The sequence below is a fragment of the Stegastes partitus genome, unplaced genomic scaffold, assembly GCF_000690725.1.
Source record: "Stegastes partitus isolate 25-593 unplaced genomic scaffold, Stegastes_partitus-1.0.2 Scaffold43, whole genome shotgun sequence".
Taxonomy (NCBI): Eukaryota; Metazoa; Chordata; class Actinopteri; family Pomacentridae; genus Stegastes; species Stegastes partitus.
Window position 1 is genome coordinate 1,125,836 of NW_007577774.1, and position 63,298 is coordinate 1,189,133.

General features: G+C 42.2%; 3 protein-coding genes across 5 annotated transcripts in view; 1 reads left to right on the forward strand and 2 right to left on the reverse strand.

Moving 5' to 3' along the window:
* grapa (GRB2 related adaptor protein a) overlaps window positions 1-10,863 on the reverse strand; it is a 42,613-nt gene extending 31,750 nt beyond the window's left edge. Inside the window, exons 1-3 of the mRNA XM_008305690.1 lie at window positions 10,486-10,863; window positions 4,334-4,431; window positions 3,193-3,312 (exon numbers count right to left, since the gene is read on the reverse strand). Coding sequence (XP_008303912.1) covers window positions 3,193-3,312; window positions 4,334-4,431; window positions 10,486-10,563 — 296 coding nt within the window. The 5' untranslated portion in view covers window positions 10,564-10,863. The remainder of the gene's footprint in view (window positions 1-3,192; window positions 3,313-4,333; window positions 4,432-10,485) is intronic.
* Window positions 10,864-19,506: 8,643 nt separating this feature from the next.
* epn2 (epsin 2) lies at window positions 19,507-40,145 on the forward strand. 3 transcript variants are annotated; one of them, XM_008305711.1, is made up of 10 exons: window positions 19,507-19,745; window positions 25,082-25,794; window positions 26,733-26,887; window positions 30,866-30,978; window positions 31,937-32,041; window positions 32,534-32,690; window positions 33,272-33,424; window positions 33,838-33,930; window positions 35,094-35,327; window positions 36,450-40,145. In XM_008305711.1, the coding sequence occupies exons 2-10, from the start codon at window positions 25,367-25,369 to the stop codon at window positions 36,806-36,808; spliced, it is 1,797 nt and encodes a 598-aa protein (XP_008303933.1). In that variant the 5' UTR covers window positions 19,507-19,745; window positions 25,082-25,366; the 3' UTR covers window positions 36,809-40,145. The 3 variants fall into 3 exon arrangements, with proteins under 3 accessions (XP_008303933.1, XP_008303944.1, XP_008303955.1); XM_008305722.1 differs by having other exon boundaries at window positions 33,838-33,867; XM_008305733.1 differs by lacking the exon at window positions 33,838-33,930.
* Window positions 39,891-44,162, reverse strand: b9d1 (B9 protein domain 1). Its single transcript, XM_008305699.1, has 7 exons — window positions 43,996-44,162; window positions 43,792-43,860; window positions 43,087-43,198; window positions 42,833-42,929; window positions 41,970-42,032; window positions 40,781-40,848; window positions 39,891-40,628 (listed from the first exon to the last, which is right to left on the reverse strand). The coding sequence occupies exons 1-7, from the start codon at window positions 44,056-44,058 to the stop codon at window positions 40,474-40,476; spliced, it is 627 nt and encodes a 208-aa protein (XP_008303921.1). The 5' UTR covers window positions 44,059-44,162; the 3' UTR covers window positions 39,891-40,473.
* Between the last annotated feature and the right edge of the window lie 19,136 nt (window positions 44,163-63,298).

Below are 63,298 nucleotides of genomic sequence, written 5' to 3' on the forward strand. Positions count from 1 at the left end.
TCGTTTGATGGTTAATTAAATTTTTGTGCATGAAATGAAGCCTGAGAAATGCAATAGCAAAATAAATGAAAGAACAAAAGGGATAATAACAGTGTTTATGACAAATGGAATTATGACGAATGTCTTTTGTTGTGGTCTTACTCAACACCACAATCATGTTTCACACCCCCTAACAACTAATACGTCCCAACACCTCTGCACGTGCTTCTGATCTTGAACACCATTAGATATTCACATGATCAACTGAGGAGGTTAGAGCCAAAGTGGGCCAAACCACATTAACATATGTTGCTAAAAAAAAGAATCCTGGTAGTTGGAGGATTCATTCTATGCATCCAAAGATGTTCCAACACTGTCCATCAGCTACTTTTTGATGATTTATTGAGTTTTAATTTTGCCTTTCATTTTGCTGAGTGACAAAGCAGGTCATACCACATTTTCTATTTTTTGAGGAAAAAAAACAGATTCAAGGTTTGTCTTGCTAAACAGCATTGAAGAGTTTCCATGGGGCATCATGAGGAACTAGAGATACCATAATTTCCGGACTATAAGTCGCTACTTTTTCCACACACTTTGAATACTGCAGCTTAAACAATGACGTGGATAATTTATGGATTTTTTGACATTGAGAGCAACAACGACAGAGAGATTGAGGAAGTGTGTGACGAACCAATTCTGAGGCTGTTCAATTCTGACACTAAAGAAAACAACTTCAGTGCGCAGGAGGAAGATGAAGACAGCGATCAATGACTTTTCTTGGTAGGCTACTGTATTTTTTATTTTCCTTAACCAGCTGTGTTACAGGCACTGTTTGGAAAAAAAATCATTTACGGTACGTATTTCATTAAAAGGTAAAAAATCTTTCTGTGTAAATATCTCATGTTACAACGTGGACACCTGCGGCATATAGACAAGTGCGGCCTATATATGTACATTTTTTTTTTCTTTTTAAAGTTAGTGGGTGCAGCTTATATTCAGGTGCACTCAATGGTCCGGAAATTACGGTACTTTTGAGGACCAAGAGGTAGAAATAGTTGCTTGGTGGTGGTTCATTAAGTTTTTATTTTACCTTGCCATACCTACAAGTTGAGTTTTCATGGGGCTTGAGGTTGAGATGTCCACCATCTTGTGTTGCAAACATGTGCAACTACCTGCGCCTGCGATATAATGGTCAACAATTCCTGTGGCTTGGCCCAGTTTGCTACTAAATTTTCAAGCCAAATCCATTGTGGACCAATTGTCAAAGTCACAGGCTGTGTCCGAAATAGGGAGCACCTCGGCAAAGTAACATTTCGGACACTATTCGAGCTATTAATTACGTCGCTCGCTAGCCGCGATTTGTGCTGCAACAGCGTAGTACAAACACATCAAATTCACAGTTTATGCGTAGCTAAGAAATCAAATTAAATCAAGTTTATTGTCATTTTGCTACATACCAGATGAGAGCGTTTCTTCAGGATCCAGTAACTTAAAGCAATTTAAATAAAGTGGTGCAGTATGTCCAAATCACAATCTAGTGCTGCAATGTTAGCGACGTTCACTGTCCGGGTAAAATAAAATTTAACAAAACAAACGGGGATTTTTCCGCACTCTCGTTCATCTGCATTTCCATTTCCTTTCGCGCAATGCATGACGGTCCATATTGCTCGGTTAGTGACCATCGGCTGTACACTACTTTTCACGGTGCATTGTGGGATACTTTGAGTGCACTATATAGGGTGTAACATTTGTAACTTAACATTCGGACACCCCTACAAAATGTCGTGCACCCTATATAGTGCACTATATAGGGCATAGGGAGTGACTTTGGACACAGCCACATTGTAACATTACTAGTGGGCTGTTGGTTGGACCGCTTTGCCACAAACTAGTAGAGCATCAACACTTAATGAAAAAAACATAAAACTCAGCTTTGGATTTGTTGTAGTTTGGTCCGCTTTGGCACAAAAAATTTAATAATTAACCAATTTAACCTTGCACCACATTCACAGTGTTTCATGATTTTCTGTCTTCACCAGCAGTTTTCCTGTAAATATAGAAACAAAGTCCCGCCTTGGCTTCACTCGCGGCCGTGAAAGTGGATCTGATTTTTCACAGACTGACGTCAAAGCTGGACCATGCTGAGCTGCGACTGAAGTCTCCGCAGTTACTGCTGTCAGGACGTCTCCTCTGACAGGAGCGCTGTCAGCACACAAGAACCACACGCATTCGCAAACACAAACACCTGACCCATTTTTCAAGCTGCTACACCATCCAGCAACAACAGCCAGAAAGACATCAATGAACAGCCAAAAAAAAACAAAAAAACACAAGGAGCATCAAAAATCCTCCCTGTCCCCTCTTGGCAAATCTATTTTACACGCAGCACCTCCCTTCTCTGCCTCTTCTATAATTTCCTCTTTATATTTTCTTAATATAGGCAACCTATTTTTCCCTTTCCTGCTTCCAAATTGCTGTCCTAAGACAAATCCGCCGAGAGAGACAGAAAGATATCATGCCCAAGCAATTTCAAATCCAACCACAAAACAACCCACAAATCCAACTCTTAACTCCTGACTTGAGCCAGGTAGTCTTACAGCCTCAGGAACTCAGTTAAGAGCCAACTCTTAGTTCCAAGTCTGGCCTTTATCAGCTCCAAACTCCATACTACCCACAACACACACACACAAACTCTGTATACTCTCCACCTCCAACATCCGCACAGCCACCCGAGGCTCAACACCAAGCCTCAGCTGCATTCCTGACCGCCGTCCACGGACAAGACAACCGATCAGCCCCATCAGCAGCTCCAGATGCTGCGGCGTGCCAGACAGGATTAGCTCACATCAGGCTGGAGGGCTTGCAGATCCTCCCTCTTACCCTCCGCCCCGCACCTTATCCTCTCACCCTCCTCCTCTGATCCCCTTCTGCCACCGTACATGGACACTCATGCATGCACACATCTAAAATGTAATAGTGAACTTGCAAAAGAGAAACAATGCTGTATGTGCTTAGAAAGGTCTGCTAATTTAATGAGGATGACATGAAACTAGCGAGACGTGGCTGTTGCATGGATATGAATATACTGGAATATGAAGGAATGAATACATCAAAGTGGTGCAATAACCCAAGAAAAGCAAAATGATTCGTTTATATGTGCAGGAAAGAGAACAAATTGGGACATTCGGAAATGTGAGCGTAATTATCTCCTACCTGACGGACATGGAGAACTCCCCGGGTGCACTCTCGCTCTCTCTGACCAGAAAAGCTCCACACTCCCTGTGTCTGAGTCGACTTTCTGCCACGCCACGAGATATACGACCGGCGAACCAGCTGGAGGCAAGACAGAAAGTAAGTAAATAAGTAAGAAACAAAGAGGTCACCGGAGTCGCTGTTTCATGCATGTGTTGTTTAGACAGCGCTGGAGCTCGAGAAAGGAGACGCTGTCTGTAGATATCTGTTAGCTCCAAATGTTTGACAGGATTTAAAGCTCAGATCAGAGCTGTCAAAGAAATAAAAGAAAAGTCAAAGGTGAGAACAAAACACATGAACGACTGGCACATTTGCGAAGTTATTTTAAAACATTCAACACCAAAAACGTTGGATTTGAGTTGTCAGCTGTGAAGTAATCGTGTCATTTTTTTCATTTCTTTTCCACTCATTAGTCTTGCTTAGCAGAGCACTTTTCCTCGGATGCAACGTTTGCATAAATGACATTCTGCTTTCATGGACCTGCGACAACAGTCGGCTTGATGACTCATGCGAAGAGAGAAGTGCGAAATTGTAGGATCCTTTCGGTTGAGGCCATGAGGTCAGAATTCAGTTTTCTTTTTTTTTATTTCACGACTCTGTGAAGAAACGTGGAGGAGGATGGAGTAAAGGAAAACACTCAGAGACACACATCCTAACAGACATCTCCCGAGGGAGGGAGGGAGGGAGGGAGGAGGGGTGAGCGCAAACTTAACTAGGCAGGCATCAGTGTTCATTAACGAGCCGCTGTAATGTCAGTTTAGCGTTTGTCACAGCGAATGTAGAACCCAGCTGGTGTGTGAGCATCTGACGGGAGACCAGCAGCTTAACTGTAAACACACACGGCTATATCATGTGTGATTACGTAAGGCAGCCAGCGAGCGTATCCCTTTGGGTGCGCTCGCCTTATGTCGAAGTACAGATGTCCAAAGCAGAGCAGAAAACGCCCCGAGCTGTACGCTGCGCACATCCTCACTGATGAGCTGTTTAGATAGACCAGCGCTGGATGTGTGAAGTGGTTTCATCTGCTTCACAGATCGGCTGGAGATATGTGTGTGTGTGTGTGTGTGTGTGTGTGTGTGTGTGTGTGTGTGTGTGTACTTACGCGTGTGGCCGCAGGTTAATGTAGTTTTTCGGCACAAAGCCCTTCCTGTTGTGGAGCTCAGCTGTGTACCAGTTTGGATCATCCTCCATGTTCGTGATCTAAGAGCAAGCACACAGACACACACACACACAGATGAAATGTAGCCCACAATGATGTTGGTGCAGCCTATTACTGTAAGGTGAAAGGCCAGTATCATTTCTCACCCTCCCGCTATATATCACTCTCTGCCCCAGGCCTCTCTGCTTAAGCCAGTGCTGCTGCTTTCATCCATCTTTTTTGACCTGAGGCCCTAAACTCAATCAAATTTGAAAGAATTGTTGGCCTTTCATGATTACACACACGGCAGGCAGCAGACGTGAGCTACATCAACCAACATGTTTGATCCAATTGACCCAGTTCTCTGGTGCGACGGATAGCTTTTGGTGGTTAACGTTAGCTGACTTTCAGATTCTGCTTTAATCATGAACTGATGTAATCTCAAAAATGGAGATCAAGGTTTTTTAAACTGATTGGCATCGACTCAAACATAAGCCTGATCCTTGTGGTGTGATATAGGGATTACATTTATCTGTGACATTTTTGATCAATAACTGCTCAATTGATAACACAAATGAGAGTTTTGTCCAGTTGCTGCTTCAGTCAGCTGATTTTGGCTACACAGACAGCTCCACTACATACACCACTAGGATAAACAAATAGTGTCCTTGTGACACCCAGTTTGACTGAACCACATGAACTCTGTCTGGAGGCCATTAAGGGTCACAGCAGTCTTTGTCATAGTGGCCTGTTACTAAACTCCCACAATGCTCTCTGCTTGCCGGCACAGAACTGCCAGTAGGTCAAGTGTCCACCACAATCAGGTACTACAGCTAATCTACAATACATTTTTGGACATGCATGTAGAGAATACAGTTTTTTTTGCCATCTTATGAAGCTTGTGGAGCGACAGTACACCCTAACCTCTCCACACAGTGTCCTGCTGGAGCTTTACAACAAGGTTCACGACCACATATGCAACATTAAGGGACAGCTTTAAGGCATAAATGCAATATTTTTGTAAAGCATTGAAGAGCAGATGTTAAGCATATAAATTGGAGGGATTTTGTTTACTTGATGCACTTGAAGAGTGCAATATCCGGGAAACAATACAGTATCTGCAGATACTAAACATCAAATTACTTCGGTGGGATCTGCGGCTAAAAAGAACCTAATTGGGACAACCCTACTCCGCTTAATTTGTACTACAATTAGACGGTATGTTTAAGTTTTAATTGTTGCTTGCTCACAAAAGGTAGGAACAAAGTAAAGCCAACTTAGCAATGTGTGCAACGTGACTGCCATTTGTCGTCTGCAGTTACTGTGTTTTAGCTAGTGCTGCATAGTCTTGCTTTAAAGGTTCCATAAATCCACTTTTTTATTGTTTTTGAATACAATGAAGTGTTCTCAGTGTGTTCAGACTTGCAAAATATGAAAAAAGGCCATCGCTTTATTTCTTTGCTTTCTCTGTAGATTAGAAGTTATGTCTTTAAAAAAGCTGTTCGGGTTTGCAGCCGGTTGTGATGTCATAACAGGCCAAACACCGCCCACCATCTACAACGCTCTGAAACAGCATTCAGGCATGTTAGATGTGAGCTGAAACTTGAAATGCACTCTCTGGGCAATGTGAAACTGTGACTTGTTAAAAAGGGGTGTACTATGGAACCATGAAGAATTTAGCTCCTGCAACAAGTAGCTCATAAATGCCCAAAATGTGGCTCAGGTTCTGTTAATCACAGACAATAAAGATGTGGACAGCGGACAAAGCATTTATGGTAACTAACGCATGCAGAGTTCAAAATGATAACAGTAAAGAGAGTCGGCATACACTGTTTTTATGTCACAAATCATCCCAAAAAATTTAACCAATATGTCAAAATGTACTGTATTTCTGCACCGATCAAAGGGCTTCAAGTTATTGTTGCAAACACAGGCGGTAACTGAAAGAAGTGACAACTGCTTGTTCTCGCTCTCGCTGCCGCGCTCCAGCCCTCAGCTTCTATTTTGAATAAAACTGGGACTGGTAATCGGAAATTATTAATATTTTGACAGCTTTCAGACAAGCTTAGTGTACAGAAGACAGTCTGTAATTGTGAGAGACACATTGTCTCCTGATATGTTCCTCCTTTAATGTTTACCTGTTTTATCCTCTCTCATTTCATTGCCTGATGCTCTGCTCGCGTTCTTTTGTCATTTTTTATTCAGTATGCTAATCCGGCTGTGACATGGCGTGTCGTTTTGATATTTTAAGATGCTGTTTTGTTTGCTCTGCCTGCCTTGCTGTGACACATTTTATAAACCCTCTGTTTTGCTTATCTTTCCTACTGAGCGGCGGTTCGTTCCCGTTTTGAACTCTTGTTGTGTTGCCTCTTTGCTTTATCAGGGAAACTAAAGGCACTAAACTAGCATGTGACATAAAGTTAAAGCATCCTGCCTTGCCTGAAAGTTCCCCATCCTGGCAATGAGGATGTCAACGCAGCTATGATGGAGAACTCCTTGGGCAATGTTGCTCATCTGCCAAAAAAAAGTTGCTTTTTTCCCATCTCTGCCTTCAGAAACTTCATTTCATGCATCAGCTATTTGTAATGGCTACACCGCACATTTGTACAATCATTTTAAAATGTGTTGCAGGCTATGGAGTGATTTACTTTTCGTAGCATCAATCATTGTTCACCCACAGACCTGAATGATTGCCTTTTCAATAGGTTGCTGGTTTCATTCTCAGCCAAACAATGGCGCGTTCGAATGAGAAGAAATCGCTCGTAATCAACCCCTTGCTATGCTTTGATGCTTTATTTTACTCTAAAATATCATACTCACATAAGTAGCACAGTTGGAACTTCTTCTGTGCCATCGCCTCAATTATTTTACCACTTTAACTCTGGCTGTGGATATCACACGTTAACTTTCTAACCACAATTTGTCTCATAAAGCACCGTCTCCCCTCTCACATCTCTTTTTCTCACGTCTAGTGCAGCAGTTTTGCTTCTTAATTTCATTTCTCGGTTGTGTACGATACAATCAACAGTTTCTAAAGGAGTTGTACATGTTTAGGTAAAGCATTGCATTGTGTAAAATACAACCCAGATGCTTGTTTGTTGTGTTGGGTGAGAACTCAGCTGTTGCCACCTACTTGTAAAGAAAAGGTCCATCTTTTGCGCTGTGTATTAAATTATATGAAATATGACCTGATTTTAAGTAATGATTTAGTTGTAGTTCTCCATACAGCTGCAGGGGAAACTGTGTATAACTAATAGCGCTGTCTAAACTGTTGTGTTAAATGTTGAACACGTCCAACATACATTTAACTTACTGAGATACAGACAGCTTTGGTGTCTTATACATTACCTATTCACTCCACGTAGAAAGTAAATTCGTACTTTTCTCTTACTCAGCATCGCCCCAAATGCACTCTAACCTAATTTCCAGTTGACAATATCAATTTAAACCTTGCACATGTCTACATATCAGCGACAAACTCTGTGCTACACTCGTTTCTTGTATGCTCTTTCATAAAGTATTACCACAAAGTCAAGAGCAAAGTTGGCGCAAAACCAACCCGAAGAGCGTTTCACAGAAAAACGTCACGGAGAAAACAACATTTAGTCGCATGTGCAGGAGAGTCAAGATGGCCCTGACCCTTAATACGGTCCATTTATGCGTTACAAACAAAAGTCATGTGATTACAATGTTGTGTTACTTTGTTATGCCTCACTGGATTTTAAATGTTGTTTTCTTATGTTGGACACAATCTATTAATCTGCATTGAAGTGGTGTATTTCGGATGTTTATCCATGACCGATTCAGCCGTGACTAACTAATTCCAATGAATTCAACGATTAACCCTTAAAACAACTATCATGCTTTGAGACACAAGATGCACACAACATTTGAACATGGCAGTAGACTGTAAAGATTGGACCCAAAACTCTTAATGAGGCTGAAAAACAGGTCAGGTATGGTCGTCTGCACCTGGTCACCACTCAGGGGAAGCAAAGGGCTTTTTTTTTTTTCTGAAAGAATGCTTCCCGTTAAAAAACAAAGATTTAAGTTCACTTTGCATGTTTGTTAGTACCATTGTAGTACCTGTGATTTTATTGGCAGCCAGCGAGAGAGGAGTTGTCGCGTTCGTGTGTTGGTGTTTGCCGAACAAAAGAAAAACAAGTGTTTTTTGCGCTCCACTTTCTGCGTCCCCCATGTGTCAAACTTGGCCACGCTGTCTTCCAGCTTTTAACAGGATGTCAGAGCTGCAACTTTTTTTTTTTTTATGTATCCATGAGGCTATTTTTACCCTTTCTCTATGAGTCAACTCAGTTCCACATGGCTGCTGCACAATGAAACATGAAGAAAACTGTGTACCCCAATAGAACAGTATATATAAACCCATCTGCTCTTATCCATAACAAAGGGACAAAAAAAAAAAAAAGGAAGCATCTCTGGGGACCAAATGAAGCTTCATTTGCTGGAAAGGTGGGATTTGACATAGTAAAAGGACACCAGCAGGAAGGCGTCTAACTGTCCATGCAGCATTTTTTTGTAAATGAAGGACACTTAACATGACACTGTATGAGCTGTTACGATGTTACGAAGCTCGGGCCATCTGCTGCTTGAAGCAGCAACGAACAAACGTTAAAAGAATTATTTAAAAGTACTGTTTGACCCAAGTTTGAACCAGAGCTGTTGGCATGTTGGCAGAGACAAGAAAGCCGTTTATCCCAGCAGGAGGAACGAAAGCGTTGTCACATGAACTCAGCGGCGTTTTAAGTGTCGGCCCCATTTTTAGTTCCTGTAAATGCCTCGCCGTGGCCAGAAAGTTCAGAAAAATAGACCATTGTAACGATATTCACTGACAGCAAATCCAAAATGCCACCTCACACCAGCCCGCTGCATCACTCCCTGACACTCCGAGCAAATGACTTCTCAGACGGCAGAAGTGAGAAGCATTTTTATTCATGTGTAGTGACGGGATGAATAATATATGAGGCTCCTCCATACAGTAAAAAGGTAAATTCCATCCTCGGGCATTATTTTCTTGTTAGACGTTATCTGAGGCATGTCATGGGGTTATTTTGTGATAGAGTCTGTCTTTCCATATGACTCAAAAATTTCCCAAAACTAGCTTTGGAAGTATAAATGGATATAACAATATTCCAATGACATGCAGCTGAGGCAAAATTCAGCGGGGAAATAGCTCTCACTGTGTTTTTTAGCATGGATTTCTTAGTGTATGACTGTGCAAGTCTAGAAAAAAAGCATTTGGTATTTAATTCTGAGGTTTACATTTGATGTCTTATGTGGTTTTGTACGATCATAACATTCTGCTGTCATCCATCAAAAAAGAACAAAAACCGCAGCCTTAAAATAAATGATGCATCCTCTAACAACATTAGATACGTTTGTCGTTTTGGGAAATATGCTTGTTGGTAGATGAGGGGAGTTATGTTTGGACAGTTCAGCATGTTTCTGGTTCCAGACGAGCAGCAGTCCGACACCAACCGCAACTTCTTCTTTTTTTCCCCCCAGTTTTTGCACAGATTAACCAAATAAGATATGAAAAGTTTGTGAGTTTTAGTCGTGCTTGGAGGCAGATTTTGTACGAGCCTGTGCCTCATTGTTTTCAGTCTGTATACTAAGCTAAGCTAACTGACTGCTGGCTCCAGATTCACATTTATAACAGGAAAGTACCGTGAATGTCCTGAAATAATTCTGAAAAAAAAAAAAAAAAGTCCCAAAATGTCAAAGAATTTCCTTAATGTGGTTTAATTTTAGTACTTGATTCCTATTACTGTATTTTCTTTGCTTGCAGCTGCATCCAGAAGAGGAAAATACCATTCCTAATTTCAATAAAATAAATGACAGTTTTTAACATTCAAAACAAGTTCAAGCCTTCTTCTACATGCTGGTTTTCATACTGATCTTTTTTTCTTTTTTTTTTTTTTTCGTACACAACAGCAGCACCTGGATACAGAATGTCAAGAGCTGTAGACGCGAAAGTTGTAATTGTTGTAATTATCACAGTCGGTGGAGGCAGAGGGAGAGAAGAGAGAGGCGGATGATCAGATAGATGGACAGACAGACAGACGGAGAGAAAACAAGTGACAAATTCTTTATCTTACCTTGAGCAAGTCTCCCTTGTTGAAACTGAGTTCATCGCCCTCCGTGGCACGAAATGTATACAATGCCACTGCTTCCATGCTGCTGAAGCCCCACACACACACACTCACACACACACACTCACACAAACGCCAGGACCCCCACTAATGCCCCTGGCACAGGTGGCTGGGGGGGGGGGCAAAAGAGGGAGAAATGTGGCAAAGAAACAGATGAAATAAGACGATGTGGTGGGAAAAAAACAAACAAACAAACAAACAGGGAGAGCAGAAGCGGAAAGGAGGAGGTCTCGTCCGTCCGCTGAGCAACAGAGCGTGTGTGAGGGAGCAGAGGATGAGAGAGAGAGAGAGAGCGAGTGAGCTCGGCGAGGGGAAAAACACGACTGGCTGCTGCTCAGCAACACACTGCCATGAGTAACATTCAGAGAGAGAGAGAGGAGGGAGAGCAAGCAGGGGCAAGAGAGTGGGAGGCACTTCCTGAGTATATATTTGTCTTTACACTCTCGGTGTGGCTTCTGTGGATTCTGTGTGTGCGCTTCCCTCACTCAAGTCCTCCCGCGTGTCTCTGTGTGCGGTTTGTCATCCGTCACTATGCTTCAGTTTGACACCTTCAAAGTGTAAAAGTGATCTCAGGTTCCTCACCTTTATAGATTGTAATCTTATATAAGGTCAGGGCAAGGTTCAATAAAATGAAAATCCAAAATTATTCATCGGTCGCACGCAGAAAGTTGTCCGATTTCAGGTGCAGGATGGATTTGCTATCTTGTCTGTCCACTTTCCTGCTTCCAGTTCTATTTGTGTTACAGTTTTTAAGCGATGTATTCTCCTGTGTCTCTCTGTGTGGTTTGGTGTTTGTCACCCGGCGTCAGTTTGACACCTTCAAAGTGTAAAAGTGATCTCATGGTCCTCACTTTTATAGATTGTAATCTTACATAAGGTCAGGGCAAGGTTCAATAAAATGAAAATCTGAAATTATTTATTAGCATTCAGAACTGACACGGAAAGTTGTCTGATCTTAGGTGCAGGATGGATTTGCTATCTTGTCTGTCCACTTTCCTGCTTGTGTGTTCTGTTTGTGTTACAGTTTTTATGTATTCTCCTGTGTGTCTTTGTGCGGTTTGGTGTTTGTCACCCTGCGTCAGTTTGACGCCTTCAAAGTGTAGAAGTGATCTCATGGTCCTCATCTATCACCTTCAAAGATGTTAGATAAGGTCAGGGCAAAGTGTCATAAAATTAAAATACCAAATTATTTATTGGCAGAACCGACTTGCACTTGTTGCAGCCACAACTGCTCTCTTGTCTTTTCACTTTCCTGCTTCTATGTTCTATTGATGTCACGATGCATCTTCTCACACACCAAAAAACTGAGTAAAGCTTGAAAAGTTTGCTCTTTTTTTTTTTTTTTTAAATAAAAGAATATATGATTGATGATAAAACTAGCTATGATGTCAGACGTCACTGACAGCCGACATCACTTGTCCCAACTCAGGTCCCCTGCTGAGTCGAATCCAGTGTTGCAAGAAACTGCCCCAGAGTAAAACTGGAAATACTGGACGGTATATTAAAAAAAAAAAAGGCTTTTGATTTCAATTCTAGAGGCACGTGCTCAGGATTCACTCACACTCTGTGGAGCCGATCACTCCGACGTGCTGCGGACGTAACAAAACGCCTAAACTAACACACAAAATCATCATGAAAAGTTTGCAGGAGTGAGAGGCTTCAAATGATAGTTTCGGTGACGTCACGTTTGGTGCGGCGGTTAGCACTGTCACCTCATGCTAAGAAGGCATGAAGCTGCTGGTCAGCCTTCCTTTGTGGAGTTTGCACGTTCGTACTGTGTCTCTGTAGGTTTTCTGTGGGTGCTGCAGCTTCCTCCCACAGGTTGCACACGATAAAGTGCAGCTGTGAGAATGCATGGCTGTCTGACTCGCTGTGGTAGCCCTGCCATGGAACTGGAGGGGCTTTTATTTATTTAGAAGGCCTTTACTGTTCATTTTCCCCCATTGCTGTATCTTAATGTGTCTACCATGCAGGATCAAATAAGTAGATTGCGCTGCAGGTGCCGGGAATTTTTAATGAGCTCGGGAAATCCAGTTTTACTCACTGTGCGCTTGCAACCTGCAACAATCTAAAGCTTGACTCATTTTTTACCTTTAGGGGAATTCAGGTTTGTAATTGCATCCTATTCCACTTCCAGCTGCTCTTGTTTCGGTCGATTCATTTGTTTTCAAGACTAATTAATCTTTCCATTACTAACTTAATTCTTTATTGTTATTGGTTTCTTATTCGCGCACCTGCATCATTTACTTTCTTACTCAGCAGCATTGCAAATGAGGCCTCCGTACCTCCGAGTTTAAATAAACATTTAATGAATTAGTAAATGAAACCTGGAATAGGCTTCGGCCCCGTACGACAATCTACAGGAGAAATGAAGTAATGCTTGACTAAACCTCTGGTTTAATGAGTAGATGCGGTTCAAACTGCAACTAATGTTCCTTTATGTAGTAAAAATGGATTAAAGACAGATAATTATACCACTAATCAACTGTGTGAAGCCTTCAGTGGGTCTCTCTAGAAGTTGGAATATTTTTCCGGCTGCGGGGAACGGCCACATTTTTCACATTTTTTTTGTATTTTCTTTTATCTACTGAAAGAAACTTCAAAACTAACAATGCTGAATAATCTGAGAGAATGTCATAATCAAGCTTCTTTTATATTTAAGGACTGACGTGCCTTTTGTGGTTTTATAAATAGGCTCTGGATGCTGCTGGCCACGCTGAGTGAAATACATACCGAACATCAGGATATAGCAGCTTCACAGACACCACGGACGCTGCACACTCACTGCTGTTTTCTCCTACAGGCCTGTGATGCCAGGACAGATTGTCAAGAGTGAAAACAACATGAAGCAAGTTGAAAAAAGGTGCTGTTATTTTCTATTCACTAACACATCTCTAAAATATATATGTTTCCACTGCAGCTTTCTGTTCATCTCTCTATCACAGTGAATAAAAGAACATAAACATGGCCATAGTTCACAACAATACTACACATATTCCAACCCATGTTGAATAATGAAACAAAAGGAATCTTCCAACTGCTCATCAGATCACAAAAAAAAAACACAGTTACAAGGGGCAACGCGTGTAATTAAGGCCTTATCGTGTTGTGATCGTGTTATTGATGAGAAAAATCCAACTCAGGGCTAAAAAAATGAAAATCTGCGTCACACACTTGGTCTCCTGCTAATCCCCAGCACTGACCATAAATTAGCTTCTGCTGTCGCTTACTGTGAGGCTAAAACTGTTTGCTGGAAAACAACTGAACATTGCAAAAATTGACGAACCAGTATGCTAATAAAATAAAACACTTTGCAAGGTTAATTACTTCTTTTTCTGGATGGTTTAACTTACAAAAAGAAATGCAGCTCTTACTCATGTGGTATGAATTTTATCCTGCAGTGAAACGCTTCCATAGAACGAGTATTCTTTCATTTTAATTGATTTTTTTATCCTTTCAGACTCCAGCCTAACATTTGAAACAACTTACATGCATTTCAAAGTCTCTTATTAACTTCAAATATGAAGGGAAATGTATGTTTTGCACGTCCAAATACCCAAAAATTACAACTTTTTTACTCAAAAGAAATCACAGCACTAACCCCAGGAGAAAAGGCTCAACAGCTAGAATGTAAAGAGTTCGCTAAAGCAACATAATTAATGAATAACAGAGGAAACTATTAGTGCTCGCCTCATTTCCCATCAGGAAGAACTGGAAAAAGGAAAAAGTTGGTAGGATTTCAAAAGGAACATAAAGTATGTTTGTGCTCATTCAGGACTGTGATGTGGAATTAGGTTTATCTTCTATTATAGGCTATGTCGGGGGCTAGTTCAGGTTTGGTTTGTGTGTAGGTTTCAGCGTGCAGGGGTCAAAGTCAGAGGTCAGGGCATCGTCTTTGTGAAAACCCTCCAATCAGACACAGCGTGCATGTGTGTGTGTGTGTGTGTGTGCTGGGTGTGTGTCTGCGTAGAGGAGTCTGGAAAGTTTTCTTTGCCAAACGCAACAAGCAGCAAATCAAATTAACTGCCAAAATAGCTGCCACACCTAAGGGTAAGTAGATATCATCTGGGTGGTCTGCATGTCTGAGAGAGAGAGACAGAGAAGAGAAAAATGAGCTCAACCAAAAAAGAATAAGACAAAGCAGAAGAGCAGGAAAACTGTGACTGTGGTTTCTTTAGCACCTGTCCAGGAAATACCCGGTCAGCTGGCCGCTTGACTCAGCCTGGAGAAGAAGGACCGCAGGAGGAAGACAGAGGAGAGCAAGACGTGTGGTGATGTAAAGAATAGAAGAGGAAGAGGAAGAGAGGAAGTGGAACTGCCTTTCAGCTCAAGGGCCCAAAGCACAGTCTTGTCCTTTACTGTTTTTTTGACTTCCAGTGTGTTTAAAATGCTGAATTTGATGCTTCTTGTAATTTAAAGCATCAAATAACTTAGAGATGAATACGAGATCTACACATGTACGCTCATGAAGCTTTTCCTGCATTTAAATGTGTGCGTAATGCCAATTTGCTGTTGTGTTCCCGCGCGGCGTTTCACAGCCTCACTTGTCAAACAAACAGTGTGGGTGATACTTTTGTGTTTTCTTTGGATTTTCTATTTCTCAAGTTTGAGTTTCTGTAGGTGGTTCTCTTCTTTGTCTCAGCTGCAGTGCTGCTCTCCGCTTCGACTCTTTTTCTTTTGTTCAAGCCACTCAGCTGATGCGGTTACATCATTTCCTGACTCCTTTTCCAGTAGAGACAGGACCGGATGTTTTTTTTAACGGCAGGTTGAAACTTTTATGAAAGTTTTTTGCATTACATCAGCTGTCGCTGACGCATTTTTCTTGATAATGCTGATGATTATATTTACTTCAAAGAGTTCACGTGGAATTTACAAGTGGTGAATTTTCTAACCCGGAAAACTTTAGTACAGTGCATGTGTGTTACCAGGAACACACAGACGCATCGAGTATGCAGGCTAGTGCTTTTCTGCTTGAGTGACAGTAACATTTCATCCTGTCAGGGGCACTGATGCAGAGGGCATGAAATAGACGGGTGTGTGTGTGTGTGTGTGTGAGAAAGAGAGAGAGAGAGAGCGGAAGCAAGTGGGCAATGGCGGAAAAAGCAAGTGGGCACAAAGTCTTTCAACTTCCCCTCAAAGACAAAAACAGTACCTCTCAGCATCTGTTTTGTATCTTATCAGTTTGTTCCCACCCTGTCGTTTCTTTTCTTTTCTGTTACTATTTCTACTACAAACCATATTTGTTGAATCTCTCTACTTATTCTTATGTGAGGGACATATTTTGTAGCTGACTCAGCGCAACAAGGAATAAAAGAGCCAGAATCGATATTTTAAAAAAAATTTAAATACACATGTAGGCTTTGCTATGCAAGAACGCCCACTGCTGTGCTCATCTTATATACTCACTAGCTATTTGTAATAAAGGGGTTATTTTTTTTATTTTGTGTGGAACCATAATTGACTTTTATCTGCATCGGCAGTTTCACAAGGTTAGAAGTTTTCCACCTCATGCAATCATTTTGAGTGCAAAAGGGAATTTTCTGGCCACACTGTTAAGAAAATGTTTCCAATTTGGATATATATGTCAAATATGGCATGAAGTTGTGCAGAAAACACCAGCAGTGCTTGAATGAATATGGCGTTTTCTTTGGAAATGTACGTTGAAATGATCAGTTAGTTGTGTTGCTGTTCTGACAACTGGTAATCTGGACCTCAAAGCAGACTCAATGAAAGGCTTACCACGCTTTTTTTTTTTTCTTTTTTTGCAGAACATGGAGGTAGTGAGGTGATGGCGAAGGCTGAGGGCGGAAGACGACTGCAGGTGGTGGTGGAAGCGTGGCCGAACAGGTGAAGCGGGCAAGCGAGAACTTGCAGGGCGGAGCGGCACACGGAGATGGAGAGCCGCCACTGTGACCGATGAAGCAAAGCTGGTCGAAGCTGCAGGCAGGCAGGCAGGCAGGCAGCAGGACCGTGAACCTGAAGCACAGGAGGATACTTGAATGCAGGAACACGAGGAAGCAAAGAACTGAACAAAAACGAGGAGGCCTAGATTTCAAGATGTGTCTGTTTTGCATTATTAGCTGTAAGATTTAGAAAATTTAAAAAAAAAATCAGAACTTTTTATTGATTGCTAACTAAGAAGTCTGAGTTAAATCCATAGGGGAGCTCATCAGGTAGCCTCTGAAGGTGCAAATATGAACTGTTTTTCCCTTTTGTTCACCTTCTTCAGGTAAAATTTATATCAGCCCCCACACAACACATTTGCATATGAAAGGATTTTGCTAATAAGCTGGCAGGAGTGGCAGGTTTTACACATTATCCTATTTCATGCTTTCCATCTTCCTTTTTCTTTTCTGCTGATTTCGTCTCCATCTGGAAACAAGCGTGCCATCGCAGGCCAACAACTGAATCCCGCCGCTCTTTTTTGTCCTCTCTGCATTACATAACTTTTTAGGTTTCGAAAGCGATGCACCAGTTACATGCATCTGTAAGTTTCCTCACATGCACATACTGCTGAATGGTATTGAACTGAACATGACTCACAAGCGTCACTGCCTCCGTGGCTGAGATTTTACCACGGTCCGTGCCTGAGTTGCTGGTGTATGACAAACACTGCATAGTTACATAATGAGGGTTAGATGTGGCAAGTTTTTGACAAAAAAAAAACAGGACATCAGGAGCTTGCCATTAGTTGTAAAGTTGATGTATCTTCTGGTGTTTTCTTATTTTGAAAGAGGCTGAGAAGAAGGATGCACTTGTATTGCATGCACTGGCATTTAGAGCAGGTTTTGAAGGATTTTATTGATCAGATCCATGCTGCGTAGTACGAATCCTGTGCTGCATTACCCAGTGACCGCACTTCTATGCGATCCGGACTAACCTTGCTCGGTACATTTGACATAAAGGTGCAGCAAGGTAAGCTGAGGGCCCGATGAGTCTCTAATAGGGTGTGAATGGAGGTGATTTAATGTTAATTAGCTTTAATGGCTTTTAATGCTAATCACCTATTAAAGGACACACGTGGCTACAGGGGGTTTTGGTAGAAAGACCTTCTGAGTTACAACCAAACTCTCCGATCATAATAAATAATAGAACACTCCTGACCTCTCCTGGCTGAAACCGGACCTGCAGATGAGTGATGCCACTTTCACTGAATGGCATACCTGAACTTCACTGCATTCACTAACCAATAAAAAGCAGTGGAGCGTTGACAGGTTTGCACAAGCTGGAATCGGCCTGCTAATGCAACGAAATGCGATAAAACTCAGTTGTGTCAAGAAAACACGAGCCCGGCTATGAAACAGGGTGATAACAGGACTTAGTAAACAGTCTTGGATGTCAAGGTGAGATTTTAGAACTGTAACATTTGCTTTGGAGTGCACGCTGTTTGCAAATTAACTTCCTGAGGTGGATATCTGGACCTGCCCTTTAATTTTATCTTCAATGTTATCTTTGATCACATGCAGGCCAGGAAGAATGCATCATCTACCACATATATTTATATATTTAACAGCACAAAGGCGGGATGCCCTTCTCTCCTGTCGAAACTTACTTCAGTGCAAGTTTCTCGTGTGAAAAGGTTCCCATCACAGCTAAATAAACGTGGGTGTGTTTCAGGGGTTCTGCTTTTCATGAGGATGTCGGACGTCCAAGTTTGATGAGTCATCAGCTCAGATCGTGGTACAATCGGCGGATATTTCAACACCATGTTCAGGAACAATCAGTCTGATTTTGGTAATAATGAGTAGATCTTTTTCCTGGAAGTAAGCAGCCTATTATTAAAAAAAAATAAAAAAATCTCATCAGCTTATAATAAGACCATATTTCTTGCACCCTACCCTGCAAATGTTTAGCTCCTTTGGCTTTAAGAAACAAAAGAGTGTCCTTGCATTGTTTGAAAAGCCTGTTCACACCAGGTTCTCCAAGTCAATCTGTCTTTCTCCCTCTCACACAGAGAGCAACACACCTAAATCAGCTCGGCTTAGGCTTCCTTTGGCTTATCCCGCTCTCCGACATAGCAGGGAGCGTGAAGAAAACTTCACTAAGATACTCTATATAAAGAAAGATGATGACAGACCAAAATAAAATGCGACTGCCGGCCAACCAGCCAGCCAGCCAGCCAGGGTGCCGTATTAATAGAACCCCCCCCCAAAAAAACAGCTTGCGTTTGTCAAACTGTAGTTGGGCTGTTGGCAACTTTTGCTGTGCGTGCTGGCAGAGATGTGAAACTGTGACGTTTTGATCCCCACGTCTATTTTTAAGTTACACACAACTTAAACGCACATGGCCTTCTATTCATAGCTCACTGGACACATTTCAGGGAACTTTAGGTGCCTATTCTCAGAAGCTGATCTGAATAAACAAAAGTGTGCATGTGTGTCCTGAAAACATGTGTGACGTGTGTCCCTCCTTCTGTTGAACACCCTGCTGATGGGACGGTTGAACAGACACAGGTAAAGTCTGACGGATGGAATGCCGTCCTGCAAAGTCTGTGGTTCGTGCTGACACACCTGCAACACACACACACACACACACACACACACCAATCCCAAGCTGACAAATCATGACATGTACTTGGTTGTGAAATAGGCTGTGAATTTAATTCCTTTTGGCGTGTAACTTCCTCTATAAAGCAAGAAAGTGATTCCTAAGAGGAACCTCAAGAGCTTTGTTCAGCTACTAAAACAATAGAAAAAGGCTGCAAAATAGGGTGACCCTTGTCATTTGTAGTTCTGAGGCAGAAAATGTTAACTGCACCTCCAGCACAAAGGCCCTCAGTCTTTACATCATTCCTAAAACTTGACATTATCATATGAATTGTAATGGCACCCTGAAACAAGCCCTGTTGCTGGAAACTTACACAGTACTTGCTGGGTGACACGACTCCAGTTTTCAGCAGGGATGGAGGGTCTTGCCTGTGCCCCTGGCAAGTCAAGCCGCCTTGGTCACACCCTTCCCGGCTACCCCCCACCCCCCCTCCGCTCTGCCCGCCATGTTCTGGAGGAGGAGATACGTGTAGTCCTGGCTTTAGCTGGCTTAGCATTAGCAGCGCGTAGCTAGGCGGAGGCGCAACAAGCTCCTTGAACGCCGAAATAAGTACTCTGTCTTGATTTTTTTTTCCTCCCCTCCTTTGGAATTAGCCCGAATATTTTATGGGTGTGTAACCCTGGAGTACCAGTAGAGCCTGACGTAGCCCAAAAATTATGGTAAGTTACCGTCGGCTTTCAAAGACAGTCGAGTTGTTTTGTTTTTCCAGGGTGTCCTGTAATCCAGTTTGCTCTGGTGATGTCTCCACCGAGCACCCGTCTTGGCTGCTAGCTTGAAGGGCTGCTAACTAGCTTAGCATGCTAGTTGGCTGCCTTAACATAGAAAATACGTTAAGGGAGCTGACCGGAATGCTTGTGTGTTTAGGTGTGGGGGGACTGAGTGTGCATGTAGTAAATGGTAAACTTACATTTAGACGATGAGCGATCAACAGTTGTGTTTTTTACCTCAATTGCCGGAGAGAGGGGGAGATAAAGGCTGGCTGACCTAACACAAGCTTTTTTGCTAGCTTTGATCCAACTTTTTCAAAGCTAAGTTGTGATAACGTATTAGAAATTAGCGTTAGTCAGCAGCTGGCTCGTCTGGCGCAAATCTGCGTGTCAGCAGCGAAACGAAGCGGCACATAATGTGTAGTAAAATAACTTTAGCCGGGTTATGTACTTTTCTAATGAGCCGAGGCAACTAGTTAACGCGAACTCAATCAACGCAAGCAAGTTAACGCTGCTCGTTAGCTCAGCTTGCTAGCCAGCGACAAATACTTGCCCGCAAGTTTGCACTAAACTTGCTATGTTAGCGGCAACCCCCAGAGCAGCGAGAGGGCTAGTTTTTCCGCCCGATGTTTTAAAATGACGCTGCACAAACTTGAGCCGATCATTATTTCACAATTCAAACAGGTAAATTGACAGAAAATCGCAGGCACTGAAACGAGCGTTAGCTTGAGCTAGTGTAGCTTTTGTGCTAACTATCAATCACATCAGTCCAGAGGAGGCACCGTGATTTTTTTTTTCTTTTAAAGAGCGTCTCAGTTTGTGTTTTCTCTAGCGGTGCAGGGTGCTTTGAGAGAAGTAACTGCTTAATTTGGATCACACTACCTCGAGGCTGGAAGGCAAAAAAACTTGACATACTTATTGATATTTATGGGGGAATTCTTCACGGTGTGGGCGCTGTCTGTTTACTCGCTTCATTCCAAACGTTCAAGCCAGCTGGCTGATAGGAAGTAAAATATTTGCTTAAAGATAATCTACAGTGGCAGGGGTTAATTTTTTATAGGACACAGTCGAAGATGCTGGTGGTTTAGATGTGAGTAGAGTTCCACTGAACCCCATATAGTGGCCCTGGAGAGGGGCAGGGCTTTGTCTATTGTCAGGATGATCAGTCAGTCACAGTGGGTGACAGATGCATCATCACCGTCCGCCTCCCGTCCCTGACTTGGCTTTGTCTCTCTCCACCAGCCAGGGAGGACAAAAGGCGAATCAGGAGGTGGCTTCTTGTCCCTGTCTTTTCTGCACTGTGTCAGGCTTGATGCTCATCATATCCTCACGTACACTCCACTTTTTTAGGGCTTTTGGAACAAGTGTTAAGTGGTCTTTTTGGTCAGACTTTATGTGACCGTCTTAATCCTTGGGTGGCTGAGCAGTTGAGGATTAATCACTGGTGCACATCGCTCGCGGTTGCACTGGATTGTCAGCGAAAAGACGTAAATGGATGGTTAAGAAACTGGCTGGATAACTTAATGTCACGCTGCACTCGCACAAATATACTCTGTCACCCCGGTTGTGCAAGCCTTCTATCTCCAGATCAGCTTTGCTCTTTCTGTGCAACAAGGTAGACCTGTTCTCAGGTTTTGCCAAGACACAGTCAGGATAAGTTTGACCTGTTGTGTTCTTGTATCAGACAGCTCGCTTGTCTACAGTGTTGACTTTTTTCCCTGATGGGCTTTTGCTGTCATTATTGGCTGTGAAACTCCGTCACAAAATGCCTTTTGACCATGACACTGCAGAAAGGTCAAAATAGAGGGAACTAGGAAAACTTTTTAATACACCGGCAGCACAGCAATAACTTCCGTGAGTTCTCTGCCAAAACAAATATGCTTTTCCACTGATGTAATTCTGTTGTGCACATCACTGTCTCAATTACATTTGTTCCCATTTGCAGTCCGGGTCTTTTGATGTTGAATAGTTATGATATAGATCAGATGAAAAAAAAACAAAAAACAGTTTGTGTGCCCTGCAGTTCACTCGCAGGTTATTTACTCGCAGGTTTAATCCAAGGTGATGGGAAACGTTTGATTTATGTTGTTGATGTTATCCATCAGTTCAAACCAATGCTTGACCTCCAAGGCTGGAGACATATTTGCCAGATGACTTGTTTTGCAGTCCAGTGAGAGAATTTCACCTGTTGATTAGCGACACCAAACCGCTGGATGGATGCTGCCAGGTCCTTAACTCTCTGTCTGTGGTTGGTATTCGCTGCCAGAAGATGGTTTCATTCATTTTTGCTACTACTTGTAAACAACAGTCACCTTGAAGCCCTTTTATTTCACCGTAAAGCCACTTATCTTATAATGTCGCAGCGTGTTCATCCGGATCTTATTTGAATACAACGGGATCCCACAGTGGGGCATAATTTGAATTTTTTGACTTTGCATGTAGCAGTTAGTTCTGCGTCTATGCCCACTTCAGAGATAACGTGGTTGGTGTTTTTGCTGTGACGCACAAGTTATGTGTCTGTTTCATTCAGAAAACTCAATCCTTACTCTTTGGCCACAGTGGATGTGCATTTGGCCTGTTGTGTAGATGCAGGAGACTGACAGTTTTCTGCTGATGCGGCCATTCTGTCAGTTCTTCAGCATCAGTAGAAATATATTTTGACATGAATTTGACAGCTTTAAGGCAGCCAGGTCTGTCAAGGTCAACATTATGAAACTTAAGCCCAAAATGTACATCACAGTAAAGGGTAGAAAATCTATAATGTTAAGTATGATTTGATGTAAATCAAATATTGCCACGAGGCAGTATAGAAAATATTTTTAAAAACTGAGACATCTGTAGTATCTCATTGTACATATCACCACAAGATTTAATATTTGCTTTACTAACAACACATGAATTTATCCTGTAGATCGCAATCTGGTAGACGGATCGCTGATTGAATTACAAACAAGAGCTGGACTGAGTATCTCCTCAGCTTTGTCAGTCAGACACAGAACGGTTGGCAGCAGATGTGTTTGATTCTGGTGTTGTAAAAAGCAGACCCAGGACTCTGTAATTTTCTGGTTGCCCTCCCATTTTACATATCATACTGACAGTTTGGCAATAACGATGACAGTCTCAGTCATTTGGATATAATTAACCTGAGCACTGAGACATGAATATGCATTTCTGCACACACACAGACAAAAGTCCTGTGTGCTGTCTCTTGTGGGCCTCGAGTGAACTAAGCATAGAGGGACTGAACGAAGGCGTGCTGGGGGTGACTAGTGGTGGGGGTTGTTCCGGGATGTGAAGAGGGGGCGCAGGAGGGTGGGATGGACAAGACAGACTCTCCTCTCTTCCTCCTGTCTGCTACGGGTGAATAGGTGATTATAGCAGCAGATGTGTCATTAGGTCTGAGCTGTATTCATGCGGATGCAGGGTGAGGAGGAGGGTGACGAGGAAACGCTTGGGGAGGGAGCGGGGGGCATGGTCACAGGAATCACGTTTCACTGGCGTTAAGTGAATTTATGGGATGTGCCAAGTTGTTTTCTTATCCCCCAAATACACTCGCGCTCCTCGTTTCCTCACCCTCGTCCACCACCAGCTGTCTCTCTGCGGCACTGCGAGGCAGGAAGCTCTCTGAAACAATCGCATACACAAGCGTCAGTTTGCGTGGCTGCTTGCTAACTGTGAAAACTGTGAGCAAAAAAATGCAATTATTGCTTTTTAACACAGAGTCTGCATAGACACCTAGTGGGTTTTCACGCTTTTCCCTTTGTGGGAGCTCTTGGTTGTGGGGCCTGTCGGTGCATGCTTGGTGCAGAGATCGGATTACCGAATATGATAAGTCATCACAGGTCTTCCTGGATGGTACGCAGGGAAACGGCAGGCACAGAAAAACTCAACCGCAATTCTGTAATTCTGAGAAGAAACAATTGCTAAATTTTCATCGTAGCTATGCTAATTAATTGCAGTATTCTGTCTTTTCCATCTAACTTTAAACTGTATGAGAATATTGCATTTCACTGAAATATTTTTGTTCTTTGTAAGCAGCAGTATAGCACACAAACACAAGAACACGACTTAGCAATCAGGACATGCATGACTGTCAAGGTGTGTTTCGTAAGGCTCGGTGTTTCGCGGTCAAAAGGTTTTATGTGGAACTTGGATGTGTTACACAGCTGTGAGTCTCCGCCCACTGTCCATACTTGTCTGTGTGTGAGTCAGGAAGTGATTAGTAGCTGGGCTGCTGATCTTTGAGGAAACCAGGACAGAGGCGTCATCAGTCACTCCTCTAGTCATCATCGGACTGGAAATGGTTGATCTCCCCTGCCACCCACCAAAGGGTGGAAACACATTTTTACTGTTAGTCCTGTGGTGCTGCAAAAGAACATAGATGATGATACATCATGTTCTGAATTGTTTGAGAATAATGCTTAAATTCATCAGAAACTAAAATTAGCAAAAATTTAAATTCAGCTCTGCTAAAGTTGCCTAGTGCTTTTGTGCCTACTTTGAATATATTTATCTTAACAAGCTGCTGTCAAAACCAATAACAACATGTCCAGTGTTTTAAGTTTACATATTTGCTTAATAAACTGCTAACTCAGAATTGAGATGTTTTCTTAATCTAAAGCAGAGTATTGTAGACTTTTTCACATGGCATGCGTTTGACTTTAAAGTGTTGTCTGTACATGTTGATTGTCCTCCCAGCCCACCCAGTGAGCCACTCACCACCTGAAGACTTCTGAAAAGCTTCAGAGTAGCATGACCACACAGACCTGACTCCCCTGCCTTGTAATTTGCCATTGTGTCAAGTTACTGTAAACTCAAGTGAGATTATAAAATGGAAACACAATTCTTGGTCACAGCACCCGGGCCTTGAATAATGTGAAAGAGGCAGGCATGGAAATTGCTTATCTAAGTGTGAAGTATGAAACATGTTGTTTGTCTAGTTTCAAAAAGGAAGGCTCTACAGCTGCTCCTATAAATACAAAGCAGCACAATCTTGATTGTTTAGTTGTAGGAATGGGCACATTAATAACACCTTTATGAAAGACGTTTTAGTTAGGACATTACTGTCGTGCAGATGTTTGAGAATCTCAAGTGTCTAACATATTGAGAAAAATCTAATATAGCACTGAGGAGTATAGCTACTCACTGAAAGTGATTTGAAGTAAGTTTTTTAATGTTCACTCCTTGGCTTAAAAATCGAGAATTTCCTTTTCCATATGTTTTCTTTTCCTATGTGTCTTTTTCTCGTCTTCCCTAAACTAACCTGTTATTTGTCTGTTATTTCCCAGGTGATGGCATGGTCATGTGTGCAGCCTGCGCTGTGTGTGTGGAGATGGTTTTAACAGACGCTGTTCTGGAGGACTCAGGAACACTGCACTGGCCTGGAGAAGCCTCATAAACAAACACACTTTTACACAAAAAGATTAACACACTGAAAAAGGACACAGACGTGCGAACACAAGCTTCACCTGAAGCACACACACATTACCGACCATTATTGGTGTCCAAGCTCCTCTCCTGTGTGAGAGTGTACTTTTTTTTTTCTTCCTGTCTGTCCCATCTTCATCGCCACCATGTCAAGCACCATCCGCCGGCAGATGAAGAACATGGTTAACAATTACTCTGAAGCAGAGAAGAAAGTCAGAGAGGCCACGTCTAATGACCCCTGGGGCCCGTCGTCTTCTCTCATGTCTGAGATCGCAGACCTTACATACAACGTGGTGGCCTTCAGTGAAATCATGAACATGATCTGGAAGCGGCTCAATGACCACGGAAAGAACTGGCGCCACGTCTACAAGGCACTCACCCTGCTCGACTACCTGATCAAGACGGGCTCAGAGAGGGTGGCGTTGCAGTGCAAAGAGAACATCTTCGCCATCCAGACTCTGAAGGACTTCCAGTACATTGACAGAGACGGCAAAGACCAGGGCATCAATGTCAGGGAGAAGAGCAAGCAGCTAGTGGTCCTACTCAAAGACGAGGACCGCCTTAAAGGAGAGAGGTGAGATCTTTGAATTTGAATCGACACAGTTGTCAAAATTTTAGGATTCAACTTGTATTTAAATATATTGAGAGAACAATTAATGCTAAGACACTGTTATGTCCTGAGTCTAAAGTACTGTATGAGTACTGTGCCACGCTCCGAGGTTACCGACTGATTCTGTGGGGTTGCAGATGTGACAGTGATAGCCTCCCCTCCCTGTGGCCCCCTAAAAGTTGAGGATTTGAATCATCAGCCGTGGAGCCAGTGTTTCGAATTACATGTCGTTGGTAGAGGCAGCAGACTCGATTCACCATTGTTTCTGCTCGCTGCTCTGCTGCTCGTTGGCAGTGAAACCTAACAAGGTCAACCAAACCGCTCCTGAACCCGACCAGACCTTTGCACATTTCCAGTGTGCAGCAGAGTTTCTCTACAGACTGTTGGCATTTAAATGTTTATCTATGATTTTGCTTTGAAATGATTGCAGATATACGAGAAGTTTTAATACAAAAGCGTCTGATTTGACTAAAATCTAATGCTGCATTTGTCGGTATTACTAGATACAGGTTCTGTATCTGCTCTTATCTGTTCTCTTTATAATATAGGTATGCAGTGTTTCCCCTGGGAGCTGGAGAACTTTTGGATAATCCAAATTTATGTGTCACAGTTGATCTGCTGGAAGTCACACAGTTCTATAATGGTGTTGTTTGATCAATGACAAGGTTGACAAAATGGGGGCTTTGCAGTATTTCCTGATTTCTACCACTAATTTTGGTTTCATTTTAGAATTGAAACCCTGGTTTTCAGGGTGGTTTTGCTAATATATTTAATCTCAGACGGGTCTTTCTTCCATCTCATGCTGATTTGTTCTTTTGGACTTTCACGCGAGAGGTTTTTTAAGAATTTTCCCTTGAGCCAAGGTGATTGAACATATACTGTTATCTTTTTCACCCTGCCAGGTCTCAGGCTTTGAAGACCAAAGAGCGTATGGCCCAGGTGTCCACAGGCGGCAGTCAGATAGGTTTTGGCCGAGGCTCTTCTCAACCCAACCTCTCCACTTCCTATAGCGAAGAGTACGGCAGATCAGAGGGCTCGCCTGCCTCCTACCACGGCTGTGAGTATTAGCATATAGTCACCATGCGTACACATAGGGCTCATTCATCTGATTAAGCAACAAATGTAATGCAGTATACTCCCGTTATTGTTTTTGTATCCCAGTTGGTGTAACTTTGGCCTACATCCTGAAACCTGCCCCTCCCCCTGTTCTGTCTCTGGCTTGCAGTCCTGCAGTAGGGCTGCATTCCTCAGCTCTCTCTGTCTTTCTCTCACACACACATGCACACAGAAGAGGAAGGAGAGCACCCCCCCTTCCCCTCCATCATCTTTCATCCACATGACAGAGGAATCTGCTCCTATTTTCAATGATACACTCATTTCTCCAGAGACAGAGTGACAGTGACAGACTGTGGCGGGGTGGACAGAGGGCACTAAGGGTCACTTTATTGTATCTCTGAGATCTAATCTGAGCTGGGCATCATGTCACACGCATCACTCTGCAACTGAACAAATATTATTTAGGTGCACTTGGTGACATTTTTTTGGTCGGAAGTGATGATTATCTTGGCATTTCTTTGATGGATTCGCCCCCAAAAAGGGAATAGCCAATTGGGATTTTGAGTTCAAATGGGCTGAAAGAATGATGGAGTGAAAGGGAGCTAGAGTTTAAAAGAAACTGAAATCATAGTCAGGAAACGGGCTAAGGGACAGAGGGGTAAGAAGAGTGAAAATGGAATGAAAGAGTGAACTTTGGCCTCTTTTCCTTTCACACTCTGACCCCCAGTCCTTTGTACACAGCAGGATAACTGTGTGTGTGTGCATGCGTATCGGTGTGTATTCGTCTCTCGCCGTGCATGTGGTTTGAGCCTGAAACATGGAGTGCGCGCTCATCTTTTACTTTGTGTGGCCCGCATTCCGGTGTACGTTATGTTTGACTGTGTGGCTCATAGGCGGAAGCTTCAGCAGCTGAGTCATCAGCGGAGAAAACTGATGGAGAGACCGGCCAATGGGAGTCGGGCTGGTGTATCGCTGTGGGAGTTACCAGGGGGGATTTTTGGGATTCCAGTCGAACTTTCCGAGTATTGTTGTCCAGACAGGGTGTGAATGAATGGCCACACAAGTGTGGCTGCAGGTGTTGCCCCTAGTCTCCAAAGTGTCCCAAAACATCAGAATTTTGCTTCATCTAAGGTATTAAAATGTCCAAAAAAATAACATAGATTTTCTCTTTTTGTATTTTCAATTTTCTCCTGCATTCTGATACTATTTTTTAAAATATTTGTAATTTTGAAAAACTATTTGTGCCCGTCATCCCGCTCCCACACCCGTGTGTCTGAGTATATTCATTAACATGTGCTGTACGTGAAAGAACCTAAATGCATTCTTAAACTGTAATTTCCCCCGAGGTTAACCAACAAATAGCAAAAGCAGGTTTTGCTCCAGTTTCTTTCTTTCTCTTTTAATTATGGCTTAAGATTACAGTGAAAATGTTATATTTCAGTAATGTTTATGACCCATAAAATGCAGATATAAAACGAAGAACTAGTTCATTAAGCCAAAGTCTGCAAGTTTAACGTAGCATGTGTGTTTATGTGTGTGTGCATATGGTCTTTTCTCAGATGAATGCCAAACTGTACACATAGGAGATATACACACACATATATATATATATATATATAGTCCTCTTTTATCCTATTTGGTTCTTTCTTGTTGAAACAAACAAAAAAAAGATGACAAGGATTAACTTCTTAAACAGCTGACAAATAGTGGAGGAAATGGACAGAAGACTGATCCAGAAAATGAAGCTTTTTGAGATTTTTCTGCTCTTCCTGGCAGAGCTGTACATGTACAGAGAGCCAAGAAATTGCGACTACCCATATATGGTCCATTCCCACAGTGGTGGGCAAGAAACTGGTGTTTTAGTTGGCTTTGAGCTTTGTTTATTTGTCTTCCAGACTCGCTACTACCAAGTGTTGCACTGGTTGTGTGTTTGTGCCAGTTCAGTCTGTCTTAAAGCTCAGTGGCTGAAAACTGCTTTTTAAGCCATCTTTTGTTTTGCACTGTTTTTTTGAGAGAAATTTATAGAGAGCTTTTGATTGAAGGATGCTTTTGTGTTTCTTCATCGCAGATATTGGGAAATCTACAAAAAAGACAGCATGTTGTCTGAACATCAAAGTAGAGTTTATGGGGTATTTGTTTTACTCCTTTTGTCAGATAAGCCCATATCAATCCAATACGTACTCTCGGGTCATGTGGTCTCTTTGTTAGCATTGGTACAGCTGTGTTCACTGTCTATTTAAAGCAGACACGGAGCTGATGTTGAGTCATGTTCCATCAGCTAAACAAACACACCTTCTACCCCTGGTCACTTTCCCTGGACATACATAGCCTGGAGACAGAGCACTGGGGACGTGGGTTTGACAAGGACCAAGTAAGGCAGGAAATGAGAAATGTGGAGGCTCGGAACAAAGAGACAAGGTCCCGGATCTGAAGTTGCAAGACCACTACAGTGAATTTATTTTAGGGCTATACACTACTGTGCTAAAGGTTTAGGCTTTTTACATGTTTAGACTTTATCCATCACATAGTACCATCTGATTGTTGCCAAATTCAGTCTTCAGCATGACGATGTCCCTCAACACACTGCCACAGTCGTCAGTAACTATCTTCAGCTAGAAGAAGAAGATGTCCTGCAACAGATGGCAGCCCCCACAGAGTCCTTATCTCAGCATCATGGCGTTAGTCTGGGATTATACAAAGAGACAGAATTTACTGAACTTAGTTTAAGGCTTACTTATTTGCACAGTTCTGTATCTTGCTGTTTTATGCTTCATGCAAAAATTAGACTGTAATGTTGCTTCGTATGGAACACAATAATAATCTGTTCTTATGTCATTGGGGTATGAAGTAGGCAGCATCTTTCTTCAGTTGTTTCACAGAAGGTTCAAGCCTTTTATTTGTTCTTGGAACTGTCTGTTTTTGTTCCATCTTGTCATGATGGAAACATTTCTTGTGGCAAATTTACTCTGTGTGTTTATAGAAAACCTGCTGATGTGATATGTGTGTGGCCATAAATGTCTTCACACAAGGATGTCAGTCAAAGCGTGAGGTTTCATAGTTAGTCGTGTCAGATAGTGAAACTGACATCAGTCTTTCCCCACGTCATATTTGAGCTATATTTTTTTTAAGGTCTTTACATAAGTTTTTGTAGCTGCTGACATTCAGAATATACCAGAGTAATGTAACGATATACATTATTTTTATCATGATATGATGAGTATTGAGTGAGTGTGTGAGCATCACAGTATGTTTGGGGGTCCAGATCAGAAGCAGAGCAAGTCATGACTGGTCTGTGTTGTTTAGAGCAAAGTATATTGTGCACATGGCTTGTTTTTTTCATTGTATTCTGGTAATTATGGATGACATATTTGAATATGAATCAATGATCACATAGAAAACCTATAACAAGATTTACTGTAAAAATACCTTTGTACTCCCACAACATTCATACAAAAATGGTGAAGCAGAAGGTGTCGCATTGTATAGAGACAAAAGTCAAAAATGATGATGGGCGATATGGTAATTCCTGTGGAAACAGCAACCTTCTAGTTTCCACGCTTAAACACACACAGTCGCACTTTGAATTAAAAAAAGACACCACAGGCTACCTTGATGACGTCCATCCATGTTGTGATGCCTTTCTCCTGGCCAGATGGCATGCGTGTGTGTTTGCTTGCCACGTGCAGTGTCTCTGTTTTTTGTGCTTCCACATGGCCCAACCTAATCCAATAAGCTGAATGGACTGTCGTCCCTCACATGGTCACTGAAGGCCTATAATCGCACACACAAACACACTGAAATTTCTATACAGCGTCAATGAAATGTGACTCAGTTTACCAAAATGTGTGATTGAATTTATTGGAACAGCAGTTGGCTTTGGAGGATTAACGCAGAATAGCCATTATACTGTCTGTATTATGTAAAGTACGTGATGCCCCCCATGTGGTGATGATGTTAACGTAGGTTTTGTTTCCGTTAGCCACGTCTCCCAACGCGGGTTCAGAGCTGGAGCAGGCCAGACCTCAGACCAGTGGAGAGGAGGAGCTACAGCTGCAACTTGCGCTCGCCATGAGCAGAGAAGCCGCAGAGCAGGTACATATACATGATCCCAGTCACACATGCCAGCATGGCAGAATCCATATTTGCCATTTTGTTTGTTTTTGTCTGCGTGTTTTCAGTAAAGAAATTGAAATTTTGCATCTGGGAGCCAAACAGTTTCTGGGTGCTTTTTGCTTCTGCTACATTTTTATGTCACTTTGCACTAATTTTAACAGTAACTTAAAGTCCTGCACTTCAACCATGACTAGAAGTAGAAAGACCTCAAAAATGTAAAACTTATAATTTTCATAAATCATAAAAGAGTCGGCATGTGCGAACACATTGCGCTCATAGGTGTTATCAGTACTTGACAGAAATGCTGGCTCGACATACCGAAGATATTTTACTACTTAGATTTGTAAATTGTTTCCATTCTCGTCTTCGCTCTGCTCTGCGTAAACACAGCCTGCAGTTCATGCCAGGTTCAGCCGAAAAGTCCCCAAAGTCCCGTCGGTCACCGCTGAGTCAGTTGTGGTTTCTCGAGTTTACCAAGAAGCGCAGAACTTTTTCTGTTGTTGGTGCCAATGGTTTATCTTTAAGTCAAAAGTTATAAATGAGATGTGGAATAAACTAATGTTGGTAAAATATCATTATGTTACTCTTAAATGTGGTTAATTTTCTCTTTGAACACATGATCAGTTCAGGAACCATTGAAAAGTTGCATATTTGATGATTCTTCCGGTCTGTACAGTTTCTTGCTCTGACATATGGTGCAATTTAAAAACAAAAAGCAAAGACATGGGTTTCGAGGATTAATTGTCTTGATTATGGCTAAATATGAGAAGAAAATTAGGTACAAAAGTATCTCTGATTAGGCACTAATTCTGTAAATGTCATGCTGTCCACAACGGCACACTTAATCAATCTACATTTCTACAAATGAATCTACAATCTACAAGAACTGAAAGAAGTTGCAAATGTGCTGCTAGTACTAACTGTGCTGTTTGTTTAGGAGGAGCGCATACGCAGAGGGGATGACCTGAGACTACAGATGGCCTTGGAGGAGAGCAAGAAAGAAGGTCCTGGCTCAGCAAAACTGCCCAAGAAGAAGAAAGAGGTAAAATGCATACAAACGTGGAGACCGGGGTGACTCAGTTATTCCATTATCATAAACACACTCCTGAAATAGTCTTGCCTCTCCCTGTCCTCTTTCTCTGCCTGACCCTGTCTGCTCCCTCAGTAGCAGTAATGAAACCACTAACTGGCTGCAGACTGCCTAGTTAACTCGTCATTATTCTGCCTGAATAGCTGGCTGGCTGGAATTTGAGGCCAGACAGAGCTAAAGTGTTGAAGAAGTAGGCTTGCATGACTGTGGCTCATGTTTTTTTCAATATATAATGACATCTGTCATCACTATGCTTGAACAGTATTCATGCTGTAGTGGATAATGGCCAGAAGATGGTCCTCTCTACATTTTTCCTTCTTATCTATTCCCACTCTTTACTCATTGCATTTTTACATTTCCTTTACTTGTCTGAAAGCTTTCTTTTTCTTTTATCCGGTCTCCTGTTGCAAAGTTTGTCTAACTCATGTTCTCCGTCTCTTGCAGCCACAGTCGTCTTTGATGGATCTAATGGATGTTCCAGAGCCTGGTGCCACTGCTGACCCGTGGGGCACAGGGGCTGGAGCTGGAGCTGGAGCCGGAGCCATGGCTGGAGCTGGAGCTGGAGCTGCTGCTGCATCAGCAGACCCATGGCAGCCTTATGGTAGACACACATATGTACTCTCACAAGAACAGACACATCATATGGTATCCACATACTTAGTGTCTTCATTGAGCAGTACAGACTCAGTTTGCTGTGTGTGTGAAAGGCGTCGCTGCTCTCCACCTGCAGCTCGTAGGACTGTGACTCTTTGTTAAATAGGAATGCTGCTCCACTGGCCCAGCAGCATTACTGCACTGAGAGTAGGGGAAGGGGGAGGGTGTTAGAGGATGATATTGTGAAGGAAAGGAGTGTGCAGGCTTGTCGATGCAGGGAGGGAGGCTTGGGGGAGTTGGAGATCTAATACCCTATTCAGGTTGGGGCGATCAAGGGAGTGGGAGCATGCGTATGGAGCCAGACTGAACTGAAACGTAGCTTATCTAGTAATAATTTGATATAATTCAGCATTGCTTGGTCTTAGGTTTATGAATGACACACATGCTGCAAACTTCACGGCAGGAGAGTGACAGCTGTCTCATAAATGAGCCTAATAGGGATCAACACATTACATTTAAACTTGCATCGTTTTTCCTTACCCTTCTCTCATTACCCACGCAACACTAAACCTCTCCCTCTCTCCCCAGGGTCTGCCCCTAAAGCAGCAGCCCCAGTGGACCCCTGGGGTGCCCCTCCTTCTGTCCCACCCCTGAAGAGCTCCGATCCCTGGGCACCAAACTCCACTCCTGCCTCTGACCCTTGGGGCTCTGCAGCTGCCCGCCCCAAGACTTCCAACACAGGTGACCACGAGGGAAAACAGATTAGCTCAGTTTCAAGAGAATTCTTTACATTCAGCAGCTACAACCTCCGCTTCATATAATCTTACAATCCAGAAGCAATGGATTTGAGTTGGAGAAGTATTGGACATTGGAGCTTTCTACATTTTCTCTGTTTTAAGACGAATGACTTGAAGACTCAAATTTTATGCTCAAACATTGCACAGTCCCGCATCTTTAAGCCCATCTGCATGCTTTCAGTTGCTTATTGTGTTCATTTGTATCTGTTACTTTACCAAATTATCCATACTCATTCATACTTGTGTTGTGTGTTTCCATCTGTCTTTGTGTGTGTGTCTGCTGTCTGGTACTGTGGTTTCGTGTGCCCTCTGTGAATGTGTGTGCACCCTGTGTTTGTCTGCATTGTCTCCTTTCAGGTAACTTTGACCTGTTCAGTGCATCCAACGGTACGTCCAAAGAAGACTTCTCAGAGTTTGACAGCCTGCGTTCTTCCTCCTCTGTCCCCACTGGTACTCACCCTGTCTTTGTCTCTCTAATGACACGGAGTCTGTGTTGTTTTTTTCCCCCTCAGTGTCTGAAAAGATGCCCGCTGCAGACGCGCGTGTTTCTGCAGGGCACGGACACACACGTCTTGTCTTTGTATGTAAATACCACCAGACGTGAGCAAAAACAGCGCTGGAACCACCGATGTCATATTTTCAAACAGATTACTTTAAATTGCAAATGCAATCAAATTCTGCGGTGATCAAATCTGATGGTGGAAAAGCAGCTGTTTGCTCAGATCTGGTTTCATACTACTGTGGTGTAATCTGACGCTGCTTTTATGTGTGCATTACTAAATACATTTTAGACCTGGGCCATCCAGTTTATTGAAACCCTCGCAGCTATGTTACCAGAAACTCTTCAACAATCCTAATGTGGTCAGTGTCTTCTGACAGGGTTCTCATGAATCGTTTGGCACAGGTCTGGCAGTTTTTTTTTTGTAGTTTCTGAGCGTGGGAAGGTGACATTGGTGTCAGACTTTTGCTATAGCTCATCACACACACAACACGGGCACAGTTTTGCATAGCGTTTACTGTTTGAATCAACTGTGGCTGAACTGAACAAGATTTAAAGGGTGTTGATACACATTAGGCCCGTCTGATCTTATCGTGAGCATTTTTTTTTTTTTAGCTCTGCTCTAACTTAGTTCCTGTTCTGTGACAGTTGTCATCTTTTGATATTTCCTTGTTTGTGTGCTTACTGGCATGCTGGGTTTGTGTGTGTCCCCTGTGTGAGTGCATTAACGAATGTCTCCACTGCTGCCATAACAAACAGCCTCTGATGCCCTCTCATAGCAGCATCTTCTCATTTTTGCATCGGTTTATTTTAATTTGACAGTAAATGTCAATGTGGTTGCTCATGTGCAGATGGGCACACTTTTTTAGTGTGACTTTCAGGAATCAAAAGTGGACAGCAAGAATAAGTTAAAAATGCATTTTAAACATGACTCGTAAGTATCACAGATGCACCAGATTATTAGCTATGTCTACATTATAACAGAGTTGTCGTGGTCCCTGCACGGCAAGTTCAGATCAGAAGAGATTTCATGTTTTTAATCATGTTATTCCCACTCAAAAGGAAAGCCTGCCATCAGTAAAAATACAACTACTGCTCTGCTCTCATTCTTCAGGTGATGGGGGCATAGCATCCTCTCTCCCCTCCCAGGTCAGTCTGGCTAGCAGCGGCAGCCTGGACCTCTTCGACCCCCTGCCCAACCCGTTATCTACTTCTCTCACCACAAACCCAACCAGAAAGACTCCAGAGTCCTTCCTGGGCCCTAATGCCGCCCTGGTCAACCTGGACTCTCTGGTGACCAAACCAGCGCAGCCTGCACCGGTCGTCAACCCATTCTTGGCTTCAACAGGTGGGAAAACAAAAAGATAATATGATGCTAAGTCTCTCTCTCTCTCTCTTTTTTTCTTTTTAATGCTTTACAGCATTTTTACTGTCATCTGTAGTTATTTTATTAAATGCGACAGGTGAGGAAAATGGCTCTTTCATTGAATGTCACGGACAGGGTTTTTTTTTTTTTTGGGAAGGTGAACATGATGCTTAATCCGTACTGATTAGATAAGAATGTGCTAGTGAAAGAGCGTAGTCACTAAGCCAGGAGGAACATGGACATACACATGCAGGCCTGAGCAAACAGGCAGTCACAGACGGCTGCGCAGTTGAATGCTGAATCACTGGCCCTGCCCTGCCTTTAATAGTGTAAACTCAGTGGGCAGACACATGAATCACACTGAATTCTCTCTATAAGATGACAGAAGCACGTTTTCTTGTTATATGCCCAACCCAAGTTGCATCTAGTTTAGTCAACTAAAGCTTTTCAGTCTGCTCTAGTTACTCTATAAAGTGTATACAGTTGTCCTCAAATGTTTTCATACCCTCCCATTAAACAAGGACAAAAACGGCTGTCACTGAAATCAGTTGAAATTGACTAAAGTAATGATAAATAAAAATTTAATGAACATCATGACATTGCTTTTGAATTGTGGTTCAACAGAAATATATATATATAAAAAAACACGCAAACAAGCATAATGGGACCCATAAACTAACATTTTGTTGAACAACCCTTTGAGCCAATCACTGCAATCAGGTGTTTTCTGTAACTCTCAGTCAGACTTCTGCCCCTGTTGACAGGTATTCTGGTCCACTGCTCATCAGCAAAGAGCTCTAATTTGTCTGGGACAGTTTTTTTTTTTTTTTTAATTATTCTTTTCAGCCACATTTCTAAAGCAACGTCTTGTTTCACTAAATTACAATTTAACAAATTTTTATTTGTTATTACTTTTTTCAGTTTCTAGTTATTTGAGTGACTATTGTGAAATTTGCCTTTTCTTTAATGGAAGGGGATGAATACATTTGAGGACGACTGTATATGTTCACATAGCCCAGCAAAACATGTACCCAAAACTGTACTGATGCTCTGTATGCACAGTAATATGATTCTCTCCTTCGTCGATTACTCATCTTCATTCAGGTGGCTCTGCTCCAGCTCCAGCACCCCATGCCAACCCCTTCCAAGTGAGCCAGCCAGCTCCTCCCACCCTCAACCAGATGCGCGTCAGCCCGATGCCCTCTGGCTTTGCTGCCATGGCCGAGCCCATGTCTATCTCCAGCATGCCCGCTCAGCCCATCACCATGGTCCCCCTGGCAGGGATGGCCCCCATGGGCCGCGTCGTACCCGGCATGGGGGTCGGCGCCATGGGAGGGGTGGGGACGAGCACAGGGATGAGCGCGGGGATCCCGGCCTCCATGTCCATGCCCCAGCCGCTGATGAGCATGCCCCCCCAAGCCGGGTCGCAGCCCGCCGGAACCACCAATCCCTTCCTTTTGTGAGAGGCTGTCTGGGGGGGATAACTTGGCCCAGAGTAACCCTTCCTCTGTCTTCAACTTCAGCTCCTTAAGAAGCTTCAAAACGAACAAGGAGACGTCTTATCCCATTTATCCATTTATAACCGACTCCTCTCCAGGTCTCCTCGCCTGGCCTCCTCCAACCTTACCACACTCCCTTCCTCCTCTCTTTCTTCCTCTTTCTTTCTACGCTAAAAGCTGCCTAGTCCTGTGTGTTCCATACTGATGTGACGACGACGTTGATGACCACAAAGACTTTGCTTCTGTCTACAAACTTTAAAGAGTAGCAGTGGTGTTTACAGTTTCCTCACCGAGGCCGGACCGGACCCAGTCTCTCCTCCCTGTCCTCGTCTCATTCACTCGCCTCCTCTCCCTCACTTCTTCCCTTAGGACTGCTCTTTTCCTCTTCTGTGGTGGAGTGACAGGAGAGTTTGACTGTACTAATGCCAGGATCTTATCTCTTCACTAGAGCTAATCTTTTATAAGCCCTGTCAGCTGGTGTGTGTGTGTGTGTGTGTGTGTGTGTGAGTGAGTGCACATCTCAGTACTTTTACACTGTGTATATTCCAGTGAGTTTTACTTACACACACTGGAGTAAGGATGAGAGATGGTTAGATGTGTTTATACTCTGTGTGTGTTTGTATGTTTGTGTTACAAAGCAGGAATTTTGCACAATTTTTTGCTTTTTTTTTTTTTTTTTCCGGTTTTCTTTCTGCGACTGTTGGGCTCACCGTAACACCTTAGCTTAGGGAGGAAGTCCAGCCGCTTAAAACGACCGAGACGACACACACACTGCCTCGGTTCTTGGTACCACTCAGTCACAACTCTTGTCTGGTCACTTCTTCCCCCTCAACCTTGGACCTTTTTTCTCTGACCCTCCACGTGAACTTTGACCTCAGCGGGTCACAGGATTTAACAATGAACGCTTCTCAGAGGAGGTAAACCCCTCTTTTTAACCCCTAGGAGTTGAAAAGATGAGTAAACGCGGCAGTTGTTTGTTTTGTTTTTTTTGTTTGTATGTGTGTGTGCGCATATGTAGGTGTACTGTTACTGCTCGGATACTAACAGCTACATGTCGATGTATTTGCCACTGAGTTTTGCCCAGCGTGTGTTTAGAGAAAAGACACGAACTGTGATGGCATCAGTATTTTGCTATCTGAACATATGGATGCAGCGAGGCATCTTGGGACAGTTTTTCTTTTAAAATTTGTTACTAGGGTCAAAGGGATGAGGGAGGGATGTGTGTGTGTGTGAGTGAGTGAGTGTGTGTGAGTTTGCGTGGGAGATACGTTTAGCTTCCAAGTGTACTTTAATGAACATTTTTTTTCCATTTCTCACTCAGAGTTAAGAGGAAACCGACTTAGAATTTGCTCAAGTTAGTTTCTGAACTGCAACTCAAAAACAAGGGGTAATTTAGGCATCAGCAGCCTTAAGTGTGTGTCTGTGTGTGTGTGTGTGTGTGTATGAATATGCAACCATTTATCAAGGAATGTTACTATGGTGACAAGGTTGCGAAGAAAGCTCCAGGTTTAAAGGGCATGTCCGCCACTCAGCGTTGTGAAGAGTTTTACCTCCGACTGGATTTGCTCTGGCTAATCTATTTACAAGAACATTACCGCGTGAACACACACACTCACTCACTCACACACACTCTCGAACGGGGCTGTTCCAAGATCAGACTATTGATAGCACAGGGAATCCCGCAGTTGTTAATTTTGTTGGTTACTTTTTGTTGTTATTTACTCGTTTAGATGTAAATCCATAGCCAAGCCTTTTTCTGAGTTTTGGAGCCGTGTACTAGCTAAAGCCATGTGTCATCTTTATTCACTCTTTTGTCTATTTTCTGTCATTCTAGTTTTTTCACCCTATGGGTAGGCTATGTAATTCTCTTCTCTTAGAAGCACAACTGTTACCAAAGTCATAGCGACTGTGATTTCTGAGGATGCCGTACTTTGAGCAGTAGGGTCACACTTCATTGACATTTTTCTTTCTTTTTTTTGTTTTTGGTTTATGGATGGTATCATAGACTCCATGTTAAATTGTTTTATATTTCAGAGCTATTTTACATTTTGTCCAGAGTTTGTGTAAGAAAGTGTTACCATTTACTGACAGCAAGATGAGCATCTCTCTCTTCTATTGGTTGAGAAAAGTGGGTTGATGAATGCCAGCTAAAGATGAGTTGCATATAGACCCTCCTTCTCTTGAAGTCACTGTAGTGTCCTCAGCTCTGTCAGTACAGCTGCCTGTGTTCTTACTGTGGAAGGCTTTTCCCCTCTTTTGGTGTGGGTTGGCGCCCCCTCATGGTCTGCTGTGGTATGATAGCTACACCGCAGGACCGTGGACATTTCCACTTAACGCAGACCTTCATTTCTCTCAGGCAAACGGAGGGGCATCTCCAACTGTATGTATGAATTTGATGATAATGCTGAGGGTGGTGGTGATGATTTTTTTTTTTTTTTTAATGCTTGGGGGTCTTGAATGAATGGATGTTACACTTGCAGACCAGCAAACATTTTTAATCTCAACTAAATATATGCAAAAATTGGAGTTGGAAAAGTGGAAAAAAAAGATAAGAAGACTTAATGCTCGACGTGTTTCGCAAAGTCAGATTTGCTAATAAAGTCTCGTTTATGGGAAGCTACGATGATGTTCTAGCTGAGACGTGTCACTTTCGCACTTGGCCTGTGTTTCACTGCGGCCTGACCTTAAACGTTACTCCAGCGATTGTGGAAAAGTTTGTTATTGGTGCATTTAAACAAACAAACAAAAAAAAAACAAGCCTTTACTGTTTTTGAACAATTTGAGCACTCCCAAACAGTCAGACGACACTGCAGTTGAACACTTTTTCTTGATCCCTGGCAGCAGTTTCACAGTCGTGGCTATGGTGCAGTGAAAATGTGGCCTGTGTGTAGCGAGCTCCTCCGTGTTACTTTATGTATTCACTATGCTTTTATCAAGAGGACTAACTGACCTTACGGGCTGTCTGTCTTTATATGCATAAACAGCCTCCTTTATTCTTTTTCATGTCTGTCTAGTTACCCTTCTCATAGTACTGGGAGCAGGCTGCTTTGTTTTTTTGTTTTTTTTATTGGATACGTGCTCAACCCGTTGGCATTATAACTGTATAATATAATTTATCATTTGTACTATTGTAACATACTGTTCTTCTGTATACCTTATTATTCTGTGTAATGGGTTTTTGTAGGAAAAGTCATTGTGGTATTTTAACGGCATCTAAACAAACGAACGCAGCAGGCCGCACCCTGTTGGATGAGGACAACTGTAGCTGCATCGGTTCAAAATAAAAATGTGTATCACTTCAGCTCTGTAACTCGGGTGTCTGTGTCCTTGAATTTTCATGCAAGACTTTGGGTGAAATTTACATTTATTTCAAAAAGTTTTACAAAAATAGTAACGCAATAGAAAAGACAATGGAAAATGTCTGTAACTACCATTCAAATGACTTCATTTCTAGAGGCTGCATTGTGGCTTTCCATACTAACAAAAGAGGTAAACAATTAAATTAGTTGATGTTAGTGTTGTGTATGTACTTTGGCAGACAAAGAATGTCCTCGAGGGCTTAGAAAAAAAAACAAAACAAAAGGAGGGACGGGTTAATTGTCCCAGATTTCCAACAGTCTCTCATGTTATTACATGTTTTGTTGCTCCTCTGTCGACCAGCCAGATGTGACAGACGGCATGTTTGCGGGGCCCGTCGGTCCCGTGTCGTATCCCATTTTCTTCATGTCCTTCGTCATGATGTGAAAGGAGACTGTGACGAAGCCTTGGGAGCGAACCCGAGTCACTGAAACACAAAAATAACACACTGAACTGTAACAGACTGGAATTAATGTTATTTTAGAAATGACTGCAGAAGCAATTTCCACTTCAACATGCAATGCGTTCGTGTATTATGTTGGTGAGAGCTGCTGTGCATCTAACATATGCTTCACAGACCTTCTCTGCCTTCACCCTGGGCCACTACTTTAGGGTCTGTGTACTCGGGCCGTCGTCCCAACAACCAGCTAAACAAAAGAGGAAAAACATGTTTAAAAAGTACAAAGTTAAAGAAAGGCACTGAAGCTCCAAGTAAACTGTCCCATCCCCTGTATACAGTTTACACTCTATGGTTACCACACACAAGGTTAATAATATCCTTTTAGGTCAAGATGCACATTATTTTGTCAGTATCATCCTACTCTGCTGATTTAAAACAATTTGAAGATGAGGTTTTCTACAGCCTCCCACACAGGAAAATGATGCTTTATTGTTTCCTACAGTTACAGGGGCATTGGAGTGTTTAGAGAAAGAAAAGTAAAACCTAGTAGAGTGCACGAGAAAGAGAGAGCACCTCCTTTAGATACAGTACAGGCTAACGTCTGGGCTCCCTGGGCAGATTGGATATTTTGCTGAGTTTTTTTTTTTTAAGTTTCAAGAAGTTCAAATGTTGATGGACTGTTGCTTTTCTTCCTTGAACTTGACATGTGAAACGGTTTGGGAAATTTTCCCCCACTCTGTTCACTTGAAGTTCTGAGGTATTTTTAGGCCTCCCTGGAATGTACCGACAGAGTTTCAATGATCTTTACGTCAAGAGGCTGTGAGGGCCACTTCAACCGCTTCTTCTTTGTGTTTCTTCAAAAATCTCTGTGGTGGATTTTGAGGTCTGCCTTGGGTGGTTGTCCTCTTACAGAAGCTAGCCATCATACACTTTCCGATTTGATAAGTGCTTTGATAGCAGTCTATAGCCTTCACTTACTTTATGGGCATCATTTAGCTACAGTCAGTTGCTTAAATGGACCCACTGCTACTGAGTGTTACTGTAAAGTTTGAAAAGTCAGAATTTATCAAGCTCTGTTATTGTCAGTTGGGGCCAAGGGTTGTACATACTTGTTCAAGTCCAAAATCAATAAAATATGTCATTTTCCTAGGGATGAAATTGACCGAATATCTTTGTGTGTGGGTTTCCATGCACCGACAACTGCAGCATCTAGGCCAAAGACTGTATCAGTTGGAGTCACAGACAGAGGAACAGTAAATATTTGATAATGCTCTGAGATCAGCTGCTTCCCTGAGCAGGCACAACTCATCAGCCATGACATCAGAGCTGCTGCAAGAGTGAACTGCGCAAAATATTCACACATCTCACCCTGTGAACTTCTGAAGTCTCCACGTCGGCTCAGGAACAAACATAGGGATGGTTCTTGTATGTCTGAGAAATGGGGGGAAAAAAACAATTGCAGATTTTAATTTTTTTTTTTTAATATGGGTTCTATGAAAAATCCACACTATAGGTCTATTGAATGTAATGAGAAAAGGCTACATGCTTTAAGTATTTAGACACCTTAGATGCGAACACTAATCATTCTACAACTCATTCCTTTTCTCAGTTATCTATTTTGTGCCTTCTCATTTCTTCAGTCCTTCTGCCTGTCACCCAGAAACCAATCTGAGTTCGCCAACCCAAAGAATGCCTTAATCCCTAAAATCCATCAGGAGAGAAGAGGCTCGCCAGAGGAGCTATGAGCAATTTACACAGGTTTGTCCTCAGGTGTGACACAGCTGGATAGTACAAATCATGGCAGAAGCAAGACTCTACAAAGGTAAGACTTCCTTATGTCGGCTGTTCATAAATTGTATTAGTTATTTCAGAAGACTACATGTGCAATCTGTCCTTCACCCTCATGAACAGCGTATGCACACAACAGCAGGCTATAACAAAACAATGGACGGATAATGCAGCTGTACCATACGTACATCTGAATTAACATTGCTTTAAAATCACCGCTTTGAAACAAGGATGTCTTATTTTAATATCTGTCTATTGCCTCGACTCCTCTCTCCTCATGTTTCTTCCTCACCTCCTCTGTTTGCGTGTGATGTAGGAGGGACTAATACTTGAAGAGGAAATGACTTAAGGAATCGAGGACGTACAGACTGAAAAATGAGAAGAGGGATGAGAAAAGGAAAGAAAAAAAAAAGCAGGAGGAAGGTGATGGAAGTAATACTAACTGTCCAGGTGTGAAGGGGACGTGTGTTGCTCCGTAGCCTCTGACCACATCGTTGCCAAACACATCTGGTCCGTACACAGTCACCACTAGCTGAGGCCCTGGAACATAAACAGGTATCATCAATAACTGATCTTTACCAACATCTAAAGTTTTACCTATGATCTCTAAAGGACTAATATTTTGTCCTGGAGTCTGACATTTAACGATCAGCAACCGGTTGGCTATGAGTAGTTTGTGTATGTGGGTAATACTTACATCCAGAAGGATTTGTGCTCTTAAATGTTGTTTCCAGTGGGAAATTCCATATTAACTTTTGTGAAGATTGGCTGTTTTTACAGGTTATTTGTGTGATGCCTTCCTCCAGCCCCTAGAGGGAAACAGACACACAGGCTTTCAAATAATGTGATAAACAGACATGATTTTAACTTTACATTCTTTGAAAAGGTAGCATGCAAGTGAACATGTACTATATTGCTGAAATACTATGAGATTTTTGGGAATAATTATGAGTATTTCTTTACTGCACGCTGAATTTCCCATAAAAACAGAACAATAACGTCATATTTTTACTGCTATACTGTCATTGCGCCTTTAAAGAAATGTCTACAAATGTATATTAAGATAGTAGAGATCGACCAATATGCATTTTTTTCAGGATGACACAAAATGTTAGTAATCAAAGAGACTGATTATCGATATTTGGAACGAATATACAATTAATACTAGAGCATGTGATAGTGGGAACCAGTGATTCATAACTAGGCTTCTTCAATAATAAGGATTACTACAGCTGGATACGTACATTAAATGTCATATATTAACAGCATGTGAGAGCAGGGATTATTCATACCTAGGCTTGGCCATTAATAAGGATTACTATAGCTGAATACGCACATTTATGGATGAATCGGACACTGATTGTATACATGTTTTTTTCTTGTTTGGCAGCCAGTTACTCACCGTTGTCGGAGCCCAGTCGTGGCCGTAGACGAAACAGTATTTGCAGTACAAATTGTCATACTCTGGAAACTGTAATAGAACAAAAATTACCACCTTTATACATGAAAGTGTTGAAACACAAACTGAGACATAAGACGCTAAGTTGCTAATGCTAGCTAAAACAGTAGCTGCTAGGCTAGGCTAAAACACAGAAGCAACACTCACGTTCGCTCCCTCTATCTGTCCGTTCACCGTGAGCAGAAACACGGACGAGTTGCTCGTAGCCATCACGGCTTCGGTCAGTAAACCGGGGATTTAAGGCGTTTTTACTTCACCAGTAACTGAGTCCGCCCCAGAAGGACCCTGCTGCTAACTAAGCTAAACCCTGCCCGTTGCTAGGGCGACGCTTGCTTCTCTCTACGGCGACTCGCCAAGTCCAAACTGGACGAAAGCGCGGAAGCGGAAGTAACTTCAACGCCCACAAGATGGCGGCAGCGTAACAAACACCTGAAACTAGACTTTCTCCACCTGACGCTACACCGTGGTTGTCAAAAGGTAGGCTGCTTTACTAAAACTGAACAGTACCACTGAGAATTCTTTATTAATCCAGCTGCATGACGACTAAACGTGGTAAAAGCTTGAAAAACCCAATGACAAGTTTGTTTTTGTCCCCTAAATGGCATCATTTACTTTTGCTGAAGTATGATGAAGGAAATGTTAATCTGTGGTGTGTTTTTAAGCTTTTCATTGCTGGTGACACGTGTCCTTTGGTTATGCTGAGGTTGTACAATGTTCTATGAATGTTTAAAATAAAAAATAAAAAAAATAACATGTCCATCCATCCATCCATTATCTATACACCGCTTAATCCTCACTAGGGTCACGGGGAAAAATAAAATGTGTTACAGGAAAATATACAATAGACGTTTGTACCGGTTCTAGTGCAAATATGCAGACTATTGTTTCAGATTGAAATGAAGCCAAATGGAATCAAGTTACAGGCTGGCTGCAGTGACAGGACTTCTGATGAAATAACATTGAAATTCAATGGATTTTTACCACTTTAAAAAAATAGAAAAGCTCTAATTAGCCACAGCATTAAAACTACTGACAGGTGAAGTGAATATCATTGATTATCTCGTTGCAATAGCATCTGTCAAAGGATGTCAGGAGGTGAACAGCCAGTTCTTGATGTGTTAAAAGCAGGAGAAATGGGCTGTGTTACAATCTAAACAACTTTGACAAGGACCAAATTGTGATGGGTGGACTATTCAGTCAGAGCATCTCCAAAACAGCAGTTGTACCCAGCGTATGGCGGTTGGTACTGACCAAAAGTGGTCCAAAAAAAAAAAAAAAGACATCTGGGAAACTGGAAATAGGGTCATGAGCGCTCAGGGAAGCGCCACTGTAGCACAAATTGCTGCAAACTGTCATGCTGGCTATGATTGTGTATGAGGTTGTAGGCAGCGGACCTAAAGACCTTCAATGAACATGTGAGCATCACAACATGGAGCAATGGAAGTAGGTAACCAAGTCTGATGAGTATGCTTTCATTTACATCGTGTAGACGGCCAAGTGCTTCATGTATCTGGGAAAGAGATGGCAGCTGGACACACAGTGGATTTTTGCTAAAAAGCCTTGGGTCCTAGCATTCATGTAGATGCTACTTTGAGATGTACTAACTACCTCAGCGTTGTTTCAAACCACATATATCCCTTCATGTCTGCGTTATTTCCTGATAGCAGTGGTTTCTTTCAGCTTCCTGCCACACTGCAAACAGCGTACAGGAATGGTTTGAGGAACATGACCAAGAGGTCAAGGTGTTCACTTGGCTGCAGATGCTGATAACGTCTTTGTGTGAGATACCGCAGGACACCTTCAGAACACTTGTGAAGTTCAGGCATTGATTGGTTTAGAGCCATTTCAGTGACGAGAGAGGGTTTTTTTTTTTTTTTTGAATCTCTTCCATTTTTTAAGAGTTGCCACACTTTCAGAGTGGCCAGCCTGCATTGGTAATCTTTCCCAGTCAATCAAGTCTTTTGTGTAAATCAACACATTTGGCATGGCTATAATACATTCTATGACACATTCATGATTTTGGTCACTCTTGGCAAACTTTAGATGGGCTACTACGCTAAACTTTTAAGTTAGCCCATGACAAGCTAAATGTGCTCATTTCTATCTACCATTGAAAATTTACTTTTGCACTGAGGACATGCAAACTAAAGGCAAGGTATTATTTTCACAAAAGGAAAGATACTGGCAAAATCCTTAAATGAACTATACTAGCAAGGACTTAGGCTCAGCATAGATTAATCCTACAATATAGGTCACTTAAACGTTCAGAAACATCGCAGCATTAAGGACACTGAAGTCACCGCTGTATAAGCTTTCTTAGAAAGCAGAAAACATCTGTGCGTGGTACTGAGAAACAGTAAGATTTACACTTGCCTTATAGGGTGTTCCTCAAGTACTGCTAAAGATCAAAGATGGTGTCAGATGTCTTCTTCACCCTCAGATTGGAGCTTTTTAGTAGATATATAAAGCTTTCCAACTGTTTAACAGAGTACCTAATAGCCTTCTGTGTGTCCTTATTATTGTTATTCGAGACAGGCTCCATTCTGTTTCCTAGAAATGTCACTAAAGTATCATAAAGTTGAGCTCATTTACTTGTTGATTTTGTACTTTCAGCTTTCAATAGGCTAACACATTCACGGATATTTGTCTTCTATTCAGTTATATCCTCATGCAGACACTTAATTTAAACTTTAAACCGCTTCACAATCTATGTCACTTCTACATGTACAGCACAGAAAACAATGTAGTGTTGCTTTAAGTATAGTTCAAGTTTTTTCTGACAGCTTTTAAGGATTATAATGGACGTGTTTTGAGTGAATCATGTGGCGGTGATGATGTGACATGGTGGCATTGACAGACAGTTTCTAATAACTGCACACATGATGTCACCACTCTGAGTTTGGCCACTGAATCATTTCAGGGAAAATTCTAATGTTTTATTTGTCACAATGCTTTGTGCAGTGACATCCTGCTGCAAAGGCAATAAAGAATAATGATTAGAGCAAGAGATATAAAGGATCAAATTTCAGAAATAAGATGTAGTACCGCAGTTTAATGTACTTTTCCCTTGAGGCAAAGCAATACAACAGCCGGTGTGTGTCTTCCACAAATTGTCCACAACCTTGTGATGTTATCATAAAAAGTTTTGATTTTAATAGTCTAGCATTTTTTGTTTGCCTTCAATATTTGCAACTGCACTTAAACACTCAAAGATAGTCTCATTAATTCTCCAAACACGAGCAGCTCCTAATTATTAGAGTTCATTTTTTTTCCCCCTTTAAGCACGAACAAAATAGCAATTTTCCAGCAGATAATTGTGTCTGTCCAGTGCTGTGCTGCCGCTGAGGACGAACAAGGACATGTTCTCAGTTAGGATGATTCTGATATCCTTTATGAGTCCATATTCATCCACTCAGAAAAAAAATAGGAGTGATATATCTTTTTTTTTATTATGTCTCCACTAGAATTATGCGTTTAGCACAGATTTCAGGCCATTGGCTATGCAAAGATTGTAATTTAACAGCATATAAATGAAGAAGAAATTAATATTGGTGAATTGGTGGAGGTGAGCAGGTGCACTCGGGCAGTTAAGTTGTAACTTCCATTTTAAACTCACTCAAAAAGCCGTAAGTTAATTTATTCTGCTCTGTAGCAAGCGATAATTAAAGTAGGTTGTGCTTGATGCATCCCAAAACACCATGTTGCTGTGAGGAGCGTGGCCTAATATCAGGCTCTCAAAATAGCGTATTGGGTAATTATCGGGCCATAAGCCTCCTTTGTTCAGATAATTCGCTGTGTTTTAGTTTTAGTGTGGAAAATCAGCTGTTTCTATCAGCTCTGTCACACTGTAATTCCCCCCTCTGTCTGTCTCGGGCTCTGCTCACTCCCCCACCTCTTCGTCTTCTTCTGTCTGTCTGATGGGTTGCAGTGCGTCCTGCTGCCAGACAGCAGTGTGCTCCCCCTGCGTTTCTGACCTTTATTACTGCCCAAACAGCAGCTCTCTTTCTAGCCACCATCCTTTTACGTCTCAGGCATACTCAAAGCCTTTTTGTTGTTTTGTTTTTGCCTTTTCTCCTCGAGCTTCGAGTCTCTTTCTGCTTCCATATGCAAGTCAGGAAAGTATTAGCAGACAGTCACAAGTGGACCTGCCCTTTGTTTTCTCCTCACTCTCTCCGTCTTCCCCTCAAGTCTCTCCTTTTCTGCCTGCATATTTTTTCATCTCCTTCCCAGCCTCCCCCTATTCCTCCCTCTCTTCCTCCCACCGCTTCACTGTTCCTCCTTCCTCTCCACCTGCCAAATTCATCATCCTTTTCTTTTGTTTCTCCAGCGTCTGCATTCCCTCCCTCATTTTAATCATCTACACTATCATGTTTTCTCTTCTTGCCAACTTCTCCCACCTCCATCTCCCCGATGTCCTGCCTTTATTGAGTTTTTTCTTATCCCCTTCTGGCTAAACCACAACTAGAAATTTTGCGTTCTTAAAGCATTCTTAGAATATTACGGTACAGTGTTCTAGTAATGTTTTCAAGGAAGTTTTAGGTTTTTTTGTTTTAGTTACCAGGATAATGCTCTTAAAGCTAGCATCACATTCAGGAAAAATATTCTAATAGTGTTTGGTGATAACATTATCAGAACAATATGCTCTAACATTGTTAAAACATTTTTTCGTTCCACTAGTTGTATTTTTATAGAGCAGGATGATGTTCCTTAGAAACATTCTAAATATCTTTTGTGGTAGCATTGTTAAAACATTTTTTGATAGCATTACGCTGTAACGTTCCTAAAGCGTTTCCACTGAAAATGTTTCTTTTTGTTCCCACAATGTTCCTCTTGAAAAGTAGGATAATGTTGTCAAAAAACAGTCTTAAAGATTGTTAGTGATTACGTTGTTAGAACATTATGCCCTTACATCCTTAAAACATTTCCAAATGTTACGGAAAGAATGTTATGTGTTTGTTGTCATGTAGCGTTGTGGAAATGTTTTATACAATAGTAGTAATTCCAATAATGTTAAAGATAAAATGTTCTGCCTTTGTTAATGTATTACATTGCAGGAACGTTATATGAAAACATTCTGTCATCTCAGGTCCTCAACCAGTGAGAACATGTTATCATGTGGCTCTGACAACGTCCTCAAAACATCCTCTGAAAGTTGCAGATAAAATGTTCTGTCTTTGTTAACATCTAACCTTACAGGAACATTATTTGAAGTTTTAAACATCCTTAAAATGTTCTTTGAAGTTAGCCGTTTTAGTGAATGTTAGCCAATGTTGTGGGAGCGTTCCCTGCTAGCTGGGTAGCCTCTCTGTGTCTTTGTCCTCGTCTGAACGTTTCTTCTCCTTTGTCTTCTTTAACGCTCCATCACTTTGTCCCTCAGTCTTGTCCTCCTACATTCCTGCCCCTCTTTCTCCTCATCCCGCTCATCTCTCTGACCCCTTTCTGTTCCATCTCCCCCTGGTTCTCCTTCTTTCTGCCAAGAGCCTGATTTAGAGTCCGACAGCTTAATGACTGGCGGCCCATTTAAAGTTGTTGCAGAGCGTGGCCCGTCCAAAGGGGTCATCTGGCCCATGTGGGATCTCATTTTCTCTGGACTTTATACCTGAAAACTTGACAATTTGTCAAAGCTGCAGCATTTTACACAATGTGCTGACATGCATTTTCAAATAAGCCCTCAAATCACACTTCTTTACACCCTACATTCATTGAATAAGTGCTGGCAAAGAACTGCGGAAGCCAAGTGCACATAATAGAACCGCTCGTAATCAAACCGAACATGAAAACACACTCCATTGGCTAGCGAGTGTCCTTAACAGGTCCCTGTGTGATTGAAAGTGACATTATATGGTTCTTGCATGTATTTCTTATGGAGATTTTTTTTTTTTTGGTGTCACACAGTGATCTCATGCCTGGAGGCTGACTCGTTGAAGTGCCCTTCACAGGTATCCACTGGGTGAGAGTGATTCATCCGGAGCAGGAGTGGAAAATAGAAAAAAAAAAATGGAGGGAGGATGATAGAATAGGGAGGTAAGCTGAGAAATGCCACATTCCTATTTTAGCTTCGACACACAAACACTCGCCATGCAGTCTTTAACAAACTGTCACAAAACATTATGTATGACAAGCATAATTGAGTGAGTCATATTTATCGAGTTTTCAAATGAGCGCACACAGAATAAGCTTACAGAAGTGAGACATGCTGATGGAGGTTAATGTCTCGCACTGTGACTAATGGCTTATGACCACTGGTTCAGTGACTTCGCTCCTGAGAGGATGCCCAGGACACTTCACCCGCTTCCCAAGAGCACGCAGGAGGTGGAAAATACAAATGTGGGTGTGGGGAGGACAGGAGGAAGAGGTTACAGCAGAGGAACCAGAAGAAAATGAGAGTGAGGATGCACAAGACGAGGAGGAGGATGGAAGAGGTGAAGTAAGTTAAGGGGACAGAGAGGGAGTGGAAAAGAGCAGAAACAGGAATAATTAATAAAGAAAGAAGCGAGGGGGAGAAGAAATTGAAAAGGGGGTTGGGGGGAGGTGCAGAAGACAGGAAGAGGAAAAGCTGCAGAGAAAATATTTGGAGAAGGGATGACAGAGAGGATAGAAATAAAGGAGCTAAAAATATTAATCAATTGGTACATTTAGAGAAAATGAATTTGATAATTGGCAAAGGTTCTGCACAACCCAAGCAGGTGTGTTTACTTAGGTTGACTTCTTCTATGTGGGCACATATACATTTTGCTTAACACGTTTCTCACTTCTCTGTTAGTTTTGCTGCACCCACTGGAACGAGACATCCTGCCTCTTCATCATTCTTTTATAGCTTCTTCTCAGCAGACATTTCGACTCATCGCGGTACAAACAAAAAGATCAATAGCATTAACAACAGTTCTGTTTCTCTCGTACACAATACCAGGAATATTCTGAAAATGAAGCAGTTAAATGGAATCCAGCTATCTTCCAATGTAATATTTACGCCGGTGCTTTTTACTGTGACGTTTCTTTTGTAAAAAGGCCTCCTGCATTCTTAATAGCCTTTTCTGAGAACTTCAAGCGTGGCTCTGCTCACCTTTTACTCAGCCAGATTGAAAACACGTGTGGGAGTGTGCAAAACCTTTACAATCAATTATCATAGTTCCATGCTAAACATTTACCTGTTTCTGCTTCTGAAATGTGAAGATTGTCAGATTCTCTGTCTCTGTGTTTTAGGCTGCAGCATAAAATTAATAAAAGAAAAATTAGCAGATTAACTGTAAAAAGTAGTTACTAAGTTAGGTGTAGGGGAAATGAAAGAAGAGAGATGGTTTGAAAGGATTAGCAGAAATATGTCTGCTGCCAAAGGGACCTCCTTACACTTTGTGATTGAAAAAAAATTAGAAATGGAATCCCAGACTCGACTAAACAGTCTTCTCTAACTAGCTACCTGACAGATTGTGCTTTATTGCTCCTTAATTCAAGTTTTGTCCATTAATTCCACACCAGCTGTTCGTAGCAGCTTTACGAAGACAACTACCTGTGTAATGATACCTGCAACAGTCGGTACATTCTGCCTGTCTAGCAAAAAAAAAAGAAACCTCCAAACTGTCTGTTGCAGACCTTCACATTCAGTTTAATGAGCTGCTCCTGTTGCTGTCTCCTCCTCAGTCGAGCCTCTCTGTCTCTGTCTCTCCCTCTGTTTCTGGATAAACTGTCTGCACAAGTTTCTTGCCTAAGTCGTCTTCTTGTCTGTCTAACCTGGACTTGTTTCTAGTGTGGCTGAATTTTACAGTTTGGTGTGTGTGTGTGAGTGTGTGGTAGAAAAAGTGTGTGTGTGGTCTGTCATTGGCCCACTTTGAATCTTGTATTCCCTCTGGGAGAGGCACCAAAACTCCACATCATATTTTTAAACTGTCCCCCTGTCTTCCTCCCTCCTGCTGTCCTCCCCTCTCTCAGCCTCCCCCTCAAATGTCTTCCCGCCTCAGTCTCGGAGTCCTCTTGGCTCCCAGAGGCCTTTCTGTCCAGAATCAGGCTGGTATGTTTAGGCTGAAGGGTTCTTTGTCACTGTTGTGCATGTAGAAACAAGTTTTCCAGGAAAAAACAGACTTTGCTCAAATTCAAGTCAAAAATTTTTACCCTTAAAGAAGTAGTTTAACGATTTAGGAAATTTGCTCATTCTTGCCGTGAGTTACATGAGAAGACACCAATATGTCTGTCCAATGTAATGCAGTCACAGCTAGCAACGAGCTAACTTAGTTAAAGACAAAAACCAGGGAGATCGACAGTCAGCTCACTTCAGGTAGAGGGTTACACTGTTGGAGCGTCTTGGCGGACACATCTCTTCGGTGTTGCATGGAGGTTTGGGACAGCGCATCTGGAGATGGTGGTTCCCATTTTCAAAAAGGGCTCCATTTATTGGGGTAACCTACTGCTCAGCCCCCCCAAGAAAGTTTGTTCCAGGGTCCTAGAAGGTAGGCGGTTGAATAAATAACAGTGGACCAGTTCTTTACTCCTGCAGAGCTGCTGCAGGGGGTCACAGGAGTTTGACCAGCCAGTCCACTTGTGGTTTGTAGTGTACCTCAGGCGGTGTGTTCACAAAGTCAAGCACATTTTGACAACATTTGGATGTTGACAAAAGTTGACCTTTGTCTCCGACCCTGTTTGTAATGTCCACGGTTTAGGGACCACAGAGTTGTATCTCTACTTTTTGCAAGTCACAGTGTTCTGTTGACTTCATTAAATTGTGGAAATCAGCGTGCAGTGGGGCGGTTTGCAGCTAAGATGGATGTGGCTCGAATGAGAGCCAGCCCGTCTGAGGAGATGGTTATTGGTCAGGAACTGATGGGTTGCTCACTTTGGCTTGTGGGTGAGTTTAAGCATCTTGGGATCTTGTTCCAGAGAGAAGGGAAAATGGAGCATGAGGTGAACAGACCGCTTGATGGAGCGTCAGCAATGCGAGTTTTGTGCCGGATCGTCGTGATGAAGCTGAGCCGGGAAGAGCTTTGGGTTGAGACCGAAAGAACAAGATTGCAAATACAAGTGGTTAAAATGAGTTTCTTTGATAGGGTGGCTGGGCTGAGCCGTAGAGATAGGTCGAGGAGCTTGAACATCCAGAAGAAGCTCTTCTATTGCGTCAAAAGGAGCCAGCTGAGGTGGTGCAGGCATCTAATTAGGAAACCCGGTGGGGTTGCCAACTACAAGGAGACCCCAGTGCTTGCTGCAGGGATTACATATTTCATTTGGCCTCCAACCGCTTTGGGATTCCTCAGGAGGAGCTGAAAAACACTGCAGGGGGAAGAAACATCTGGATGCCCTGCCTAGTCTGCTGGCACTGACTGATCCGACCCTGGATAAGTGGAAGAAAACGGATAAGTGGCTCTAAGAAGGTATAATCTGCATACGCGCACCTTATAGCAAGACAAAGCTTAGAGATGTATACCCATGTAGGGGGGAAAAGTTCTCCTTTAAAAAAAAAAAGAATTCTTACTGGTTTCCAGTGTTTAATTATTCTGTTGAAAGTCTATATGTGAGCTAACATAACATTGCGACCTTGAGTTTTTGTTTTATTTTTCACCCCTCATGCCATCATTGCTTTATGAGTGGGTTAAACCTCTCAATTTTCTGACCACCAAGAATGCTTTTATTCTGCCCAATGGAGGCAAACACAGCTACAGAGGACTCAGTGACTGCACAACTGGTGAGAGAGGGCTCTACAGTAAATTTTCCAAGCAGCATCGTCTTCCTTTCTGTGAGAGCCTGTTCTGCCCGCAGGCTACCACCCAGCTATGTAACCTCCACTGTCCTTCACCGAGGAGGAGACGAAAAAGAGGGAGAGCAGGAGGAGGAGAAGGATGTAGGGAACAAGGTGGTACAAGGGAAAGTTACAGGGACAGGGAAAAAAAAACGAAACTGAGGAAGCTACTGGTTGAAAAAGACAGCTGTTTTCAAGTACCATCAAGGAGTGAGCGATGGGGGGGTGCCGAGGAGGAAATCAAGTAGCTGCTGAGGAGGAATAGAGGAGATAGATGTGAAGAGCTCAGAGGGGAGGTTATTTAGATATTCATCACTGGAGTGAGCCTTTAAGGTCAGCCAGGTCTGCCGAGAGCCCCAGTGGTGGAGCAATAAGTCATGATGCGGTTGGCTCTGGCTGCAAATAAAAGGGATGAGAGAGAACTCTTCATGTGCTCCGGCACGTCAGATATGAGCGGCTTTACCCTGGATCACATTTGTTTATTGCACACAATTAAATCTCTTTAGCTCTGATTTGTTTAACTAGCAGCGCTGCTTGTTCATTCCAGGGTTATTCTGTACATCCATTGTCAGGCTTTCGGTATTCTGTTGTGCGCTATTGATTTATTGTAATGTGGACTATAGGAATTAAGCTTATCCCTAGATTTGTTGTGCTCAGTGTTGTGGGACAAGGAGCCAAAGACCTCCTGTATGAAATGTAGCTGAGATTTAAAATGAGGTTGCAAGTGTGAGTGTTGCGCAATCACATCCCGTTTACATTATTAATTGTGCATCTCATACAGTGTAAGAAAAACATGGACCATCTGCACATTGTACTGTTACAGTTATCATATTAATTAGTAAAATTTATATAGTTTGCAATTCCATCACATGTAACCAACGTCTCAACAATTTCGCTGATAAAAAAAAACACTTTTTTATTTGGATCTTCATTTGCCGGCGGGCTCATTTAGGTGCATCAGCAACATCAGTATCAGCATAAAGTCAGACGCTGAGTTTATTTGGGCAGTTTTGCAAGTTATTCTTTGATAACAGTGAAACAGTTGAGCTCACACAGAAAGCCCTGGCATCCAGTGTTACTCCTCTAATTTCAGTTCATTACTGCAGTTAGGGGGAAGTGCAGGAGCTCAAGACGCTGTAATCTTCTCGTACGTTTCCCACCTGCTCATCTCCCGTATCTATTCCAACACCTGGCATTTATGAGACGCAGCTGATCCAGTCGAGGTCCACCTGGCGGAGTGGACAAAATAAAAGAAACACCACATGGAAAAATAGAAGAGCATTAGCTTGCTTCGTTGCACTCCAACCAGATTTGTCAGGTGCATCAGTTCTGTGGTCAGAAATACAACAGGCCTGAAACTTTCAGTTAGAGAACACAATGTTTTTCAGCTCCACCTCAAATTGCATTGACACAGGTTACGTTGACTCCAAGCTGAATGTCATGTCTCAGGAACGTTTAGTTCAGAAGAGCATCTGATTGTCAACGCAGATTACAAGATGTTATGCTTCAACCTCAGAAGGTCTCACTTAGAGAGATCGAACAAGACGATTGCCAAATTCAACCATACGACAGATTTCAAAAATGACAACTAAAATGGTCTGTATCAGTCACTGAGGAACCTTCATGTCAGCTATTTTGGCCAAATGGATGTTAGAACAGGCCCTGTGACCCCGAGCACAAGCAGGCTTACAAAATGTATGGCTGACTAAAGGACTTAAATGGTCATCTGTCACATTTTTCCTATATCTGGGCAGAAGGAAAGAAGCCAAGGAATTTATTCAGCTGTGTTCCCAGCTGTTAAACATGATCTATTGTGCTCTGAATGGCATTGTGGGAAATCGTTAGATTAGTATATTGCCCTGGTGGGAACTGCCAAAGACTACAAGGACGTTTTGGAGAGCACCTTATATTGTGAACACAAACTGCCTCAGACACGACCCAGATACGCTGCTGAAGTAACGTAAGAGCGCTTTGAAATGGCTGCAACTGGCGATTATGTTCATTGTCAGATCCATTTGGCTTTTGATGTATGGATTGTCAGAAAATGGTTTTAAAAAAGTCAATTAGAGTTTTCCACAACCCAACGATATCAACGCAAAGATCATCAGGCACAGAGGAGTAAAGACAGCAAAAAAATTGAATAAAAATCAAATTCGAGAAACTGTAATCAAATTGTGAAACCTTTTTTCCTTATAAAAAAAGCAACTCAAAGTGATTGATTAATATTAAAATAGCTGACGATTAGTTTAATAGTTTGCAACTAATCGTCTTCACTTGCTTCCCTTGTCACCTGATCGAAACATCACTGAAACCTAAGGTAGAATAGTGCAGACTAGAGGGCTTTGTTGTGTATTTCTCCATTCCTCTGCTTGCTTGAATCAAAGTGTGACTGTTTGAAGCATACTTACATGCTTATGAATATTCCCAAAGAAAAATCAGGTTTGATATAAGCTTCTGCTTCTTTCTGGGCTCATGTTCTTGTATGTTCCCATAATGACCTGGTTTGCTGATCAGTGTTCATGTCGACATCTGATACACCGTAACAACACATAACTTGCCCAAAAAACAAAACAAAACCAGCTGACAATGATCAAACTTGCCTTTAATGTGTTAAGAGTGACATGAGTACAAACTCTAAACATGAAAATCTTCCCAAACCTTAACATCCATCCTATAAAACATGAATGTGGCATTAGTATCTTGTGGAAATGACTGATTGTCTTGACTTTAGGGTGTTGTAAACATGCTTTTTGCATAGATTTCATCAGTTGTCGAGCTTTCCTTTTACTCTAACCCATTTATTTTATGCAGTTTATTTATTTTTGTTTGTTTGTTTTTTTTACACCTTGAACACCAGTCTATCGTATAAAACCACATGCCGACTAGTTGGTCTCTAGTTCACTTAACCTTTGTCTTTAGGTGGGGGACAGATGGATGGTTGAATAAGTACCATAAATGCTTTTCTTTTTTTTCTTTTTTTTTTAACCTGGATTAAACTACACACAAAAACGCACACACAAGTAGCCCGACTTGCAGAGTAGCTTGCATCCATTTATCTGTCATCCATTCATCATGCATCCATCCACCTCTCAGTAATATTTCCTTGTACTGACATGTCCGACTGCTGACTTCCATTAGCGTGAAAATCAGCTGACCGAGGCTCTGCAAGAACACACATACTCAGCTGTCATATACAGCCAGATCGACGCAAATGCGCGTTCAGACACATGGCAGCTAGATAAAAACTAGTATAGAGGCACGAAACTGAGCACAGAAAGAATTATTCACATGTCCTAAATATGCAAACGTGGTTACTGAGTGCTGTCAGGTTTCTAGCATTCAAGCGGTAGCAGTTTCCTGAAGAAAATCATGACATGACTGATAATGATTTGTGTACAGTGTGTGTGTGTGTGTGTGACACAGATCATGCCTAGTAAAATGGCGGGCGTCTGCATCTTTTCGCCTACAGAGAATAACAATAAAACTTTAATCGATAGATGAAATGAGCCAGGTAAACAGACGGCGCGTCTCCGTCTGAGGACGCGTCAGCAAACGAGCAAAAGAAAGGAGGTCAGGTAAAAGTGTCATCGATTTATAGCTGGCGTCTGAGGAATGAAGAAGCCATTTATTACACAAGTCCGATTAGTAATGTATGCATATCTGTATGTGCGTGAAGAAAAGAACAGAGAGAGAGAGAGAGAAAAAAAAGAGGAGCACATCATCATTAATATGGCTCCTCCATTAGCCTGAGTGCTTCTGTGACAACATAATGGCCGTCGCCCAGACAACAGGGTCACAGTAGTTATGAACACGCCCGGCAACTGCTGATGTCAATGAAGCAAAGTGGGTCCCGAAGTCCTACTTGGCTGCAGCATGCACAAATGCATACACACACATACTCAGCCTGGGCAGGGCAACTCTTTGGGATTTGAGAGGTTTTTTTCAAACTAATCAATTATAAAAGAAGGGATGATGGGAAATGAAAAGAAAAAAAAAATGCTCCAACGAGTGAGTGAACAAGGAAGACTGGAGGGAGATGGCAAGTGGATGAAAACGAGAGAGACAGAGTGCGATGGGAGAGCCTTCCCACGAGAGTTGTTTCCAAGAAAGCACAGTTACAATGGAGTTATACAGGCCCATTTCCCCAAAAAGCATCTTAGCGGTAAGATTATCTGTTCCATTATGAACCGACGGATGGACGGAGAAGTGCTTGAGATGGTTTCGTCATCCTGCTCGCATTCAGCGCGACTTGGATCAAATGGATTCTTGGAAGAAAGAGGCAAACAGATGAATGAAGACAGAGAAATGCAAAGTGCAGTGTAGAAATTAAAGTGGTGATGAGAGGAAGGAGTTATTAGGAGATGGCAAAGGGAGGGTTTTGGTGTGTAGATAGTTAACACATCCATTTGCTGTTGCTTAACTGAAACAAAATAAAGTAGCGCAATTGTTCTTTTTACTAGCGATGCTCTGCAGCTCCTCCTGAGGGGGGCGCTCTCCTGCTGGATTTAAAATAATCTCTCCATTTTGTTCTGGGACCAATGTTTACACAGACAGCCCAAATCCAGGCAATAGAACTGAAATCCCAACAAACTGTATGGAAGCCTTGAGAGGCTAAATACAGTTCTGGTGATCCATGTTCTAAGTCTGATCTGTTCATGGGTTAAGAACAGGTGAACAATGGGTTAAAAAAGTATAATTTTTCATTTGTGAAACAGGTGGAAAGAAAAGCTTTGCACTGGGCAAAACTCACCTGAAGCGAGCATGAATGATTTAGTCCTGTGTAGAACATACGGTAGCCTCTTGTGGCTGAAATAAATACTACAAAAACAATTTCTTTTCCTACCTGCTAAAACCTTTTTTTGCACCTCTTTCATTGGTGGAAAAGATAGAAGGAACGTAGAGAGGCTGTTTTGGCCGAAAACTAAATTCATTAACTAGCTTCAGTCACACTTAGAAAATTTATCACCAGATTATCATCTTTTTTGTTTCAGTTGCATCCCTGGGCTTCCGTACGAATCAGAAACTAAGCCTTGGAAATTGGATGCGATGTTTAGACGATCAGAAGAAATTGGAAACTGAAATTGCCTTCTCGTGTTTGGAAACACTATTCCCACTGCTTCATCTCGTCCAATTTGCTGTCTTTAACTGGCGTGATTTTCGACTGTCTCTTGACTTTTTCTCATGTTTACTTGAAGGGGGAAACATATTCTCCGCTAATTACTAAAAAAGGCCAATTTAGTTTTTATTTTTGTTGTTGACGAGTGCAGACGCATTGACTTTAGCCCATTTCAATGGATTAATGAACTATAAATGGTAAGAAAATGTGATGAAACTGTCTTTTTTTTTCCCAGACTACAACATCTCCCCATGTGTCACATTTTTCAGACATTGATGGTCCCCAGAGGATGAACCACACTGATTTCAGTGAGTGTTTAATGTTTTATTATCACTTTTTTTCCTCCTGTACATTGACAAATAACCAAATAAAGTAGCTGTTTGGTAATAATTATAATGATAACTTTATTTATATAGCACCTTTTAAAAGCAGAGTTTACAGACAGGCCAAGAAAGAAAAGAAGGACTCTCAGGAAGACTGTTGAACAACTAAAGGCTGGTCAGTCCAAACAGGAGGACAAGGAAATAGAGTTAAACATGATAAAAGACTTTCAGAATGAATCAGTTAAACAAACCAACATAATAAAGATAAAGATAAACTTTATAGATCCCACAGTGGGGAAAGTTCACCGTTACAGCAGCTCCAAAAGAAAAAAGTGTACAGTGTAAAAAAAAAAAGAATCAAAAAATGCCACATCCCAGTAAAGGAAAAGAACAAGTAGAATACAAGAGGGTAAAATCATAAACACAAGGCCAATAATAATAATAACAATAATATTAATGACATTAGTAAATAAATACGCAAACAAATAAAGGGCATAAATGAATAAATATTAGCATGCTAACAAGCCAAACTAAGATGGTGAATGTGGCAGTTCTTTGGATGCTGATGCTAGCATTTGGCTCAAAGCATCTCTCAACCTAATTACAGCTTCACAGAGCTGATGGCACGACTGCAGACCCAATCTTATTAATATAATAGAGTAAAAGACAGCAAATGTAGTTACTAGCAGTCAGGACAATATAAGACAGAGGAGCAGAGGAGAGGAAAAGATTCAGCTGTTAGCATCAAACTACAACAAGAGAACAAACTTATAAAAAGAAGGACATGCGTGAGAAGGAGACATGTTGTGTGTCCCTGTGTATGCATTTGTTCACCCATAAGCGTGGTAACACATACAGCTGTATCACAGTGTGTGTTTCTGTGTTTGAAACGTACAGAAAGCAGCAGGCAGGGTCCCACAGGCAATAAAATCTATATTTCAAGAGCTGCAGAGATGCTGCCGACTTCTGCCTGCCGCTTTGAAGACCGAGCAAGTCGGAGGGGGGAGAGAGTGGTCGGTGGGTGAAAGAAGCAGGAAGCAGAAGAGGCCGAACAACTGCAGGGAAAGACTCGGAAACCAGGGGGAAATGCGACACATGTAACAAGAAGGATGGGAGAGAACCCGAACCGATTGTAATCAACAAACGCACCCAGCAAAGAAGAAGCGCCGGTGGAGGCGACGCTGGGAAAGTAGCTCTCCACATGATGGCTGGCATCAGACAGCGCTGCTCAGCAAATTAGAGAAGAGATTAAATGGAAATTATGACTCACTTATCCGCGATCCCTTCGTTGACTTTGTCGACAAATACCCCCTCGACACACTTTGAGCACTTTGGAGGGCACAGATCACAGACAGGGTTTAAAAATGATAATTTCCTCCATATATTTATGCCTTATTGTGCACAACATTGTTTAATGAAGTGCATTATGACAAAAAGAAGACCTCCAGCATCTTCTGTGTGACTCATTCCAAGCAGTGCAAATAATCAAATAGCAGCTCGCTGACTTATGGGAATAAACATAATATTGGGATTACTGTACACTTTGATGTAGTGTTGTGATAGCTTATCCCCTCCTTTTATGGCGTCTTCTGCATTAGTCATTAAATCAAATGACCTACAGCTCGCAGCAAGTTTCTGTTTAATGGAAAACTTACCTCGTTCATCAGCCCAGAACTTTATTTCAAGTGTTTCATGTGTTCAAAATGGCTGTGCTGATTTTGGAAGCCAGCTTCAGTCTATTAGTCAGTGTGTTGACATACCGTGTGCTTTTCAAGGACCTACTTTTCTCGCCAGGCTCTAAAAGCCCAATAATATGTTTCAGATGTCTGCTATTTATTATTTCTATGCTTTAAGATATTCCCCTTTTCCTGACAGCTAGTACTTTTTTGTAGGGAAGCTTTCACAACACTTTTTTTTTTTTTTTTTCATTTCTGAGTTTTGAAGCTGCAATGCCAGAATTTAGCGATACAGCCCACCTCTTATAGCTTTCCCTTTGGAAGTCCCTCCTATTTTTAGTATACTTTGTACTTGAGAATGGTCTGACTATAACATTTTAAATCCAAACCAGAGGGAGAATCAACCAGGCAATGATGTTGCCTAACAGATGATCTCAGTTATTTGCGATGTCAAAACATTTATCAATGTGATTTTAAATATTAACAACACAGTGATGAAATCGGCAGAAACGTTGGCTTTTAGTAAAGATAGCAATTAGCTGTGCTCGAGTACAGCACACAAGGGGCCCGTGTGGATGTAAGAGTTGAAGTGTGAGAGATGTTCAGATAATCTTCCCCACTGACACCGAAACTCTCTACAACATGTAAATGTAAGGTATTGCTGTGCCTGTAAAATAACACCATGGGACGAGGAGTTGATGGAGAAATGAATAATAGGAGCTATTCATACATTTGTATGATTTGTCCTGGTGGGTCACATGAGAGCAGAATGACATTCTCGCTGAATTTACAATGTGCTTCGGGTCATCTTTCCGTCTCAAGCTGCTATCCTTGTAGGGAATTTCTATCACGGCGAGAAAAGGGCGATTTTTTTTGATCCCTTTGAGAAGAGACTGGATCCCCGGTAGCCAATCAGAAACTCAGCCAGCGAACACATTAACATGCATACGATTAGAGAGAGAGAAAGTGTGATCCAGATAGAAAGATTCTGACATGACACGATGATGCATGCGTCAATCATTTCGATGCATCTCGGTGAGAATCCTCCACGGGATCGTTTGTGTCTGAGTCCCGCGCTTTCTGCATGTGCGTGGGTGCATGCATGTTTGTGTGTGTATGAGTGCGCACACATGCATTAACTCGTTGCAGAATGAATGCTTATGCTCTCAAACAGCGCAGTGTGGTTGCATAGCAACAAAATCACCCCATCCCCTGCATCCCTTTTTCTTCTTCTTCTCCTCCTCCTCCTTCTTCTTCTTTTTCTTCTCGTCTGTGTGAGCATTTGAACTCCAGTGTAACCTGGAAACATTTTTTAACGGTTCACACGCTCACCTCTGAGTGTGCCGTCTGCTCAAACGATACCGTGTGTGTGTTTGTGTTTCCCGTGTCTGTTTGTGTGCCTGTTATCTATAGATTCCACAGAGCTGAACACATGAAAGAGGAAGAGAGAGGAAGAAGTCCTCCTTCCAGCTCTGCAGTATTAACGAGAGAGAGACAGAGAGGGAGAGAGAGAGAGAGAGAGAGAGAGAGAGAGAGAACTCAAATCAAGCCTGCAGTTCAGCTTCATACAGTGGGTGAATATTGATGTTTTTACTCTGAATATCAGTGAAGGCTTTAAAGTCTGCTTTTGTACAGTGGCTCACTTTTTCATCTCTATATTTCTTTCTTTCCCTTCATCTTTCTTCTCTCTCTCTCTCCCAGCTCGCACAGCAAAGTGGGAATTCTGCATGTCTTGACAATCACATTACCCCCCTCAGCCGCCCCCTGCTCCCTCCACACTTCCCCTGTGGCCTAGTTAGAGAAATATGCATAACTTTTTCATTTACCCCTGCAGCTAAAGTAGTACACTAGATAATTCACTGTACTAACAGATGCAGCAAAAATTGAGTTTTATTATCCACTCGACTGCTGTGATATCCTCCTGATGTCGCGCCGTTGCCACTGTCACCGGATAAGACGCCGCTGTGATGTATTGATGTATGGAACACACACAGCCTGGAGGCGTCATCTCCATATTGAGCAGTAATCATGACACGGAGCATAATAATCGCGGGCACAATTCAAAAACGGCGAACCCACGCAGATTAGGCTCGTGTGTGCGATGTAATTGCGTGTTTACAGATGTGGCGCTGCGTGCATCTCCTCGGACTGTTTAATGTGAGCAGGGAGCGCCGGAGTGGAGGAAGCGCCCCGGATGAAGCGGGATGTATGCAGTTTGATGCATTCAGCAGTAGGAGACGATTGCGTTCGGATGCCTGTAATGTCGGTGCCTCACTGTGCAGCCAGCAGAGAGGTTGTTATGACCCAGTAATCCAAACATTAATAAAAAAGTTAAATCCTGCAAGAAGAAGGCAAAACAAAGCAGGATTGGTGAATGCTAATACCGTCGGCTACATTGCCCCGCACAAAGGCAGGCTTTTTCTTGATGAAAAGCACTTCACAACAAGACTGCTGTTGTTTTAGTGACTCATCATATTGGCGGTTTAAGATATCCAGCCTTTTCCCACCCTGGGAAACATACAGGACATAATAACGCGATGGCAAATGTCCACAACCCTCCCAAGACCTCAGAGATGTTATAAAGGACAGACTTAACACTTGAAGAAACCTGAGC

Coding starts and splice junctions, on each gene's coding strand:
- epn2 (XM_008305711.1), top strand. CDS start 25,367: ATGTCAAGCACCATCCGCCGGCAGATGAAGAACATGGTTAACAATTAC. Junction 30,979..31,936: donor GCAGAGAAGCCGCAGAGCAG/GTACATATACAT, acceptor CTGTTTGTTTAG/GAGGAGCGCATACGCAGAGG. Junction 32,042..32,533: donor TGCCCAAGAAGAAGAAAGAG/GTAAAATGCATA, acceptor CGTCTCTTGCAG/CCACAGTCGTCTTTGATGGA.
- b9d1 (XM_008305699.1), bottom strand. CDS start 44,058: ATGGCTACGAGCAACTCGTCCGTGTTTCTGCTCACGGTGAACGGACAG. Junction 43,861..43,995: donor GACAGATAGAGGGAGCGAAC/GTGAGTGTTGCT, acceptor GTTCTATTACAG/TTTCCAGAGTATGACAATTT. Junction 42,033..42,832: donor GTCCCCTTCACACCTGGACA/GTTAGTATTACT, acceptor CCCATTTCTCAG/ACATACAAGAACCATCCCTA.